This window comes from Crinia signifera, chromosome 9 (genome assembly GCF_055691185.1).
Source record: "Crinia signifera chromosome 9, ASM5569118v1, whole genome shotgun sequence".
Classification (NCBI taxonomy): Eukaryota; Metazoa; Chordata; class Amphibia; order Anura; family Myobatrachidae; genus Crinia; species Crinia signifera.
Window position 1 is genome coordinate 125,062,528 of NC_139225.1, and position 72,089 is coordinate 125,134,616.

Consider the following 72,089-nt stretch of genomic DNA (forward strand, 5'->3'; position numbering starts at 1 on the left):
CCCTTTCATAGGTGCCAAATTAGTTTTTTGCTGGTGGGAGCTCAAACATATAGGGGAGTGGCTTCATATGGAAGGGGCATGGCCACGAAATAATACCAATTTATATTACGCAGCACAGTTGTCTCCAATATTCAAATTACGGCAGCAGAGTTCCCCTTTTTACACATTGCAGCAGCAGAGTCCCCCTTTTTACACAATATAGCCAAATACATAAATGCCCCCACAGTGCTAAGAACATAAATGCCCACACCAGTTTATCCAAGTTGCCCGGAGGCAAGATAAGTATTGGTGCCCCCCCAAATAGCTCAATCAGTAAGGTGTCTGTCTCCAGTGAGGTCATGGGATCTAATACAGGGTGTGACACTTGCAAAAATGATGTTAGAAGGAGGAGTCAGCCACATTAGCAATATCAACTGCTTTCAATTAACTGATTCAAACTTGATAGGGAGGAGAGGTGCCCCCTTGGGAGCAGGAGCCCGGCGGCAGATGACTCCATTGCCTCCCAGAGTTCTGCCTCTAGCCCACACAATGCCAAATACATAAATTCACCCACAGTACCTGTGCCGGTGATGGGGGGGGGCGCTGCCGAGTTACTCAGACAGTGCGCTGTGTGGCACCAGCGTCTGACGTCAGATGCACTGCACAGCATGCAAAGAGCACGCACAGAGCACGCACAGGCCGCCCCACATCTGCGTATTATTCTGCGGACGGAATACACTGTTCCCGCTGTCTCAGCATACTGTTTCCCAGGTGGCGGGTCTGCCAATGCGGGTGCTGCAGCCAGCCGCAAATTAGCAAGTTAATATGGCGGCGCAGCAGCGGTAGTCAGAATCGAGGTCTATGCCCCCTTTTATTGCTACAGTAGTGAGTCTATGGTAGTGTATACGCTGTTCTTTGTAACGTTCGGTAAAATCCAGCATCTGTACGCCATTATCTCTGGGATGGGCTGTTTGCTGCTACACTAGCAGTTTACAATCCATATAATGCTCATACAGCATTTTTACCTCATGGCCAAAATAAACTGCAACTAAAGTACAACGAAGTGAAACTGAAAACATCTTCTGCTGACACAGAGTACAAAACTCTTGGGGGCTGCATTTCTAACAGAATAAAGAAAACCTTAAATATGCTCCAAATAATTTTGTTGGTGGGTGCAGAATGTGTTCATGAAAACACTTAAAATGTACAGTTTACTTTCAACATTTACATTCTGAAACACAGGATTCATGTTATAACTCATTACAAAGAAAATACATTTGGTGGGGAAACACCGCCATCTAGTGGTAAAACACGATATTGGGGAAAGAATGCATTACTCGTAAACAGAGATGCCAATCCTGGACCAATTTTTCATTCGGGATTGAAAAAAAACACTCAATCCCGGGGATCATGGGATTGACTAATGCAGTGTTCTCACTGCGAGTGAGAAATACACGGCTTTTCCCCGGCATTTGACTGCCACGCTGGACCCCAGTTCTCACTGCAAGGCAAATTCCCGGGTGAAGAGGTTCTACCCGGGAATTTGCCTTTAAACATGGGTTTTTCTGCAGTGTGAACAGGTCAACCCGTGTCTGCATAACCGGATCTCAGACACTGGTAAAAAGAAGGGTTTTACCCGTGTATGAGATCCGGGTATGTGACCCGTTCACACTGCCAAAAATCCTGTGTTAAAAGGACATGCTAGACCCGGGAATTTGCCTGCAGTGAGAACGGGGTATTAATGTATACCCCTTTCAGACATACTACCCGGGATTTCACTACTGGGTTCGATCCTGGATTTTTAGAGAGCCGGGTCAAGTGGAAGTGCTCAGGATAGACTCTTTCAGACATACGCTAGTCCAGGGTTGATGCGCATTCATGTGAATTTTTTTTTTTACAGACTTTCGCATATGTCTGAAAGGAGAATTAGCATGTTGTCCTTCTTACACAGCGCTGGGTAAAAATCATGGTCAGTCAGATAGTTATAAGGTCAAATATCAGGTAGCAGGCATGAGAGAAGATGGGGGATGGGGAGGGGCGATCAGCAACAGGTGGGTTACAGGCCTCTGCACAGTATGGAAACTTGGACTGCTGCTATCAGTTTCCCACAGATAATCGTTAATGCAGGTGAGTGAGTTGAAGACATAGAAGTCATATGCAATTGCGATGAAATATAGCAATAGGTATCTGCTTTCTCCATCTCCAAAGGGGGTGCCCCCTGTATAGGCCATCACCAGCATTTATGGCCATATGCCATAAGGTACCATCTCCTATCTTTCTTACCGCTTTATTTTTCTGGGCAAAGTATTAACTCACCCAGGGTGATTTCAGCACAAAACTACATACATACATACATACATCTGCCCTCCTGCATCTCATTCAGGGCATTCGCCGGCATGTGTATCACTCATTTCCCATCAATACCTTCCTGTATCTGGGAGAAAGCAGCATAGTGATTTGCAGCACAGGGATGCCACCTCACCGGTTCTAAACCTCGAATATATAGTGGTACTCTCACGTCTTGATGCCCGGCACTGGTATATACAGGGCAGCCAATTTTGGAGATAGGGAAGATACCCATTGTGATATTTCATTCCACTTCTATGGACTCACTCACTTGCATTAATTATACGTGGGAAACTGATAGCAAGTAGCAGCAGCCCTAGTTTCCATACTGCGCAAGGGTCTGAAACCCACCTGTTATTAATCCCCCCCCCCCCCCCCCCATCTTTTCTCTCACACCTAGTACCTGTTATTTGACCTTATAATGCCCCGTACACAGGTGGCAACTTGTGCTACAGAGTGATCTAATAAGCACAGATCGCTCAGCACACATACAGTACCTGGCTAGACGCCCATACACACACATAGCAGTGTGTGCTGAGCGATCTGTGCCAACCCAGTGCTTCTTTAGCACATGCTAGGCCATCTATCTTGACTGTATGTGCTAAAGATCTGAATGGGCGATGACAACGTGTGGGACTACATATCACCATAGGGCATACACACTGGGCGATGTGTGCTTAATTTCTAAGCAATCTAGTCAGATGGCTTAGAAAATAAGAAAAAATCCCCCCCCCCCCCACCTCGAGTTAGCCCCCTAACTATCTCTTTGCTAATGATTATTACCCACCTCTGTTTAGGACTGAAAACATGCTAAATTAGCACTAATACATCCTATTATACCCAAGCTCCTCTGCAAGGGTAATTGGGACCAGTCTTTGCTTTCTTTCCAAATTGGTGATTAAAAGGTGGACATTGTGCCAGAATGAAAAATCAGAATGGACTTTCACCATTTGGACTATAGCAGTAGGATAACGTAAGACGTGTGGTCTCCTTATACACATTTTGATTTGTTCCTATATTTTACAGGCTCTTACATAGCATTACCATTGTCTATTCTAGGACTGAATGCAGTCCTCTGTGTACTACGGGGTTAATCATTGCCACCTCTGATTAGTATCCTGTGTGTTTTCATGAGGACCGATTATTGTCTTGTGTATTGAGGATCCTCCATCTTTTTGAGTTTGGCGTTTGTTTGTGTTAAGGTGGCCATATTGTACATTATTGCGATTTTACCAATTCCAAAGCATCGGGCCAAGAAATCGGGTAAATCGCATGTGTTTTAGGTCTGCTTCGATGCGCGGCCCGTCTACATCGGATCAGAGCCCCTAGATCCCAAGTGCTGCAGGTAGGATTTAACGTATCAGACAGCCTCCGGCAGCATTTTCTGGGATCCCATGCGATATATAACATGCCAAAGGGCTGCATGCAATCCTGCCGCCCAAGAAGGTCCCAGGTGGTTCAAGGGGGATCGCGTGTGACTTCTCCCCTCAGAGAAGTCACACAAGTGTATGGGACCTCTAAACTGGCGACAAACGCCCCTGCAACTCTTAATACAATTACCATTAAATATTTTAAACTATAAATGTGCCCCCCCCCCCAAAAAAAAAGAAACTAGTAACTTCCCCTCATTATCAATTATGTATAAAACAAAATATTTGAGATTAAACCATTGATGTAAAAATGATACCTCTTTATATACCAGAGAATGGGTACATAGACAACCAAGGATATAGTAGAACTCACCTCTACCCCGGGAGCAAGTGCTCCTGGCGAACCTGAAAAGGAAAATTAAATCCAAACCACTTTGTATGTAAAGATGGACATTTATTATATCATGCACAGCCTGCAGCTGTCCAGCATGTATCTGTTGTCATGTTATGTGCAGGTGCAATAATAAGACTGAATGGCATTGTTCCAGTCTCCAAAGAGCCCATTGGTATAGTCCTTTAGCTGGTAGACCACGCCAGCAGAGAATGAACGATTGTTGCCCCCCTTTGCAGTTTTGCTCCACACTTTCAGGGTACAGCGGCTTGCCACAACCAGGGATGAAATCTTATTGCCCCAAAATAATGGCATGTAGGGAAAGTCATCTCCATTCTTGGCATCTAGGAAATCACCTCCACAGGACAGGTCGAAGTAAATATTGCTGTGCTCGTACATACGGGCACAGAGCTTCTCCCCAAAATCGTTCACCAGGTTGGCTGCTGGGGGGCACTGAGCCAGAAGTCCGGCGAAGAGTAGAGGCAGCAACACCACAGAGTGGAGAACCTTCATAGTGACAGCAGGTGTGATTGCGTCCCACTACTCTCCCTCTCTTATACTTCTATACATATCTGGTGTTTGTCTGTCCAAGGCTGTGGTGCTATTGATGTGGCAGGCGTGCTGCCTTGAGGTCATGTAACATGATAACATATGGGAGGGAAACCATATGTCGTCTGAGAGGTGGGAAATGCAGGTGATGATTCCCACAACAATGCCCTACTGAGAGTTCAGGTGCTGCCTCTTGTGTTTGAGGATCTCAATGGGGGTGAGAATCAGGTCCTTGTCACAGACATCACAGTGATAGTCCTTGTGGAGGGAGGTCACTGAGGGAGCCTTAGTCTCGGGTTCTTCCTCTTCTGTTGGAAGAAACACATAAAACATGGACAGATTTTTATTAATTGTTGAAATCATTCCGTATGTGGTTGGTATCATCCGGACTCTCGGAATAAGTGCACTAAACAAAACGATATGGGCCCACCTTTAGCGTTATCCTCCGCTCCGCAGCTGTTCTGATGTGCCATTCTCTCAATGGGGGTAAACGGCATGTAGAGGCCACAGCAAGGACAGGTCCAGAATGTGCGCAAGCAGTCACTGTAGAAATCGGTATCGGTCTGATAGGAAAGAACACAGAACACTGTACATACAAGCATATTATCTCTTCATCTATCAAATAATGTCCCTGGTAAACATCTGTCTTTTCAGGCTAATCTCAAGAACGCTGGACAGAGTTTGCTGCGGTTTTCACCATTTTATAGAGCATTTGTTGAGGTAAATAAGTGAAGAATGGTAGTGCTCTACACTGCACACAATGGCCAAGAGCGGTACTGCAGTAGCTGCGCTCTCAAAGGACCAGTGGCGGCTCGTACCTTTTGGCAGGAGGGAGGCTGGTGCTGGCCGTGATACAGGCACCCCCCTCCCCTGCCGCAGCCACTGCTCCTCCAGGCCCCTGCCACACACAGGTGCAGCGTTCCCGGCGCCTGTACTTTGATGACAGGCACCGGGACTGGCGCATGTGCAGTACAAACCTCTGTACTGTGCATACGGCCAGCTTCTATGGGCTGCTTCGGCAACAGCCCATAGAAGGGGAGTCACGGTCCTGGTGCCTGTATAATACAGATGACCGGTGCACGCACAGTACCGACGTAGGTACTGCATATGTGCAATCCCCAGATTTTAGGGGCCGGCGCTCAGCAGCCCATAGAGAGGCTTTCCGGAGGGAGGGAACATCTCCCAATGGGACTGCCTTGGTGACTGGCAGGTCGGACAATAGGAAGTCAGTGCTAGTCACAGTGAAGCCAGTGCAGTCTCACAGTGGCGGATTTTTCCTGGGGGGGGGGGGAGGGTGTCTGCAGCCCAAAGGTAAAAACTGCCACTGCATAGGACTCAGGCTTCAGGAACGAAACACAGCTCATCCTTCACATAGGTCCCCGCTCCCATCTTTCCTCAATGCTCTTTATCTGCTTCCATAAGTCATTTATTTGGAGTAGAACTTAAAATGTAAATATTGTATTACCCTTATGCCGAGACGGCACGCAAATATAGGTTGTAGTACACTTATTATATATGGACTGCAGGTGAAAGTGAAGCACATTTCTGTATCCATACGACAATTTGAGAAAGGTAGTAAATGAAATGGTAAAGTATACAAGAATACACATAAAAAGGACCTTAAGCCAGCCAATGTATCAGTCACTTATGAGGTCCCAATCACAAAAGCATGTAGTAAGCCAGGCCTGCTATAGCCCCTCAGCGGCTGAGGGTTCGCAGTCCTAAGTCAATCATTATTATATGCAGTACCCATTCTAATTGGGCTTTGCTTTTTCAGAAGACAAAATATATTAAGTCATTTAAAGGGATACATAAATAAAAGGTGGGTTCATGTTTCTTATATGCCCCTGCGGAAGTCTGAGTGACGCCATGTCCTTGCATCAGGATGAAATGCTTTGAATTTATGATAATATTGGTCGATGTCTTCGATAATCGCTAAGATAAGCCTTTGGTTCCCTAGTGTTGCACTGCACATTTGTACACTGGAGATGCCTGGAATGTTATTGGTCAGCCACATACTGAGCTAGTATAGATAGTCTTAGATTTTGCGATGGTGCACCAATGTTCAGTGTTTATAATTAAAATAAAGACCACAATATTGGTAATTACTATACTTGGGATATGAGCTAAACCACAGGTTCTCAAATTCGGTCCTCAGGACCCCACACAGTGCATGTTTTGCAGGTCTCCTCACAGAATCAAGTGAAATAATTAGCTCCACCTGTGGATCTTTTCAAATGTGTCAATCAGTAATGAGTGCACCTGTCCAGTGGCATGGAAAAGTGAACTGTGTGGGGTCCTGAGGACCGAATTGGAGAACCACGGAGCTAAACTAAGCCATGAACTTTTAATCCTCCATTGGTTGTGTCACGCTTACCTGTATACGCCCCCTACTGTGAACAACTGGCCCTGACAGGACTCTCTGTTTCACTAACAGGGCTTAGGGCTCAGTAAAAGAGGGCAGGAGTTACAGAAACAGGCACCTGTGCATGTTACTTTATAGTTAATGCCCCACTTACCCTCAGGCAGTTATAGGTCAGGAAACTTGTCACACTGTATCCGCCTTTCACTGGATCTGGCTTCATGTCCTCACTGCCGAACAACCCCTTCAAACTGGTACCGTCAGCGGTGGTCTGAGGGCCCACATACAGGTTCTGGGCCTCCAAACCTGCCAGACGCCTCATACTGTACACCACCTGCAGAGACGGCACAACCAGAAAATAGGAAGTGGATGCAGACAACAGCACTATCCTATTATGTCATGGGATACTCGGACAATGCATTTACACAGGACAAAAAGCATATTGGCCCCTTCTATTTGTGTGGTGTATAGTACTTGCTAGATGATATTATATATATGAACAAGTTACCAGTCCATAAAAATGACGGAACATAATAACAGTAGTGTAAACACCGGCGGCTTTGCATGCTTGGACGGAGCAACACCTGATTTGCGTGAAGAAGTTCTCACCATTTGAAATCCCCTCATAGAGGTGAGGATTAGTGTTAGCTTTTAATTATACGCATGTTCTCCTCGACAGTGGCTCTGATTACCATGGCAAAGACAAACCAGGAGAGAGAAGGACCGTGCAATGTCATGGAGTAAGTATAGCGAATGGGGGAGGGAGCTGTGGAGACTGCCATTGCTGGGTCCATACTAGTAATATACTCTATATGGTAACACTCTGACAGAAGACTTTGTAGTTATTAGTATAAATGGTACAAGTACAAACTCAGGGCACTGGGTTGGTTCTGCAGACACCAGACTAGAACCCAGTGATGAAGATTGTTGATACAGAGCTGGTACATGGGACTAGCCATGTCTGAGGTACGGATAAGAAAATGGGACCTAATTCATATTTGTATGCAAACCTGGTGAATTCCGCACACACATACAATGGTATGGGTGCTGTGTACGCATATGTGAAGAACAGGTCTAGCGATACAGCTCGCAGCCTCCTGTTGCATCTTATGTTTAATGACAAGCAGGAAAGCAGCAGTGCAGTTCCATCCAGATAGGAATTAGGCCCATGGGGAGCAGGTACCAGGAGCGGGATGCGGTTGGCAGGACGACAGTCAATAGGTCACAAGCCATAGATCACACATGAAAAAGTTTGACATAACCTCTGGACCATGTTGACATAAGGTGACACATACAATAGGTCAACATGGGAAAGGTCCACACGAAAAGGGTTGACATGAGTTTAAAAAAAAAAAAAAAATTCTCCAAAACAGGTGTTTTTTTTTTTTTTATATTCTTTAATATCCAAGGGGACTATAACAGTGTGCCTGAAGCATGGAGAGCGAAGCGGTACACTTATACAATGTAAATGTTAATGTATTTCGACAACAAAAACTTTTTTTGTGTTGCCCTTTTCCATGGCGAACTATTGCTTGTGTCGATATTTCGACCCTGTCAACCTAAACCATGTCAACCTTTTTGTGTCGACATATGTCCTGTGAAACATTAGTGGTTGACCCAACGACCATCGACCTTCTTATTGTCTAACCTATGACCCATAGACCAGCAACACTGGGCTGGACACTGCAAGAGGACAATAAGTATATGAGCAGACTTGGTGAGTATGGAATAACTAACCAACAGTCAGGATTCCGATGGTTGTTTCTGCAAATCGGAATCCCAACTGTCAGAAGCCCGACAGGGGGACGATCGCATTCAAGCCACTTGCGGGCTCCACACTGCAGGCTCAGTTGCAAGCGCTATTCTATTCTCCCTCTGTGGGTAAAAAAAAATCCTGTGTAAAGTTGGGATTGCGACGGTCAGGCTCTTGAGTGATAATTCTTCAAATTTCCAAAAGTTTTATGGAATACCATGGCAACCATAGGGCACAAAATGAACTGAGCAGAGAGACTTTGAAATGCCCCTCTGGGATCTGTTCTACATCATTCATGATTAAAGTGTGTGAATATGCTAATGCTTGTAGGACTACAAGTACCAGCATACCCATGGCTGACATTGCATGCCAGCACCTGTAGATAGTACAGGTTCCAGCATGAGCACTACAAACTCCAGCATGCCCTGGAATAACTGAAGTACATCTATTACAATAAAAAAAACAAAGCCCGGATTAAAGAAAAAATATTTATGTTAAGACTCTTAAAAAAAAAAACTTTAAGTGTTATTTTTTGTTATTTGCAACTGTAGCCCCAAACAGACTAAGGGGGTTATTCAATCGTGAACGCTATTTTCGCTGGCGGAAATAGCAGCCCCCACCTATTCAATGCTGCCATTTGCAACAGCCATTTAAAACAAGTCGCATCTATTTTGTTGGAACTGGCCGTTCACGGGCGGTTTTTGACAATACGTGGCCATTTTCGCCAATCCTCAGACCTTCCGACACTTAACAGTCAGAACATTAAATTCCGGCTGTCGAGTTGCAGTCAAGAGAGATGAAAATGGCCTGGGATTCCGACTGTCAGAAGAGGAATTTGAAGTAAGGCAAAAGACATTGAATAAGCCTATGCAAACGTATCTTCAATCTCACTGAGTTATACTGCACACACACACACACACACACACACACACACACACACACACACACTACACCTAACGCCCCATGCCACAGAAACAGTCACTCACCTCCGAGCGCACGTACTCCACCAGATGTCGGCCTAAACTATCAATGTCTCTTCTCCATCTCCGAATGTAATCATCATCATCATGGTCTTGCCGGTAAGAATTCTTCTCCAGCCGGGAGCGCAGAACTTTCTCCCACAACAGCCGCACACGTACGGCCTCAGAGATCAGGTGTAGAGCACCTTCAGGGTCCTCCAAGCTCAACTCAATCCAGCCATCGCACACAATGCGGCAGCAGTCGGTGCTGGTGTCCAAGGAACGGGCCAAGAGCAGGAGACCCTGTTCCGGAGACAATGTTGGGGGAAAAAGATCATTAAAAAGGTTGGTAGCAATATCACACATGCTGGATAGAGAATGACATAACTAGGACTCACCTGCAGAGCTGGCAATCTCACACAGTTCACTAGGTAAGGTTTGTTTGTTTCCAGCAGAGAGACAAACCCCACAATCTGGTGCTTGCTGCTGAGTCCCTTGGCCTTGGGGTCTGCGGTGAGAAGAGGAGTATGTGGTATAGGGTGGATGGAAGGATGAAGATCAGGTTACAGGACCCAATGAGTCCTTACTGTACCAGAGTCTACTCACCTGCAATCCGCCACTTCTGTACATTAATGCAGCAGTGGTAGCACCAGAATATCTATCGGAACTAGGGTTACGGTATAGATGATAGACAATGTCAACACTAATGGTCGACACCGAATTAGTCGACATACCTTAGGTATGCTGTTTGACTGACAGAAAGTCGCCGTTTGGGGTGGTAACTGTCCGTTATCTGGGAGTATCAGCGAAAATCTAGGCTTGCCCAGGCATTTTCAAGGAAAGGCGTTTGGTGTCACACGCCATACCTTAGGTCGACACAAACTAATGGTCAACATGAGTCTTTCATAATTTGTAATCGTACATTGACATGGGCACCATATATATGTACCGCGTCACTCACCAAGCGGCACACTATTATATTCCTACTTGGATAGTAAAGTTTGAAAAAAACACTTTTTTTATTTTTTTATTTAAAGAATCATGAAAAACTTATGTCGACTATTGAACTGTCGACCTTTCCCATGTAGAGTATAAGATTGTGTTGGCCTAAGGTATGTCAACCCTTTTTAGGTGTGGGCCTAGTCACTGTCGACCATTAGTGGTCAACCTAGACATTGGCTATCCACCGACGGCATACCCAGAAAGGGGGGGCTTTCGGTAGTCAAACCTGATCGCTGTTGTGCGAATTTGTTGATCAACGATCAAATTTTGCGAGGCCAAACTGCAACAAAAATCTGGAATTTTTTTTAAATCACAAGCCGGCTGCTGTTTGATCGACAGAAAGTCGCCGTTTGGGCTGGTAACTGTCCATTAACTGGGAGCATCAGGGAAAATGCAGGCATGCCCAGGCATTTTCAGGGAAGGTGTAATATAATACATAATATACTGTATGCAATGATGATATATAGGTGTCTGGTAGGGTGCCGGACGGGTTCCCGACAGTCGGGATCCCGACAGTCATTTACCCGACGTCGGGATCCCGACTGTCAAAACGCCGACAGCTGGGTGCCCGACGGCCACCCGCTATTTTCCCTCGTGGGGGTCCACGACCCCCACGAGGGAGAATAGAATAGGTGGCTCACGTAGCGAGCCACCGTGCCCGCAGCGTGGCGAGCGCAGCAAGCCCGCAAGGGGCTTTTTTGCACTCGACATGCTGTCTGACTCCGGGCAGTCGGGATCCTGATGTCGGGATAATGCCTGTTGGGATCCCGACTGTCGGAGTCACATACCACACCCGTCTGGTACACAGCTTTCATATGCAAACAGGTTTTATCCCCCCCCAATCTACATTTTCTTTAGTATATTCACTGGTAATAGATCTTATATGAAATTAACAATCATTAGAATTTATCTATATACTTATTGAGCAGCACACTTGTGTTTCGTTAAATATATGCTATATTCCAAGCCAATGGTGGTAGCACCCCCTAGTGTCTGATGCTAAACAAACACTATTTAAGGCAGTGGTTCTCAAGCTCGGTCCTCAGGGACCCCCAATGGTGCACGTGTCCAGGTCAGCCGGCAGGTGCACTCATTATTCACTGACACATTTTAAAAGATCCACAGTTGGGACTAATTACTTCACCTGTGATTCTATGTGGAGACCTGGAAAATGTGAACTGTTGGGAGGTCCTTGAGGACCGAGGTGAGAACCACTGATTTAAGGGACCCTTTAAAGTAATCTAATCCAAAGCAAAGTAATATTATAATTAGTAAATTTCTTCACCCCAAAATCGATCTCCTTAAACCTGAAATTTCCTACAGCTCCTTTCTCCTGACTTCATGCACATCATCACTTTTACTTATAATTGTTCTCTGGCCTCGCACCAGCCAGCTCAATGATTCCCTCACACAAAATACCTGTCCCGTGTAGTTTTGGGTTTTCAGTGTTAGTGGTGTAGCCCACACTTATAGTATGTCCTTAATGTCACACAGCTCTGCCCTCTGCTGGTCATAGTTGGAACTACAAGTTACTATAAAGGATGCTTTTGAAGTCCCGAAGGACAAATTACCATTCGGAGCAGTCTCTTCTCTGTTGCTTTCTACCTGAAGGAGATCAGGATTATAGGAGAAGACAGAGGTCGGATGAAGGACGATACCCTGCTTTGTCCTCGTGTGAAAAACCTGTAGACAACAATTTTTTACTAGGCATGAGGGGTACGGACATGTAACATTTGTATGAGTGAGTCTGATTCTATATGAATAAAGGGGATGCGGTCATTTGGTCTACTGCATTATGGTCGACAGTCATTAGGTCGAATCCATTAGGTCGACATGCTAAAAGGTCGACATGACTCTAGGTCGACATGGGAAAAGGTCAAAATGATTCTAGTTCGAAAGGTCATTAGTTCGACAGGTCATTAGTTCGACAAGGTCATTAGTTCGACATGGTCTATGTCGACATTCACAAGGTCGACATGGAGTTTTTCACTGTTTTTTGAGCCAACATGTGCCGACAGGCGGTATTTCATGCCCTACCATCCACTAGGGCCCCTACCAACCACTAGGGCGTGGTGGGAGAATAAAATAGTGTGCCGAGCGTAGCGAGGCACTGTGCCCGACGCATCGCGAGCGCAGCGAGCGATGCGAGGGGTTGCAGTGCACTTTAAACTGTGTCCATGTCGACTGTGTTGACATTCAGGTAAAAAAACAGTGAAAAACCCCATGTCGACCTTGTGAATGTCGACATAGACAATGTCGAACTAATGACCTTGTCGAACTAATGACCTGTCGAACTAATGACCTTTCGACCTAGAATCATGTCGACCTTTTCCCATGTCGACCTAGAATCATGTCGACCTTTTAGCATGTCGACCTAATGGATTCGACCTAATGACTTTCTACCATAATGCAATAGACCAAATGATCCCAACCCGAATAAAGGTGCCCGTACATCAGCAATGTATTGGGGCAATCCCCCAATCCCCTAAAATTCGCGTCAAGGGATTGTCAATATTAAACGTGTAAAAATAAAAAAATTATATTGACTGAGAGTTCAACAACATTCCTGAGTGTGGAACCAGCCAAATTTATTTTAAATGTGTGTCTATGTGTGTTTTCCCTGATGTCAGTATATTATTGCCTTTTAAACTTGTTTTGACATCAGTAAAATATTGTTTTTTAACTATTCACTTGAATTTCATTGATCAGATAAGCGCTGCTATTCGTTTTTTCGGTACTCTTTACCTAGCACGGCGCCCGCGATTACAATCGCGGGCGTCGGGGGTAAAAAATCGCGGGCATCGCGGGTAAATCAAAAACGGGTGCGACGCGATGCCCGCGATTTTCCCATAGGGATCAATGTTAAAAGTCAGATTGGTCGCGATTTTAGCGTTAATTGGCTCAATGCCCGCGATTTTTACATAGGAAACAATGTTAAATGGGCCACAGAGCCCTAATAGTCCCCCTGAAGTGTGAAATGGCCCCCACAATTTTTAACGCCACCCCACGATCAACGTGAACCCGAAGCGTGGCGAGCGCAGCGAGCCCGCGAGGGGCGGCGGTACGCGTCCTCCGACCTTTTCATACCCCCACTATCCACGTCGGCGTGGAGTTGAGAATAGAATAGTGTGGCGAGCGCAGCGAGCCACCGAGCCCGAAGCGTGGCGAGCGCAGCGAGCCCCGCGAGGGGACGCGGATACCTTCACAGGTAAACGCGTCCCCTCGCGGGCTTCACAGGTGTCCGCGTCGCCGCGGACACCTGTGAAGCCCGTGAGGGGACGCGTATAACTGTGAAGGTATCCGCGTCCCCTCGCCACGCTTCGGGCTCGGTGGCTCGCTGCGCTCGCCACACTATTCTATTCTCAACTCCACGCCGACGTGGATAGTGGGGGTATGAAAAGGTCGGAGGACGCGTACCGCCGCCCCTCGCGGGCTCGCTGCGCTCGCCACGCTTCGAGTTCACGTTGATCGTGGGGTGCCGTTAAAAATTGTGGGGGCCATTTCACACTTCAGGGGGACTATTAGGGCTCTGTGGCCCATTTAACATTGATTCCTATGTAAAAATCGCGACCAATCTGACTTTTAACACTAAAATCGCGACCAATCTGATTTTTAACATTGGTCCCTATGGGAAATCGCGGCCATCGCGGGCATCGCATCGCACCCGTTTTTTAGTGCATGCGATGGTCGCGATGGTCGCGATGGGCGCCGTGCTAGGTAAAGAGTACCGTTTTTTCTTCTTTTCCTGTGGTATTGTTGTGAGGGACGACTTCCCTCCTCATTTAGCGAAGCCTGAATCCAATCTAGGTTGGAGTGTTTGTATAATGCTGCTTACGATCACCAGATTACAGATAACATCCAATTCTCACAGATAATTCCACAATGATACAGTCTGTGTTTACACAGTTCACATAAGAACATTTCCCCATACTAGACATCCCATAGAAACCAGAACAGTACCATATTTATAACCCTTGTGGCCAGAGCTTGGGGTGTTATTTACTAAGCTGTAAAATGATCTTATTAGTGATAGTGATTTATTCAAGCAGAATAATATATATATTTTTAGTGCAGACTTGCACAACTAGGAGCACCTCTTCCATACTTTGTATGGAACACCCTCCATCTCTTCCCTCTGGGGCTCAATACCTATATTATGCTAGGGTAATGATGTTTTAACTAAGCAGATTCTCTGCGGTTAGGACCCCAAAATGGAAAACATCAATAATATTAATCCTTTAAGTGCCAAGTGAATTTGTCAAATCGGTATGAAAATTGGCAAGCAAACATTCGTATTCCTTATAATGACCTGTAAAGTTCACCTTATATAGGAAACTAGGTGATTCATCGCGCCCTACGGGCTCTCTTCACACCGTCGTAAGGGGCTGCGCCCCCTTAATTTGTGAACGTTTGTATATGAGAAATATGGTTAGAATTGTTTGAAAGATGCCCTGTATTGCAACTTAGGTGTCCGCGAATCGCGGGAGGGGGGGTCGCGGAGGGTGCCGCGAATTGCAGGAGGGGGGGTCGCGGGGGGTGCCGCGAATTGCAGGAGGGGGGGTTGTGGGGGGGTGGATGCTGCGAATCGCGGGAGGGGAGGGATTGCAGAGAATCGCGGGAGGGGGTCGCGGGGTGGGTTGCCGCAAATCGCGGGAGGGGGGTTACGGGGGCGGGGGTTGTGGCGAATCATGGTAGGGGGGGGTCGCGGGGGGTGTGCCGTGAATCACGGGAGGGGGGGTCACGGGGTGGGGTGCCGAGAATCGCGGGGGGGTGTGTGTGTGTGCCGTGAATCGCGGGAGTGGGGGTTGCGGGGGGGGTGGGGGGGTGTGACGCGAATCGCCACAAGAAAAAATCAACACAGAAAGGTCAACACATGTAAATGTTGACATAAGTGTGGCACTTCATTGGTGTCCATGTCGACACATGAGAATGAATATGAAAATATTCAAAAAATGAAAAAAAAAAACTTCAAAAACTCATGTCAACCTTTTTCATTGTCAACCATAGCCGTGTCAGTGTTTTCCATGTGCAATTTAATTCTGGAGCTGCCGCGAATCGCGGAGGGGTGCCGCGAATCGCGGGAGGGGGGGTTACGGGGCGGGGGTTGCGGCGAATCATGGGAGGGGGGGTCTCGGGGGTGTGCCGTGAATCACGGGAGGGGGGGTCACGGGGTGGGGTGCCGAGAATCGCGGGGGAGGTGTGTGTGTGTGTGTGTGCCGTGAATCGCGGGAGTGGGGGTTGTGGGGGGGGGGGTGGGGGGGGTGTGACGCAAATCGCCACAAGAAAAAATCAACACAGAAAGGTCAACACATGTAAATGTTGACATAAGTGTGGCACTTCATTGGTGTCTATGTCGACACATGAGAATGAATATGAAAATATTCAAAAAATGAAAAAAAAAACTTCAAAAACTCATGTCAACCTTTTTTATTGTCGACCATAGCCATGTCAGTGTTTTCCATGTGCAATTTAATTCTGGAGCTGCCGCGAATCACGGGGGGTGCCGCGAATTGCGGGAGGGGGGGGGTCGCGGGGTTGGGTGCCGCGAATCGCGGGAGGGCGGGGTTCACAGGGGTTCCGGTGGGGGGTTGCCGCGAATTGCGGGAAGTGGGGTGTCACGGGGGGTGCCGCGAATCGCGGGAGGGGGGGTTGCGGGGGGGGGTGTGACGCGAATCGCCACAAGAAAAAATCAACACAGAAAGGTCAACACATGTAAATGTTGACATAAGTGTGCCACTTCATTGGTGTCCATGTCGACACATGACAATGAATATGAAAACATTCAAAAAATGAAATAAATCTTCAAAAACTCATGTCAACCTTTTTCATTGTCGACCATAGCCGTGCCAGTGTTTTGCATGTGCCATTTAATCCTGGAGCTGCCGCGAATCGCGGGGGGTGCCGCGATTTGCGGGAGGGGGGGGGTTGCGGGGGGTGGGTGCCGCGAATCGCGGGAGAGCGGAGTTCATGGGGGTTCCGGTGGGGGGTTGCCGCGAATTGCGGGAGGGGGGGGGTCGCGGGGGGGTGCCGCGAATCGCCGGAGGGGGGGTTGCGGGGGGTGTGACGCGAATCGCCACAAGAAAAAATCAACACAGAAAGGTCAACACATGTAAATGTTGACATAAGTGTGGCACTTCATTGGTGTCCATGTCGACACATGAGAATAAATATGAAAATATTCAAAAAATGACAAAAAAACTTCAAAAACTCATGTCAACCTTTTTCATTGTCGACCATAGCCATGTCAGTGTTTTCCATGTGCAATTTAATTCTGGAGCTGCCGCGAATTGCGGGAGGGGGGGTCGCGGGGGTGGGTGCCGCGAATCGCGGGGGGGCCGGGTTCACAGGGGTTCCGGTGGGGGGTTGCCGCGAATTGCGGGAGGTGGGGGGTCACGGGGGGTGCCGCGAATCGCGGGAGGGGGGGTTGCGGGGGTGTGTGACGCGAATCGCCACAAGAAAAAATCAACACAGAAAGGTCAACACATGTAAATGTTGACATAAGTGTGCCACTTCATTGGTGTCCATGTCAACACATGACAATGAATATGAAAAAATTAAAAAAATTAAAAATAAATCTTCAAAAACTCATGTCAACCTTTTTCATTGTCGACCATAGCCATGTCAGTGTTTTGCATGTGCCATTTAATTCTGGGGCTGCTGCGAATTGCGGGGGGGGGGGGGGGGGGGGTGCCGCGAATCGCGGGAGGGGGGTCGCAGGGGGGGTGCCGCCAATCGTGCAAGGGGGGGTCGTGGGGGGGTTCTTTTTGCCGCGGGGGGGGGGGGGGGTCACGGGGGAGGGTTTGCCGCGATTCGCGGGAGGGGGGGTCGCGGGGTGGTGGTTATGCCGCGAATTGCGGGAGGGGTCGTGGGGGGGTTCTTTTTGCAGCGAATCGCGGGAGGGGGGGTCGCGGGGGTGTTTTTGCTGCGAATCGCGGTAGGGGGGGTCGCGGGGGAGCGGGTGTTTTTGCCGCGAATCGCGGGGGGGGGGGGGGGGTGGTTTGCCGCAAATCGCGGGAGGGGGGCGCTCACCTGGTGGCTGTGGAGTAGCAGTGCTGGGCAACATGGGAAGGCAGTGGGTGTCTGGCACTGTCTGTGGGCTCACTGGGCTGGTGCTCTGTCACATACCTCCCAACATGACCCTCTCCAGGAGGGACACAATGCTCTGTTTCTAGACTTCCCCTTAATGTATGATTGCCATCACCTGTTTTAAACAGGTTAATTTCTCAGAAAGGTGTTCAGCACAGATGAAGGCAATCACACATTAAGAGGAAAGTCCAGGAACAGAGCGTTATAGACACAGACACCCACTTTGAGTGACAGATGTAGCCAAATATATAGGAGATGTGGCATTTTTAAGTGATATTTTGCACATTTCTCACAGAGAAGTTGGCACTCAAAGGGTTAAATACAGAAGCAGTTGTATTTTGAATTTCATATTATTGCCATTATAAATGATAGGGGTCAAAAACAGCCAAGAATGGGTGGCTTGCCCAATCTACCGCTTAGTAAATCTACCTCAGAGTGCGAGGCTCAGGGCAGGTCTGTGTCTTTACCTCTCTCCCAGATAGTATTTTATTTGGTACTTGTGAGTTATCTGGGCGTCCGATTTTTTGATTGTATGCCTTAAGTTAAGGCATACAATCAGATGCGATGCGATGCGATATCGCATCGCATCGCATGCGACCATCGGATGCGATGACCCGATTTTTCCATAGGAATCAATGTTAAAATGGACTGAGTCCATTTTAACATGGAATTCAATGGGAAAAAGGGGTCCTTTTCATACCCCTACTATCCAAGTGGGCATGGAGTTGGATATAAACATGTGGCGAGCGTAGCGAGCCACCGAGCCCGAAGCGTGGCGAGCGAAGCGAGCCCCGCGAGGGGACGGTATTCCGCGTCCCCTCGCGGGGCTCGCTACGCTCGCCTCGCTACGCTCGCCACAGGTTTATATCCAACTCCATGCCCACTTGGATAGTAGGGGTATGAAAAAGACCCCTTTTTCCCATTGAATTCCATGTTAAAATGGACTCAGTCCATTTTAACATTGATTCCTATGGAAAAATCAGGTCATCGCATCGCATAGCATCCGATGGTCGCATGCGATGCGATGCGATGTCCCGATCCGACCCGATTTAAAAATCGGACGCCCGGATAACTCACAAGTACCCATTATTTAATACCTGTGGATACAAATTGCTGTGTATATCGCTACACATATGTTTCTGTATGATCTGTATAGCTCAGTGGTTCTCAAACTCGGTCCTCAGGACCCCACACAGTTCACGTTTTCCAGGTCACCCGACAAGTGTACTTATTACTGACTGACACATTTTAAAAAGATCCACAGGTGGAGCTAATTATTTCACTTGATTCTCTGAGGAGACCTGAAAAACATGCACCTTGCGGGGTCCTGAGGACCGATTTTGAGAACCAGTGGTATAGCTCATTTACATAAGTCAACTTGTATTGAACATTTAGAGGCGATTTAAATGTTAATTGCAGTCGTTATAGATTATTAAGTATATTTGTATCTAAGACTACAGACCTGGTCAGAGTCTTTGCGGCAGGTGTTGAAGTTGTCAGGCAGTGCCAATTGTGGGTACAGACCGTTGCACACAATAAGTTTAAGCAGGGATAACTCTCTGCCTGATAATGCCTCGCCCGCGCCTGATGCTTTCCGCAGCTCGTCTACATTATGGCGGAGTTTAAATTTTACATCCTGCAAGATGGAAATCAAGAACGTGGAATGATCATGAATACAAAGCATGTCATTCTCAGTAAGTACAAGCCAGAACTGACATAAATAAGATTCATATGCCAAGTATCCACACTGACGAACATTAACCACAATTTTGTATGGAGGATGAATGTTTGCCTTCCTTTACAGGTGAGAACAGTGATCACACACCTGGATGTCTACACTGTCTTTCCTGTCTGTGTTCGATCTTTCGTTGTCATCGCTAGAAGATCCCGCATCCTGATCCTGGAGTTTCAGCACCTTACATTTACGTTTCTCCGAGCGCTCGTGTTCCCTCTTCAGTTGATGAAGTTCCTTGCGCTCCTTGTGCTGCCGTTGGCGGTTGTATCGATCTACTCTTGTCTCCTTCTCTTCCAGCATCCCATGGTCCTTCAGTAGCTCCTGGAATAGAAAACCAGAGAGCTACGTCACTCGTTTGTCAGGCCTAGGCATGAGACTTTCACGTACGCTCAAGGTCATCTAAAGTCATCCTATAGAAGACAGGTATAATAGCCTGAAGCGAGCAGACCCGCCTGCACTCACCTTAAACTGACGTCTGAGATTAGTCATTTCATACAACCGTTGTTCTTCTAGCCCCCGGCGACGACACCACTTCCTAGAGTTAGTGCTGCGACTGGACTTAATCTGATCCACAATATGAGACATAAAAAAACACATATTGAGTATATGAACGCTGAAGTCATTTGTCAGTTTAATTAGTATAGTTTAAATGTAATAGGGTCCGAGATGCAGGACTTTTGGCGGGAATGTCCATATTTTTAAAGCGGCAATCATTTGCCAGGAATCACCACCCTGGTTTTGCCTTGTAAATCATTGCTGCTTTAAAAATACGAGCATTCTCACTAGAAGTCCCACACATCCAGCAACTCAGGCCCTAGAACATTTACCTTAAACACTGACTGAAATGATCAATCAGGTTTAACCACGATCCACTGACTTTGCAATTGTCTTTAACCCGTTCTCACATAATTATCAGAGCGCTCCGAGTGTTCTAATTCACAGACAGAAACTCTGACAAATTGTTCATATGTTACTTCTAATATTTTGTATCATTATCACTCTATTATACCAAGTCACTGTTCAGCCTCTCACCTGTACCCACTCATTAAAGACATTAAGTAGAGTGAAGGGGTCACCGTGCTCGCTCTCTAAAGGTTTCCTTGCAGTGGTGCATTCTGGGTTGTTGTTAGCATTTCGGAGAAGGGGAGATTGTACACTAAGGGCTGCAGCGACCGTCATGACCGGTTCCACAAGGCTGAATAGTGAGCCTAAGATGAGCATCTTTCCTATGGTAAAACACAGAAAGGGAAAATTATTGTTAGGTGCCTTTTACATAAAAACTTCATGAAAATAAACCACAATGGTTAAGGTTACCAATAACAACATCAACTGGCAGTTGCGCCAGCAGATTTCCAATCGGTGTGAGCTCCTCATAAACGTCTAATGCTCCTTGGTCTCGCAGGTAGAAGATAGCGGTCTCTATGCTGGACATTGGAGGCTGCTCAATAAACGGGAATGTGCGGGGATCCCTCAGATTCATACTCTTCATCTGACATGTACACAAGGATAGACGTGTTTATTTCAGAACCTTTCCCATTTCATATCAAAAACTTCTAATTTATGGAGTAAAAATGGACATACCTGCAAGACTAGTGCATCCAGGGCCACACGCTGGATTTCCGGCACAGGGTATGGGGAGAAAGCATCGTAGTCAGACTCCGCGTACAGGCGGTAACACACCCCGGGGCCTGTCCTGCCCGCACGACCTTTCCTCTGCTCAGCACTGGCCCGGCTGATCCAGAACTCCTGTAAACGCTGCATCTTTGCTTTGGGGTCAAAACTCATCTCCTTCACTTTCCCTGTAGTGACAGAACATCCGATGACATTCTTATGACAGTATATTACTTATTAGCAGCAATCACAATGATATATTTAATTTCACCTCAAGTTACAAGGGTGCTTTCGAGGAGCTAGTCTCCTTGGTCTGGGGCAATGCTGGCCACAGACACAGAATTATCTGGCCCCTGGAGAGAAACCCATCCCAGTGACTAACAATAAGTCTCTCAGATCACTACTAATCCACCTGCTTCTGCAAACTAAAGCGGTGGCCACATGGATCGATTTGCACTAGTGATGTTGACTATATATTCAAAATCACATAGCGCACATTGCACATTGCTGGATAGGCCCGTGTAGCCACAGCTTAAGCCTAACCCTCTCCCTGATGAGTTCCAGATGGCTGACAGACAATGTCTAGTCAGACAGTCAATAGGTAAAAGTTAGACATGCGTTAGTTAGACAGTGACAAAAGTTAGACATGCCAACGCACTCAATATCCCAAAAACTGATTTTTTATTATTTTTTTTTAAACCTACTTGTTTATACTTTACCATCCCAGTGGCCATTGAGGGAGAGTATAATAGTGAGGCCAAAGCACGGTGAGCTAATGCATGTCTAACATTTGGTATTGACCGATTTACGGTCTGACTAGATATTGTCTGTGACCACACCCCTCCCTGATGCCTAACCCTAACCCCGGTACTTACCGTTGGATGCTGCTGTCAGGATCCTGATCGCATTCACCCCCCCAAACAATATAACAACTGCCACAAAAGTAGCACTTATTTATAAATGCTCTATTGGTGTTGCCATCTATTTTCCCTACTCTTCTAATCCCTCTTTTTCTAAATCTTCTCTCTTTTGTCCAATTAATAATCTCTACTTAATAATGTTAATAGTCACCCTTTAGTCTCCTCTTTTTCTCTTTTTTTCTCCTGATTTAAGATGCCATTTAATATTTGGCCAGGGAAGCGCATTGAGATTATTCCAAAACCACTTGAATTTAGGGGATACATTGGACCAAACTACTAAATGGGACTGCGCTCCAAGAAGTGCAGCTTTTCCTGATCTATTTTGGCTCCTTGGTGCCCTTGCCTTGGGACTAGAGCATGTACCTAAAGCACGACAGGATCGGATCAAGCCTGCTTTATTCCAGGAACTTGGAACAATGCCTAGTTTATTAGAAAAGGTCCATGATGAGATATATGCTCATTTGCCATCCAGTTGCTTTTATTTACACATTATATGTCATATTTTTATTATTAACTGATTTTTATTAGTGTGTGTTAATATTGTGTGTATACATGTTTAAAATAAAATGTTATATTTGAAAAAAAAAATATTTCTTATATATTTTTTCAGCCTGCGCTGGTATACATTTTTCCATTGCAAATTTACCATTACAGAGCAGACTACCCCCTTATCTAGCGCAGTTGTTTGTGCACCCCACAATATTCCTCTTTCTTCCCATTTGATTTTTATAGGCTATACAAAAGTAGACTTGCAGAAAGCGGATTTTTATCCTTGTTATAAGATCCAAATTTGTCAGGAAGAAGCGAGTCAAAAACTGAACCGCATATCCCTAATTACAATCCACAAACAGTATCACAACATTAATATATAAAGTTAGATTTTTAAATACCCACTACAGCTGTATTACCCGGTATAACCTCATTATTACCAACAATCAAAAGTACAGTAAGTTTTATTACTGTAAGTACTGCTCATTAATGGGAAAATATGGTATTCTCTGTAATACAAAGTATTTATCAGCAATTATAAATCACATAGAAATACATAGTATAGACCTATAATATCCAGTATGATTCACTAGCTCTTGGGTATAATTAGTTAACAAAGTGCAGTACATACAGTAACATAAAACATAGGGCCAGATGTATCAAGCTACGGAAGTGATAAAATGAAGAATGATTAACCACCAGCCATTCAGCTCCTAACTGCCATGTTACAGGCTGGGGTTGAAAAATGACGGATAGAAGCGGATTGGTTGGTTGCTATCACTCTCCATTTATCACTTTTGAAGCTTGATACATCTGGCCCATTATAACACATTGAAACTCTTTACCTGAGTCAAGCACAAATCTCACGCCATCAATGGTTACAGAAGTTTCTGCAATGTTGGTGGAGATAATACATTTTCGGACACCCGGAGGAGCCAGGTCAAATACCTGTGGGAAGGATCAATAGAAACAATGATACATTATATACATGTCCATTTCATTCCTAGCCTTGGACTCTGTGGACTTTATAACCATCGGTGGATTACATAAACATGCAGAGACTGCAGTGGAATTAATACCTTATTCATGCTCACCACTGCAAATTCACAACGGTGAGCAATGTTTCCTTTCTGCGCTTGTGCATGCGCCGGGTGCGAGTGGCCACGGCAAAAAGAGTGTTCGCCAGGCACTCGCACCCACACACCAGATGTCAGCTGGCCGTCATGTTTCCCTCCAGAACACACGCAAAGCTAAGACACCTGAGAGGGTCTTAGTATTGCGTGTACCTTCCACATCATTCGATGGTCGGCGACCATCAAATGATGAGGGTTTGGCCCCGTAGGCTGCGAATGGATGTTTATGCAAAACATCCATTCGCCGCCGTGTGGGCGAATTCGCCCTGCGAAGGGGCTTAAAAAGACACACATTGCTGTGAACTTGGCAGTGCTGCATGTAAACTAGAATAACCTCCTTTGTCACTAATCTGGACTAAATCAAACAATTTCTTTTAGTGTTAAATCTAGCACATTGTAAAATCCTTGCAGTTCCTCCTTCTGCCTGGGGTGTCGCTGTCTGCTGTTGTGTTACTATCATAGCCTGGTTTGTATCTCAGCATTGAGATACCAACCAGTCTATACTTGTAGTACCACAGCAGATTGCAACACCCTAGGCAGGGAGGAGGAACTGCGAGTATTTTACAAAGTGCAGGGTGCTAAAATGAACGTTATATTTGTGCCAAATAAAAAAAAATTGGTTTTACCAGTTAATAAGCAGAGAACACAAGAGCAATCTCTAACCACTTGAAGATGTAGCAAACCCAGACAGATGGCAGAGTTCTTCCCACCAAACGCACCTTATCTTGTTCTGCAATGGACAACGTGCTGTGCAGTGGGAGCACAATCCAACGCTGGGTGTGGGTGGCATAGACTTGTATAGCTTCCAGAACACTGCTGATCTCAGTCACCCCGCTCAGAAATATAAGCAAATCTCCCCGCTCATCTGCTGGATATTTGTGATCAATGGACTGGAGCACCCGCAGGTAAGGCCTGGGATCTAGCTTCTCGGACTTTGACACGGTTTCCTCCTGTGGGATTGGCTGATAGATCACCTAAGACATAAAGCTTTGTTACATTTATTGTAAACCACTCATGCCTTTAGCATGACATCCGGGACTAACCTCCTACCTGTATAGGAAAGAGCCTTCCAGGAACTTGCAGGACCGGAGCATTGTCAAAATATCCAGAGAAGAGTTTGATGTTTATTGTAGCAGACATGAGAATGACCTTCAGATCTGGACGCGTAGGAAGCAGTTGGCGTAAAACTCCCAGCAGAAAGTCACTGTGAAGATGTCTTTCGTGCACTTCATCTATTATGAGAACCTGGTACTGAGGAACCTCAGGGTCTCTCTGGATCTGACGAAGTAACAGGCCCTCTGTAAGAAACACAATTTTCGTGGCTGGGGAGCGACTGCTTTCAAAACGGATTTGGTACCCGACCTGTAGGAAAATACACAAGCAATTACCCATTTTAGCACAATTGTGTAACGGTTATGAATCACTTCTCATAATTTATAAATATAGATTGGTCACTTACCTTTGATCCGTACTGATTGAGACTCTCAAACCCAACTCGTTTTGCTAATGAAATGCAGGCAATTCTACGAGGCTGGGTACAGGCGATATGTCCAAAGCCAGCTGCCAAAAGGTACTGAGGAACCTGAGTGGACTTCCCACACCCAGTGTCTCCAGCTACCACCACCACTTGATGATCCCTCAACATCTGAACAATTTTTTCCCTGTACTGAAAGATGGGCAAGCTTGATCGCTCCTTGCGGAGCTTCACCAACTTCCCGAAACTCTGCCTTTGGCTGAAGTCCAAGTAGTGAAGGATGGCTTTCTTAAACTCTGCTAATTTCTCCTTGGGCATATCGCCACTTTCTCTGGAGTTGTATCTTTTCGCTTTGTGGCCATGGAGAGCTTTTTCAACCTCTCTGCTCATAACAATGGACATATTAATACGATATCTTGCGTCATATTCTTTAGGAAGGTCCTTAAACCTATGCTCCTCCTGACAGTCTGCCTCATTTCTTTTACAGTTTTGCCTTTGACTTTGAAACCTTTGGAAGCGCTCAAAAAACACCCAAAACTCTTTGCTCTCTTCTGAGTCAGCTTTGATGTAACCATGCGCACCAAAGAATAGGTCTTCCAGGTGTCTACGGGTTCGATGGCAGTTCCAGTCCCAGCTGTCACTTTCTCTGTCTCTTTCCATGTCACCGTCTCATCTTATCCTGACTTTAAAAAGGAAAACTTTATTAATTAACTAAACATCACATAACCTTTTTTTTTTTTTTAACACACATTAACCCCCTCATAATACACAAACAAAAAATGCTAGCCTCTTTCTATAACACACTCATCTCCTCCTAATACAGAGACATCAGAATACTGTCAGTCCTCTCACCTCATCCTCATATAAATACATCAGAAAATGGACTTCACAGATGATCTCTTCCCTCCTCCTAATACACAGATATCAGGACATAGACCTCTCACCTCCTCCTAATACAGACATCCCTCTTCCCACCTCATAATACGCAGACATCAGAACCTCACATGTTGTAATACACAGAAAACAGGACATATCTCTCCCCTCCTCCAGACATTGGGGCATATTAATGTCACCTCCTTCGAATACGTAGCATAAGGATACAGGATTCTACCTTCTCCTAATACACAGACACAAACTTCTCACCTCCCCTTAATCCGCAGCAATCAGGACACGGACCTCTCATCCCCTCCTAATACACAGATATCAGGACATAGACCTCTCACCTCCTCCTAATACAGACATCCCTCTTCCCACCTCATAATACGCAGACATCAGAACCTCACATGTTGTAATACACAGAAAACAGGACATATCTCTCCCCTCCTCCAGACATTGGGGCATATTAATGTCACCTCCTTCGAATACGTAGCATAAGGATACAGGATTCTACCTTCTCCTAATACACAGACACAAACTTCTCACCTCCCCTTAATCCACAGCAATCAGGACACGGACCTCTCATCCCCTCCTAATACACAGACATCAGGACACGGACCTCTCACCTCCTCCTAATACACAGACATCAGGACACGGACCTCTCACCTCCTCCTAATACACAGACATCAGGACACGGACCTCTCACCTCCTCCTAATACACAGACATCAGGACACGGACCTCTCACCTCCTCCTAATACACAGACATCAGGACACGGACCTCTCACCTTCTCCTAATACACAGACATCGGGACACACTGTCCTCTCACCTCCTCCTAATACACAGACATCAGGACACACTGTTCTCCTCCTAATACACAGACATCATGACACAGACCTCTCACCTCCTCCTAGGACACAGACCTCTCACCTCCTCCTAGGACACAGACCTCTCACCTCCTCCTGAAACACAGACCTCTCACCTCCTCCTGAAACACAGACATCAGGACACAGACCTCTCACCTCCTCCTAATACACAAACCCATCACCTCCTCCTAATACACAGACCTCTCACCTCCTCCTAATACACAGACATCAGGTCATGAACCTCTCACCAACTCCTAATACACAGACATCAGGACACAGACCTCTCACATTCTCCTAATATAGAGGCATTAGAAAACGGACCTCTCACGTTCTCCTTATGCACAGCCATCAGAAAAAGACCTCTCACCTGCATCTATCTGTCAGACATCAGGACACAGACTGCCAGTGCCAGCTCTGGATCAGTAAAGTGAAATTGAAGCTTCTTCCGGGTTTGCGTTCCTGCAAACCACGACCACACATCCAAACCGAGGCCTGGCTACAATACACCCACTTTATCGTGCCTGCCAATTAAAGAGCGCCTTCCGCAGCCCGCCCACCTATCACTTCCAAGTTCCCACTGTTTTTCTAACCACGCGGCTTTATGGCATTCTGACTCCTGAGGAAAGAAGGATTCCATCCTCCAGCGCCTGGCACTGAGATGCGGGAGCAAGACGCTCTGCAATGACGTCTCAGTGTTAATTTAGTGCTGCGGTCTTATTGCGGACAGTTTCAGACTGGAGGTCAGAGAAGACCCCTCCGCCAGTATAAAAGCAAGGGCACAGATTCAGAATGTTGCCGTGGAAACTGGGATCAGTTGCTTTTTTATAGCAGGCATAAGGCAGGAGGATGGCCTGCAGCGCCCCCTGCAGTTGCTGCCCAGTGCCCATCAAAAACTCACCATCAAATGATTGCTGGGCATCCCCCATCCAATATTTGGATGCAATTATAACTGATAACTGACCATCGTATGAAAATAATTCAATAGAAAAAAAAGTTGTGTGATTTGCAACCATCTGCAAAACCTGCTGCTATGCATGTGCAAAACCTCTACCAGCTGGTACTGGATGGTACCAGCTGGACCATCGTAAAACTATCAAATGTTTATCATTCAAAGGCGAAAAAATAGTGGTATGCCACCATTGAATGGTGAAACCACCACTATTGTAACAAAAACATTGATGGTTGCAAACTATTGCGATGCGATGTCCAGCCAATCCAGTGGGGCAGTATCTGGGTGCATCCAGCAAGGTGGGCGGTATCTGGGTCCATCCAGCAAGCGTTGGTGGTATCTGGCTCCATCTAGCAAGCGAGCATCTGGGTCCATCCAGCAAGCAGGCCGGTATCTTGGTCTTCCCAGCAAACGGGGGCATTATCTGGGTCCGTCCAGCAAGCGGGGTTTTATCTGAATCTGTTCAGTGAGCGGGGAATTATATGGGTCTGTCCAGTGAGTGGGGCATATGTGAGGCCAGGCCAGCCAGAGAGTGGGGCCGTTTTTGGGTCCATCCAGTAAGCAGGTGGTGGTGTCTGGCTCTGTCTAACAAGGGTGCAGGGCGGTATCTGGGTCCATCCAGCAAGCAGGCCGGTATCTTGGTCTTCCCAGCAAATGGGGGCATTTTCTGGGTCCGTCCAGCAAGCGCGGGTTTTGTGGCACCATGTCAAAAGTTGATAATATGAAAGAGAAGATGTAGAGGAACACGAAAGGAGCTGTTTGGACACCTACTTTTATTCACCAAGCATCCCGGATTGTAGTCTGAACCAACCCCTTGGGACCGTTACCAACTGAAACTTCTTCAGGTCCTTGGAAACAGCTACCTACTGTATCTATGGCAAAAGTGCAGCCGGTCATCGATGGTGCATAACTATGCAATGGGTGACCATCAACGGTTTTCCATATCGATGGTCATCCATTTTCTTTGACTGATTGGCCTGTGGGCAAATCAGAATATGGGGGCGGGGCTTCACGGGTGTCCTGGGCTGAGCTATGCTCTGTGTTCCAGGAAAAAGCAAAACAAAACTATTCGTTTAAGCTTGATATCGATGGTGGGAAACCACCTGGTTCTCCCCCATCGATGGCAAAACTATTTGACATCGGCTATAAACTATCGATGGTTTCTAATCATTGATGGTCAATGACTCTGCTATGCGCAGCTTTCTTTTTGTTGTCTACAGGAACACGAAGGGGCCAGGTTGGGTAAATAGAACCATAATTTATATTCAGGTTATTACATCGAGATATGTGATACAAGTAGATGGACAACAACACACCAACAAAACAAAAAAAAATCAGTTAAAAGTATTGGATAAAAATGCTGCAGTAAAATGGTACAAGTATTGATTATTCATTGATGGACTTCCGGTGGCTGCTGTTTTTTTTTGTTATATATATTTTTGATTGGAAAGACTGATGTTTTGACATAAATATGACAGTATTGAGAACAGACGTGTATTAAATGATGATCACGTCATATGACGAATGTCAGATAAACAACAAGCATAGAAAATACAATGACCATGTTACTTAAATTTTTGAAGGACACGTCATGCTATGAATTCGACCAAATTCACCCTACACTGGAGGATCGTTAGCCCACCATTAATTGGTTAGTTCGGTGGCTGCTTTTTAATGATGCTCTGTGTCTGGCTCCTGCAACAAGGCTAATATTGCGTCCAAGTGGCTTTTACCCTGTGATACGGTGACCATTCTTCGTTAGAAGTGTTTCTTGTTAGGGTGATCCCCCTCACATGAAACTTGAAAAGTGCATATCACCCTCTTGGACATATGTCCTGGTGGATATATTACAATGTTGTGGGGAGTCGTCAAAACACAATGGTGTATAGAAATTAGGCATAGTGAAATATAATGCATTGTAGGCAACCACCATCACCATATAGATTATCATCAGGGATGCCCCACAGCAGAACAATGTAGTAGGAAGAGTGGACTAAAGAGCTCCAGATGTGTTCCACTCAGAGTATACCCCTAAACATGTATAACATACTTTCCCAGAGTTTATTTAAGTTCCAGCGTGCAAACAATGCACTGTCCCTTACCTCCTTCATCTTGCTGGATTCCATAGCTTGCTGTCACCACTCCTTGTCATTGTCGATGGTTGGCTGGAACACGTTAATAAAAGACAACACTCCAGATCTTATACCAGGCATGTCCAACGTTGGCCCTCCAGATGTTGTGAAACTACACATCCCAGCATGCTTTGCAATAGTTTTAGCATTCTCAAATGACAAGGAGTCATTGTTCACTAGAAAACCTGTGTGTTCATTTTCTTCTGAGACCTTTCACTCACGCTCACCAATTTTGAAGATATCTTACTTTTTGCTACGGTTTTAGATTTGATGACCTCCCATTTGTTATTCACACTCCCACATTCTAATGTTTTGCATTCTCTCTCTTTCTCACAGTGTGATACATTTGCTTCATCTCTTTTATGCACACTTGAAAAATATAGTGTTTGTTCGATCGACAAATGATATAACGCTAGTTTATTGGCTGATGTGTACATCCAATATGTCTGTGAACGTTTGGTTCACTCTGACAAATTCCTTCTTAGATGGACAAAACCATATGCACTGCAGGTGGGGCAGATGTAACGTGCAGAGAGAGAGTTAGATTTGGGTGAGTTATTTTGTTTCTGTGCAGGTACCATCTGCCCCACCTGCAGTGCACATGGCTTTGTCCATCTAAGAAGGAATTTGCCAGAAGGAGTGAACCAGAATAAGGCCCATTGTCCATGGACATATTAGGTCAAACCTGCAGCAGCTGAAACGGTATACCTTGCAGATATGTCATCATGTTTGACTGCGTGTATGGCCAACCTCCTTACCATCCCATATGCCGGCGTCAGGAACCACTGACAATGATGTTGTAGCTGGGCCCGGACAAATCGCAGAGTTGATGAGTAATAAAGGTGGTCATATACCATATGGCCCTTTTTCACCCAATTTTGACCCATCAGGCCAATAAAGCATGTAAAAAAAGTGCAATTTCATATGTGTTGTATCTCCAGATATGATCCGATGCGCAGTCCTGATCAGAAGGATCCAGAGATCGCCATGGCTGCCATGAGGATTTGTTGGATCCTGTGGCAGTCAATGGCATCGCATATGATACATCAATACTGTGATTGTAGATAATGACACTTATGCTTTTCTCAATTGACACTTGTCTGATGTGTCCTCTCTATTTGTACAATGTTTTACACTCCTTACCCACACTTCCAATGCAGATGTAGCATGCTACTACACTTTCTATCCCTGTCTGATTGGTTGTAGGGTTCTTTTCTTACAATTGCTTAATTATGTCAAGATATGTTTCTTATATGTATGTATGTATTGCTTAATTATGTCAAGATATGTTTCTTATATGTATGTATGTATGTATGTATACACACAGTGTATTTGTTGATATGGATAGAAATGATCAAGTATAAAAAGATTATATTGCTGCTTGCTTGTATTCGTCACATCACTCTGTGGTGATTAGTCTGGTCTACTGAAGCTCGTATTTATTAATGTGTTGATTGTATCATCTTTATATTTTGGAACAATATTTCCAACATAAGCCATTCACAGAGCAGTACCGATGGTGTAATGGTTAGCATTACTGCCTCACAGCACTGAGGTCATGGGTTCGATTTCCACCATGGTCCTAACACAATCCAAAAATATACCGGTAGGTTAACTGGCTCCCAAATTACCCTAGAATGTCTGTGTGCGTGTACATGTAGTAAGGAATATAGATTGTAAGCTCCACTGGGACAGGGACTGAATATTCTCTGTACAGCGCTGCAGAATATGTGTGCGCTATATAAATAACTGGTAATAAATAAGAACCTAGATACAACTGTTAAACAACACACCAATCAGAATACTTTTTATTCCCATGTTTATCTCAACGCTTGTGATCAGATGGAAGATGAGGTGAGGACATGCCTCTCTGTTAGTAAGGGTTGAGACTGGTGGTGCTCTACATTCGTCGGATTGGGGGTGGTGGTGGGCTCTCCCTCGGTCTTATTGGGGCAAGCTTCTGGCATGTCTGTTTTACCGATGGAGGCGGTGGTGGGTTCTCCTTTGGTGGTATTGGAGGGAGCTTCTGGTGTCTCTGTTGATTGATTGGGGTCGCTGGTGGCCTCTCCAGTGAAGCAGTTTGGAGTGCAGGCAGCCTCCCTGTTAAACATATTGGGGTCGGACTCTTTGATTCCTGCGAGAATACATTAGAACAGGATGGAGATGCTGGTGGCCTCTCCATTAATTGAATTGGGGGCAGTGGTGGCCTCTCTTTTGGTCGGGTTAGGGGCTTGCAGCCTCTCTGTTTGCCAGAGGAGGCCACTGACATCTCTTCCAATTCATGTCTTGGTGGTGTCTGCAGCCCCTCTGCTACTTGGTTTGGAAGTGCTGGTGGTGCCTCCATTTGGTTTGGTCAAATGGGATTGTGGTGGCCTTACCTGGTGATGTCAGGGAAGGAAATATAAAACAGTGGCACAGCTATATTGGGAAAAATTGATCAGGAATAAAGAATGCATGAGGCAAATCTGAATAATAATAATAAACATAATAATAATGCTAATAATAAAATATAATGGTACAAGACACTTGGTTAATCAGACAATTCTAACAGATGGAAATAATGCATGGTACACTGAACAAAGCAGGTAAATGAAAGTCCAGGATGTGCAGGGATAAGCAGGGAAATAGAGTTGTGAAATAGCCAATAGCTATCTTACACAGTTATGGTATAAAGTCAGCAGGTATAGAGTCGACAGTAAAAAGATCAATGGTTGGAAACGGTTCACACATGAAAATGTCGACATGAGTTTTTTACGTTTTTGTGTTCATTTGTAGGTTTCAGCACATGGGGCGCCGATTCAGACCCATACTCATGGTCGGGGTTTTTGCATGCAATGCACAAACCCGGGAAGCAAACGGCTTTGGGGAGTTTTATACTTGCCAAGCCGCTCGCTCCATAAGAGGGAAGAATGCGGGCAGGGGGCTGGAGCAGCGTAACCACCAGCATTTTATGGGCATCCCCATAAAAACGCTGCACGCTCCCCTGCAGGCGCGGCAAAGCCTGCTTGGGGCAGGCGGCTGATGTCACATGATGTCAGCGCTCTCCCTAGATTCAGAGGACAGCGGGCGCCTCCATAAAAACTTTTCTTAGCGAAGGTAGGCAAAATCATTCGATGGTGAGAAACCATCGAATGAGTTTTCCTCCTTGCAGTCACATGTGAGGAGATGTGTAAGCATACACACAGTGGCGTAGCTAAGTTTTGGGCGCCCCCCCCGCCACGCACCCCCCCGCCGCCCATGCAAATCCTCCCCCCAATCCCCCGCAGCCTTACCTATCGCGCTAGTCCCGGCGGCTCCGTTCTTCTGCTAAGGACCACCACAAAATGGCCGCCCCCATACAGCAGACAGTTTCAGAGAACTGTGTGCTATATGGGGGCGGCCATTTTGTGGTGGTCCTCAGCAGAAGAACGGAGCCGCCGGGACCAGCGAGAAAGGTAAGTCTGCGGGGGATTGGGGGGGTGTGGGTGTAACTATAGCACCGCAGCCCCCGGCGCCCCCACATGCACAGCGCCCCCCCCACCCGCGCGGTGGCGGGGGCTGCGGTGCTATAGTTACGCCGCTGCATACACATCCCTTCGCATGTAAGAGAGGGGATTCGCGCGGGGGTGGCGTTTACCTGTTCGCTAGTCTGCAAACATACGCAGGCTAACGAACAAGTTTGAATCAGGCCCATGGACCCCAACTTAGTGTACCACCCCTCTATTCGCTTGGCTTGCTGGCAAAGTGCGTCACTCATTTGCCGCTGGGCACACTTTACCATTCCCATTAAAACTCATGTTGACTATATGCTGTGTTGACCACTGCCATGCCGATCATGTCACCATGTTGACTATATCGTGTTAATCTATTGACTGTCGACCTGTTGACTGTCGGCATATCGACTATCATCTTACACTAGACACTGGTTCGCACAAACATCTGGCAAATCACGGTGCATAATCATTGTGCTGTATGTTCTAGGATAAACCGGTCAGTAGTCATTGGGCAGGACTAAAAGGTAAAATGTGCAATACAATAATATAAAATAATATAAAACGTAAGAATATCCAGTGATACAAAGGGGTTCATTTCTAAGATGGGAGTTTTGATGAAAGTGGGATGTTGCCCATAGCAACCAATCAGCTTCTACTTACTATGTATTTAGCACCTTCTAGAAGATAATAGATAGAATCTGATTGGTTGCCCATAGCAACATCCCATCTTCCATAGAACTCCCATCATAATAAATAAACGCCACATTGTCCAGAGAAAAGAGAAAAAGGCAAAGGGTGAAATTTAAAAGGATGAGAGATTCAGAAAGTGAGAGTTTTTGTTTTTTAAAGCGGCAATCATTTACACTTCAAAATCAAGCTGGTTTTGCAGTGTAAATGATTGCCGTTTTAAAAAGACCTGGAGATTTCTCACCCGATTACATTTCCCCCAAAGAACCAGTTGCCCCCCAAAAAAACTAGCTAGAAACCATAATGCCCCGTGAGCCAGCCTCCATGCTGAGCGACAGGCTTAAGAACGTTCGCTCAGCACACATCGCGGTACACCCGCAATGCACACCGCGATGTGTGCTGAGCAATCTGTGCAGTGCGGGGCTTTGCCTATTGTTTATTGCCAAAGCCTCAATCTATCTGGAAAGGCCGTGCAAGCACTGTTTTTACCTGCAGATGATGGTGATGCCCAGGACCTTGCATCGCCGTCGCCCAGGCTATACAAACAGAGCGATCAGTGCTCCATTTCTATGCGATCTAGTCAAATCACTTAGAAATGGGTCTCCCACCTGATCTACTCACACTGGTATACCGTTACATCTATAGTACTCACATCTATGCTATACACACTGGTACACCTATACCCTGATCCTGCTCTCACCTATACTACTAACACTTGTACACATTTACCCCTATCCTAGCCCACCTATACTACTTACACTGGTACACCTTTACCCTGATCCTACCCCACCTATACTTCTCACACTGGTACACCTATACCCTGATCCTACCCCACCTATACTACTCACACTGGTACACCTTTACCCTGATCCTACCCCACCTATACTACTCACACTGGTACACCTTTACCCTGATCCTACCCCACCTATACTTCTCACACTGGTACACCTATACCCTGATCCTACCCCACCTATACTACTCACACTGGTACACCTATACCCTGATCCTACCCCACCTATACTACTTACACTGGTACACCTTTACCCTGATCCTACCCCACCTATACTACTCACACTGGTACACATTTACCCTGATCCTACCCCACCTATACTACTTACACTGGTACACCTTTACCCTGATCCTACCCCACCTATACTACTCACACTGGTACACCTATACCCTGATCCTACCCCACCTATACTACTCACACTGGTACACCTTTACCCTGATCCTACCCCACCTATACTTCTCACACTGGTACACCTATACCCTGATCCTACCCCACCTATACTACTCACAGTGGTACACCTATACCCTGATCCTACCTCACCTAATATACTACTCACACTGGTACACCTATACCCTGATCCTAACTCACCTAATATACTACTCACACTGGTACACCTTTACCTGATCCTACCCCACCTATACTACTCACACTGGTATACCTTTACCCTGATCCTACCCCACCTATACTACTCACACTGGTACACCTTTACCCTGATCCTACCCCACCTATACTACTCACACTGGTACACCTATACCCTGATCCTACCCCACCTATACTACTCACACTGGTACACCTTTACCCGGATCCTACCCCACCTATACTACTCACAGTGGTACACCTTTACCCTGATCCTACCCCACCTATACTACTCACAGTGGTACACCTTTACCCGGATCCTACCCCACCTATACTACTCACAGTGGTACACCTTTACCCGGATCCTACCCCACCTATACTACTCACACTGGTACACCTATACCCTGATCCTACCCCACCTATACTACTCACACTGGTACACCTATACCCTGATCCTACCTCACCTATACTACTCACAGTGGTACACCTTTACCCTGATCCTACCCCACCTATACTACTCACACTGGTACACCTTTACCCTGATCCTACCCCACCTATACTACTCACACTGGTACACCTATACCCTGATCCTACCCCACCTATACTACTCACACTGGTACACCTATACCCTGATCCTACCCCACCTATACTACTCACACTGGTACACCTTTACCCTGATCCTACCCCACCTATACTACTCACACTGGTACACCTATACCCTGATCCTACCCCACCTATACTACTCACACTGGTACACCTTTACCCTGATCCTACCCCACCTATACTACTCACACTGGTATACCTTTACCCTGATCCTACCCCACCTATACTACTCACACTGGTACACCTTTACCCTGATCCTACCCCACCTATACTACTCACACTGGTACACCTATACCCTGATCCTACCCCACCTATACTACTCACACTGGTACACCTTTACCCTGATCCTACCCCACCTATACTACTCACAGTGGTACACCTTTACCCTGATCCTACCCCACCTATACTACTCACAGTGGTACACCTTTACCCGGATCCTACCCCACCTATACTACTCACACTGGTACACCTTTACCCTGATCCTACCCCACCTATACTACTCACACTGGTACACATTTACCCTGATCCTACCCCACCTATACTACTTACACTGGTACACCTTTACCCTGATCCTACCCCACCTATACTACTTACACTGGTACACCTATACCCTGATCCTACCCCACCTATACTACTCACACTGGTACACCTTTACCCTGATCCTACCCCACCTATACTACTCACACTGGTACACCTTTACCCTGATCCTACCCCACCTATACTACTCACACTGGTACACCTTTACCCTGATCCTACCCCACCTATACTACTTACACTGGTACACCTTTACCCTGATCCTACCCCACCTATACTACTCACACTGGTACACCTTTACCCGGATCCTACCCCACCTATACTACTCACACTGGTACACATTTACCCTGATCCTACCCCACCTATACTACTCACACTGGTACACCTTTAAACCTACCTTTCTCCCACTTAGAGATGTGACAAGAGCTCATGCCACTGACGCTATGACAAGAGGGGGGCTGCCCTAGCATGTGCACTACCCAGCAATGCACCTGCACTGACAGTTACTACTGTTGGTCTGCAGAGATTTCTGCCTGGAAATTATTTCTGTCCTGCAGTGATAATATTGTCTATACCACAGTGTTGCGTTTACAGTGTCTAAATAGAAATTACTACAGTAGACGGGTCCATTTCACTGCTAAAACCATGTTAGCAAACAGTGGTGTCATATTCAGGATCAGTGGAATGGGGTCTACAGTAGATGAGGACAATGTAAAAAAAAATGAAGGCTGCAAATTTACTTCAAGGTCCATTCTTCAACACACAAAGTGAACCTCTCGTGGTGAGGCGGCATAAATATTCCCTCCCTCACAGTTTTGAAAATTCCATAATAAACTGTGCAAGCACCACCATCTCTCTGTGGGGTGTGGATTGTATTGTGGACTGCACTTAGGTTGACAGTCATTAGGTCGACATCGTTGGGTTGACAGGTGGGAAGGTCGACAGGTGTCTAGTCGACATGGGTGAAGGTCGACAGGTGTCTAGTCGACATGGGTGAGGGTCGATATGTGTCTAGTCGACATGGGTGAAGGTCGACAGGTGTCTAGGTCGACAGGGGGCAATGTCGACATGGGTTTATGTCGACGCAGTGTCAGATCCATATGGGTTAGGTCGGAAGGTCGACATGTTTTTTTTTACTGTTTTTTTTACCAGAATGTCGACACCATCGACATGGACACAGTTGGAATGCTCGCGATGCTTCGGGCAAGGTGCCTCGCTGCGCTTGGCACACTATTTTATTCTCCCATCACGCCCTAGTGGATGGTAGGGCATGAAATACCACCTGTCGGCACATGTCAGCTAAAAAAAAACAGTAAAAAAAAACATGTCAACCTAATCCATGTCAACCTAAAGATGTGTCGATCTAAACCCATGTCAACCTTGTCCCCTGTCGACCTTCCCACCTGTCGACCCAACGGGGTCGAACTAATAACTGTCGACCTAAGTGCTGTCAACAATATGACCGTATCCCCTCTCTGTGCATGTACCACAGGCCTTTATTCAGATCTGATCGCAGTACAAATTTGTCTGGAAAATGGTCAAAACCATGTGCACTGCAGGTGGAGCATGTGCAGAGAGAGTTAGATTTGTGTGAGTTATTTTGTTTCTGTGCAGGGTAAATACTGGCTGCATTATTTTTACACTGCAATTTAGAGTTCAGTTTCAACACATCCCACCCAAATTTAACTCTCTCTGCACATGTTACATCTGCCTCACCTGCAGTGCACATGGTTTTTCTCTTTTTCCAAACAAAATTGTACTGCAATCAGATCTGAATAAGGGCCACAGTGAGGATTTTATCACAAAGCGACTTACAGGAAGGGACCATGGGGGGTTATTCTGGTTCACTCGCAAAGGCACAATCACTCTCTAATGGACAAAACCATATGCACTGCAGGTGGGGCTGATGTAACGTGCAGAAAGAGTTAGATTTTGGTGTTTTATTGTTTCTGTGCAGGGTAAATACTGGCTGCTTTATTTTTACACTGCAATATAGAGATCAGTTTGAAGTAAAACCCCACCCAAATCTAACTCTCTCTGCACATGTTACATCAGCCCCAACTGCAGTGCATATGGTTTTGTCCATTAGAGAGTGATTGTGCCTTTGAGAGTGAACCAGAATAACACCCCCCCCCCCCCCATGTCAGGGTGGTAACAGGGAGTGACAGCGAGAAAAAAGCATTCATGTCACAACCATTTTCATAGTATCTGCCTACATTTTGTGATCCCGTATACAGAACAAATAGCGACAGCCCCAGTTCCTGCAGCCAGTCTCCATGTTACTAATTTCTGTATCAATTATGTGTATGTGTACGCAGTTGCTCAGGACTTTGCAATGGCTCCAGTGGGCATTTCTGGGCAGCTGCGTCACCTGCAATGCTTAGCACCTGTTCACATAATCATGGGGCATACTGGGAACGGACAGCACCATTTGACACTATCAAAATGTGAGCCATTGTTTTTAGCAGTGTACATATGCGATCTTAATTGGTTTTATACTGGTTAAAAAAATATATTTTCTTGAATTTAAATTTATTATTGTAAGATCAGTCCAATTGATTTTTAAAGGAGTATACTCATTTATACAAGCACTGCTACTTTCTTTTTTCCCAACCTTGTAAGAACCCCTGATAAGAGAGACAGCAGCACATGATCACTGGTGTTCACTGATCCATAGTGTGCTGCTGCTGTGCATATTGAGCTGTGACTTAGACAAAGTATGACTGGTACTCTTTACCTAGCACGGCACCCACGATGTCCATCGCGGTCATCGGGGGTAAAAAATCGCGGCCATCGCATGCACTAAAAAAACGGGTGCGACGCGATGCCCGCGATTTCCCATAGGGATCAATGTTAAAAGTGTGATTGGACGCGATTTTACTGTTCAATGCCTCAATGCCCGCGATTTTTCCATAGGAAACAATGTTAAATGGGCCACAGAGCCCTAATAGTCCCCCTGAAGTCTGAAATGGCCCCCACAATTGTTAACGCCACCCCACGATCAACGTGAACCCGAAGCGTGGCGAGCGCAGCGAGCCCGCGAGGGGCGGCGGTACGCGTCCTCCGACCTTTTCATACCCCCACTATCCACGTCGGCGTGGAGTTGAGAATATAATAGTGTGGCGAGCGCAGCGAGCCACCGAGCCCGAAGCGTGGCGAGCGCAGCGCGCCCCGCGAGGGGACGCGGATACCTGTGAAGCCCGCGAAGGGACACGTTTACCTGTGAAGGTATCCGCGTGCGCTCGCCACGCTTCGGGCTCGGTGGCTCGCTGCGCTCGCCACACTATTCTATTCTCAACTCCACGCCGACGTGGATGGTGGGGGTATGAAAAGGTCGGAGGATGCGTACCGCCGCCCCTCGCGGGCTCGCTGCGCTCGCCACGCTTCGGGTTCACGTTGATCGTGGGGTGGCGTTAACAATTGTGGGGGCCATTTCAGACTTCAGGGGGACTATTTGGGCTCTGGGGCCCATTTAACATTGTTTCCTATGGAAAAATTGCGGGCATTGAGGCATTGAACAGTAAAATCGCGTCCAATCACACTTTTAACATTGTTCCCTATGGGAAATCGCGGGCATCGCGGCCATCGCGTTGCACCCGTTTTTTAGTGCATTGGATGGCCGCGATGCCCGCGATGGGCGCCGTGCTAGGTAAAGAGTACCGTATGACTATATATATTTATCAAGAGGACCAGACCATGCACCCTCTAATGGGGCTGATCATACCCCCTCTGGAGACTGGCAACACTCCTACATATGGGCCGCTACCATTGCATTCCCCTAATGGAACCTTTATGCCCCAGTCCGACTCTGGTGGTAGGCATGGGTCACCTATGAACAGTGTATATTTGATATACTATACCCACTGTTTTGGATTGCGGGCTTTGCTGTGCTGTAGAAGTAGATATTTATCACACTGCAAAGTCAGGTGTTTAATGTATTTCTCTTCAGGAAGATTAAAATATGCAAATGTAAATTGAATTGAGTATCTTGTTTAAATCACATACACTTTTCTATAAAATAACACAAAAGATGATTTCAGACAATAAGATGAAATATTCAGTAGAAACAGAGGATTACTTATGCCATCCAAGATCATTAGAAAAAACTGGAATTGTACACACTCGGCCAGATGTATTGCAGTGTGAATCCAGTGCAGAGATGCCGATTTATGTTTTTGCTGGTGGGTGCTCAAGCCTGTTGAAAGGCTCAACAAGCAAATACAGTGGTATGGCATTGGGACTCTGGAGTTACGGGCACGTGGGTGCTCGGGCCCTTGAGCACCCACAGAATCGGCACCTATGATCCAGTGGCTGTGTGGGATACCAGACAAACTCTAAAGTTTTTTTACAACGCATGGTTTTGCCTTGAACTGCCCTTTTGAAATAACTCGGGGTTTGACCGGAATTCCACGCAGCCGCTATACCTGTACCCAGGGCCGGATTAACAATGGGCCTGATGGAGCTACAGCTCCAGGCCCACTCTCCAAATAGGCCATTTTGTAGCTGAGGGCCAGGGCTTTCCAACGAGCCCAGCCCTGTGTCGCTAGCCCCCCGGGAACCAGAGATACTGCCAGGCAAACCTAGAACGTTTTCCCCATAGGATTAAATGGGACCCGCTAATTCCATCCTCCACCCGGTTCCAACAGCTGCCAGTTCCCCCTCCGACATCACAGAAGCATGAGGGTGATATCAGTCGAACTGAAATCGATGGACCTTCGATCTGATACCTGGACCATATGGGTTCATTGGTTCTAGAGATATTGCGGGTAAACCAATTTTTTTTTTTTTTTTTCATTTCTGAAATATAATTTCATGGCTGTTCATGTTGTTTGAAGACAGATTCCCCTGGAACCAAACGGCCCAGTTTAACGGGACCAAAATCATTCGAAGCCTACATGTAAATGGGTCAGTTCGTTCCGAAGATATAGCTGGTTTAAAGGGGGGCGGGGGTGGTTTTCTCTCCCCCTCACACCAGAAAATGCAGTGACTAGGCTGGTGTAAAAGGGGCCAGAATCCCTGCATTTTCTGGTTTGAAAGGGGTATTATTTCAAATAGCAGTGCTCTGAATACAGCCGGGTAGCCCCCTGCTCTCTGCCAGGCTGTCAATGGCTGTCATTTCTGCCCGGCAGTGGCTGTCCCCCAGTTACCACAAGCATGTATTCCCCCTTGGCAATGAGCATGTAATCCCACATGGAAACTAGCACGGAATCCCTGGCAATGAGCATGCAACCCCTGGCAATGAACATGGAACCCCTGGCAATGAACATGTAGGTAAGCAACACTTATGTAGCATAAATTTTAATAGGCATTATGTCAAGGCATGCTGGGACATGTAGTTTCACAACAGCTGGAGGGCAACTGTTTGGATATGCCTGGTATAGTGTGTATTTTGGCTCAATCCATGTGGCACAATGTGAATTTTGCCTTAATCTGTGTGGCATAATGTGAATTTTGACTCAATCTGTGTGCCATAGTGTGAATTTTGGCTCAATTGGTGTGAATTTTGGCTCAGTCCATGTGTCATAATAGGTAAGAGGCAAGTACAGTATAAGGGGGTTACTAATGTGTTGCATGATTTGTATAAGGGGTATATGGTGTGGTAAACTGAGGTGACCACATAACACGTGCTGAAATGTTGTCTACCAAGTTTCGGCTTTCAGTGTTTTTTTTATGACTGCAGTGCCGCATCACCCCTCAAGTATCTTAGGACATTGGCATCCTGCGGGTGCACCTTTGGAGGGCACCCGCCAATATATCTCCCTGCATTTTTCTTATGCCAGCCCCCTGCCTTTTCCAGGCATATATAATTAGTTGAAAGTATTTACACAAATACAGACACACCCATGAGCAGACCACCCAAAAAGAACACTGGTCACGCCCCCCACATTATTAGGTGCTGGCCACAACCTCTATTATTGTGCATAATAGGCCCTTGATCATTTTCAGCTCCAGGCCCATTTAGACCTTAATCTGGCTCTGCCTGTACCGCAATGCATCCAGCCCTTTAAGTTCTAAACTAATTCCAAAATAAAATGTACCTATATAAAAGGAATTCATAGAAACTTGAAAAATGTGACAGTTGGCAAAATCAGGAACAAACGGTCCCATACTGTATTGTCTAATGAGCTCCCACATGCATAGAGATTTTAGCTCAACCAAGTAGGTCATTTACTGATATGAATGGGGTCCCCAGGTGATGGGTGATAAATTTGTGTGCTGGAACAGCTAATTACTGTCAATTGAGCAGCTGTTTGAGATGTTGCAATCCCTAATCGACCATGGAAATGGTGTGCGGATAGGACCAAGTTCTTATGAAGATCTCAGTGTTGTAAAAGTAGTGGATAATATATTACAAATTGTGTTAAACGTTCCTTTCCTTTATTTTACAATGGTTTCTTCAGCTGAACCTTTTGTATAACCACTGTATACATGCCATAAACACATCATTTATACATCCATACTGCCAGCCTTTCACCGCAGTCCCTTCCGTAACTGAGGATGGGCAGCACTTTGATAGCAAGTTAGACGTTCCCTGTAGTGGTATCTAGATGGCGCATGTTCTCCTCACAATGAGTCTGTTCTAACTGAAACTGTGCAATTTGGTGCATATACTGTATGAATCTGAGGAATCGCTTTTGTACAGATAAGATGTATGTCTCAATGTGTTTTTATTTCCCACAACGCACTCCATGACACCATTTCTATTGTGCACTACACAATCGCCTCTGTGTTCTTGGTGGAGGTTGTTGACTTTGACCTCTTGCTTTCAGATGACTGACTCATCTCATCTGCCAAGACATTCTTTATAATACGGTTGATTGATCTCTTAAATTTGCTCTTGAACTTATGACCCATGAGTACATAAATTATTGGATTAATACAGCTGTTGATGAAGGCTATGGCGATCAAAATAGGGTCAACTAGTAGAGTGGATTGGAAAATTGGTGAGTTACTTGGGTTTAGAGACAGAATAAGTCCAGCCACGTGGTACGGTAGCCAACACAGAAAGAATGCGATGATCACCACAAGGACTACCTTCAGCGTCTTGTTGGAGTTTGTAAACCGTCCGCTCACCTTTTTCACCAGCACACTGTAACAAGCAGTGATGACCAAAAACGGGATGATGAAACCCATCAACAGGCGAAAAATGGCAATGGCTGCATCCACAGTCTCTTTGTGAAATTCAAGCAGATCATAGTTGTAAGTACAAACTTCTTTCCCGTTCCACCGTTCCTTTGTATATCGAAAGATCAACGATGGGCTGCTTAGGATAATGGCCAGAATCCACATAACCAAACATGCCATATATGCCTTTCTCACAGTCCTCTTGTTCTGGCACCAGATGGGTTTTATTACCAAGGCACATCGGTCGATGCTGATCATAGTGAGAAGGAGGACGCTGGCGTACATGTTGACTAGCAGAATGGTAGGGAGAAACTTGCAGGCAAAGAGGCCCAGTGGCCAGTATCCAAGGGCCAATTCCGTGATGGCAAACGGCAGAGAGAGACAGCACAAGAGGTCGGCCACTGCCAGATTTAGGAACCACACAGTGTTTACTGAAGATTTCATTTCAACGGTAGTTATCCACACAACCAGCGCATTCCCAGGAACACCAAGGACAACAACGATGATGTACAGGAACATCGAAACCCACTGAACAGGGGAAAGTTGAGGTAGCGGGCTGGTATTGTCTGTTGGAACGGCATCAGTGCTATAGTCATAGTCATAAATGCGAATGGGAGTAAAAGACCCTGTGACATTAATCTCCATGACAAATGTATCTAAAAAATCTTGTGGTTTCTTTGTGGATCTGTAAGAGACAATGACCACATTATTTTGTTACTGCCAAACATTTAGACATATGCATAGAACTGTGATGTAATACTGTATGTTGAGTAACCAGAGTACTGTACTTACCTGTTTTATCACATTTCATCCGAACCCTCAACATTTGCCTCTTTCCTGTTTGTCAATAATGTAACATTTAGGGGGTTATTCTAGTTCATTCTTTCTGACAAAATCCTTCTTAGATGGACAAAACCATGTGCACTGCGGGTGGGGCAGATGTTACTTGTGCAGAGAGAATTAGATTTGGGTGGGATTTTTCTTCAAAGTGAGATCTATATTGCAGTGTAAAATCATGCAGTCAGTATTTTCCCTGCACAGAAACAAAATAACTCACCCAAATCTAATTCTCTCTGCACATGTTACATCTGCCCCCCTGCAGTGCACATGGTTTTGTCCATCTAAGAAGGATTTTGTCAGAAAGAATGAACTAGAATAAACCCTTAAGTGAGTCGGTGCCCTCCTCATTTCTAACACACATGTATCCTGCTGTTAGCGATAGGGCTGCCCATTACACTTAGCCATTCCCTGGGCAGGTGGGTGACCTGTTATTCCAAATGCTACCCTTAATATTTTAATTAATAAGTATCACAAAAATAATGCAGTGAAAGTAAGGGAGTTTAAACATTGACTATGTTGATCCTGGTGTTTTGACAGTAGCTATAACCATCACTACAGTATATGTACATGGGATCTTCCCTTGAAATCTACTCAGCATAAAATCATAGAAATCATCAATATATATCAAATATTTGTTATAAAGATTTAAAGAGTACTATAATTACATGCAGTACAGGTTGGGTATCCCTTATCCGAAGTGCTCGGGACCACGAGTATTTCGGAGAAAGGATTTTACCGGTTTTGGGAATATTTTTTTTTTACATACTTACCTGGTCCTCTGATGGTCTCCCGGCATCCATGGTGTCACCGGCTACCAAGACGGCCTTCAGGATCCTCTTCAGTCCGCGCACTCGCGTAATGCACCCTTGGGACCAGAGATGCCGCTGAAGATGATCCTGAAGCTCGCCATGGTCACCGGGGGATGGGATAAGTATCAAAAAAGGTGCATACATATTCTGCAGCGCTTTACAGAGAATATTTGAACACTCACATCAGTCCCTGCCCCAGGGGAGTTTACAATCTATATTCCCTACCACATGTACACGCACATACAGACATTCTAGGGTTAATTTTATTAGGAGCCAAATAACCTACCAGTATATTTTTGGATTGTAGGAGGAAACCAAAGTACCCGGAGGAAACCCACGCAAGTACGGGGAGAATATACAAACTGTGCACAGTTAGGACCATGGCGGGAATCGAACCCATGACTTCAGCACTGTGAGGCAGTAATGCTAACCATTACACCGTCCGTACTGCTCCCTTATAACTAAAATATGGTTACTCTGTGACGCTCAATATATTGTTAGCAAAAGTTAGTTTTGGACTATTTTTGATGTTTGCTGATGAATGCATGCATGTCATTGCCTTCTACTGCTGTGACTGTTTCAATAAACTTTATACAGTATTTAAAATAGCTTCAGCCCATACCATGTTTTCACAGTACATACAGTAGGTGATGGACTCACTTTAAATATGTGATGCTTTATTACACGGGATACGGTCATTGGGTCACCAGCCTGCTGGTCAACAGTCATTAGGTTGACATCATTAGGTCGACATACATTTAGGTCGACATGAGCCTAAGTCGACACGCAGGAAGGTCAACATGGGTTAGGTCGACAGGTCATTAGGTCGACGTTTGTTAGGTCGACAGTCAAAAGGTCGACCTGGGTTTTTTTCCTGCATTTTATTTGAGCCGAGATGTCCTAACAGGAGGTATTTCATGCCCTACCATCCACTAGGGCATGGTGGGAGAACAAAATAGTGTGCCCCAAGCATGGGGAGCGCAGCGAGCTATGCAAGTCCATGTCGACTGTGTCGACATTAGGGGGGGGGATGTGAAAACCCCATGCTGACCTTTTGACTGTCGACCTAATGACCCTGTCGACCTAATGACCCTGAGGACCTTACCCATGTTGACCTAGACTCATGTCAACCTAGACTCATGTTGACCTAAATGCATGTCGACCTAATGGTGTCGACCAACATTGTGGTGACCTAATGATCCATACCCTTATTACACAACACTTCCTGTAGCCACTTTGTAAGACCATTTTTACATGTTCCTTGTAGGCTTCTGCGATCTCTTTCTTAACCTGGCAAAAAGGACATCCTTTTACTCCTGTTCTAGATTGCTACATCGGTGTGCCTGGCATCTGACTGATTCTTCACCCTTGGAACATCAGACCACAGAAACTGAACTAATGAGAAGTTAGTAAATGTATGTAATAGTTATCTCCAGGCTGTTTCCTGTGCTGTTCCGTTGGGTAACCACATGATTGAATACAACTTGATTATGTCCTTATCACTCGCCTTTATATGGGATAAAGAGGGTTATGAGAGGGTTAAGCCACGCCAAGCCATATTACAGCATACTGTATTCAGAAAAACGATTTTCTTGATAAGATTTATAATTCTGATTATTTCATTGTAACTTGTAACTGTAACTTGTGGGGGCTGATTCATAGTAGTAAGCAGGGATTCGGTATGGAATCCCCGAGGTCGGAATCCCGATGCTGGAATCCCGACCGCCGAAATCCCGACACGCAGCGGGCCCGGTGCCTCGCTAAGCTGGCACACTAATTTATTCTCGGGAAATTGACTGCATCCCGTAAGCAGGCCATCTATAATTACACCCACACTGTATGTAACAAATTCTTTGTGAGCACATGACCCCCATGCATACGCTTGGCTTCATAGCCCTCAACATTATTATTAGTTAGGATTATTCAACCACAAGTAGAACCACACTTTGCCGATAGATGCACACACTCGGCTACAGGTGGGTAAAAAAAAACAGACTTGTGTTGTTGATCTCTGCATCAGCCACGTAATAGAACCAGCAGTAGATTCTATTTTTCCTATATAGTAAAAGCATAACATAGCTTCTCTGTCCGATGGTGCGCTGGCAGCCACTAGATGGCGTCCGATGGAGCCGTGTTAAATGCTCTTCCCGACTTTCGGCAGCTCTGTCATTTCGGCAGGCTGGTAATTAGTCAGATAACACGTGTAAATGACACTCTGTTTGTTCTCATTATTCTATGAGCATTGTCTTATGATTATCCATACAGTTAATTGTTTAGACCAGGGGCGGACAAACCAGTCCTCAAGATCTACCAACAGTTCGTGTTTTCCAAAAAACCTGTGGAACTGTAGAATGTGTCAGTTAAGAATGAATGCAGCAGGTTTGAAGATGTGACAGTTAGTAATGACTACACCTGTGCACCAGCTAGGTGGCCAGGAAAACATGAACTGTTGGTAGATCTCAAGGACCGGTTTGACCTCTCCTGGTTTAGACCGCGCTACTAAGAGATGGCCAAGGTATGTACAACACTTTCAGTCAAATCATAACACTATAATACAATAATAATACAATAATATACTGCTAGACTTTTAGTAAAATAATACTACTACACTTTACCATGATTTATGTATTTTGATACACTATTTCAGTTCAACACTTCTATACTACAATGTACTACAGTATTACGACTCTTTCAGTAAAATAATATAGTAAAGAAATACTGCTATACTTTAAGTATAATCATCAAATGCATTTAAGTTTAAAAAAACTGTATACTCTCAGTAAGGTTATACTACTACAGTTTAGGTAAAGCCATACACTTACAGAAAAGTAATTCTACTATCTATATGGTCTACTAATAACTACAACTAGATTTTAAATGAAAGTCAATTCAGTAAATGATTCACTAGAATTTCAATAATGGGGTACTACAGCAGATGATACAGGAGTAGGAAAGTAGTACTTCCACATTTCAGTCATGAGTAACACTACATATTAGGTTATATTTAAATTTGCTGGTACACTTAATAGTTCATTAATAGTACTATTCTTTAATAAATTGGTAGTACTACAATTTTGAAGTGAGCATGAAAAAGCTGCCAGTATTTACCCTACATGCAAAGATAAAGAAACGCATTTGCCCTCATTGTAGTGCAACTTGGTTTGGTCCAGATACAAAGTAACTTGCGTTATTTTCTATGCTCCTAAAGCCCCGTACACACTAGGCGACTTTCACCTGAAAGCCGCTCAGTCACCAATGAGCGGTAAGCGCTGCTGCTGCGGGCTTCCGCATCATCGCTGCCGGCCGCAGCGCATCTGCAGGTTTTAACATCAGATGAGTAAGGGGGTGGACGGCTTTCCATAGCGTTCCGCTACTCCTACTACTAGGTCAGCAGTATGTTATTACATCTATGTACTATGTAGGTCAGTAGCTTAGTATTTCTAGCATTTCAGTAATGTATATCTAATGCAATATAGTATAAGTTATAAGAAAAGTATTACTCTATTTAGTAAATAGCTGAGATGTAGTTATTATATGCCTTCTGTCTGTATATGGCAGTGCTCTAGAACTTACCAGGAACCTGAGAGCTGATGTCCTCTGAGTCTGGCAGCTCTCTAGTAAACTAAAGAGATCACTTCCCTCTTTCTTTAATAAGAATCTTGTGGTAGACGTCATTCCATATTACAGTATGTGACATTACGTATTGACTGTCCTGTCCTCTACTTATCCCAAATATAAACATCTTTCTACAGAATTGTTTAAAATTAAGTTTTAGCTTTTAAGAACTATTTAAAATGTTTATTAATTAAACAATGCTTTAGTTTAACAATCACACATTTTTAATCTATTGATGCCATTTGTTGGCTAGTGGCTTGTATATAATTGTGCCTAAAAAAAACCAAACAAGCATAAAACATCCTATCACTGTTTAATAAATCAGCCCATTTAACTCTACATGCTTCTCTAAATAGAGAAGGGAGCATCACATGGGCAAAATGGTTCACATTGATTGCCCGGGATCGGTATGAAATGGGAATCCCGGCGGTCAAAATCCCAACACCAGAATCCCGACCACTGAAATTCCGACAAGGGGGTGAACGTAGATCGCCCCCCCCTTGCGGGCTCGCTGCCTTTGCCACGCAGCGGGCCCGGTGCATCGCTACGCTCAGCACGACACCCATAGAAGGACAAAGTGACGGGATTTCGGCGGTCGGGATTCCAGTGTCGGGATTCCGACCACCGGGATACTAACTGCATCCCGATTGCCCTGGTTCCCCAAACAACCTCCCTCTTGACCTATGCTTTACTAGCCAAAGTTGTTTCATTAAAACTAAGGGCCATTCGCATGCGGCCATATGTGCAAAAAATCTTTTGATGGTCACCGACTATCGCAGGATTTTTCACAGGCTCGCAGATAAAAGTAACTCTGAGTTAAATTTTATCAGAGGTGGCTGAACAGGGGCCGTGCGTTGACGTCCTGTGATGTCAGCTGCCGCGTGTAGGCTTCGGTACGCCTGCGTTCACATGGGGACGCCTATCATTTTTCTGGGCATGCAACGGTTTCTTTCACGAATATGCCCTAAATACACTGCAAGTGAGTAGTCTTACGAAAGTGAAGATTAGCCTTGGACTTGTCAGTGTGAGGGTTGTGCCTGACGGGGTAGCAGGAGGGATGGATTGGAAACTCAAAGTGGTAGTAAACATTTTTTGAAAGTGACCTTATGAAGGAGAAGAAAACTGACTGTAGGTGGGGCCCAACACAAAAGTAGGAGGAGTTAGGAAACCAGTAGTCCCAATGTCACAATAGGGTAGATTCACAAAAGAGACTGGAGAAAAGAGGAGAAATACGTCATTGAGCATAAGGCATTTGGCAGTCTGGTATACTGTATTTTCTCTTCTATTTATCAAGACTTATTTGCTAATTGCACTGAAAACTTGTATATTAGAGTGGACTCCTATTAGATAAAGGGATTTGCATTTCATGAAGTGACTGTACAACTGTGTACGACTGTGGAAGAGCTTTGACGCCTTACACCGGGGGTAGAGGTTGACATTGGAAGATGCAAATACACATTTTACATCTGATTTGCTTCTTCAGAGTTAAAATGCAAGTTTAAAGGAAACCTGCTGATGTGGATTCATCTACGCTAACATCAAACATTGCATGCTGGATTCTCATGTGCCAATTTAGTGCTGTTAATGCCTAACTTTTTAGCCTCTCTGGGTGGAACAGTAGCCAGTCAGAGAAATGATCAATGTGATATCCTTATACCGGTTATTACTTACATTTCATGTTTTACATGTGATAACATTGGGCATGAGTGTGTATTGTCTATATAATAAGTTAAAGAGTCTGTGTGCGTGTGTGTGTGTGTGCGTGTCCGTCGCATTGCGGACACACCGTGGTACTCAGAGACACCAAATTTGGCAACAAGATACCTCTGGACCCTGTGGTGTGCACCTCGAAGCCGTTTTTGGGAAATTTCACTTAGAATTTTAAAAAAACACCAAGTTTTAATTTTCCTTCATTGATGATCTAGGGCAGGGGTTCCCAATCTTTTTTAAATCATGGCACCCTAGGAGTATCAAAATTTTTTCACGGCACCCCTAGGCCAATAAAAAATAATTCAATGGGGTTTATATGCGATTCTTAGTGTCAGTTATGTGGTAAAGGGCAGGATTTGCTTCTGTTTGTACACATTTTATGATTGGCAGCTGCCAGCACTGGTTTTGCTCATAAATAATTAACCATTAATAATTTGAGTTGGTCCTGGACCACCAAACCAGGGCACCCCTGCATGTGTCCCGAGGCACCCCAGGGAGCCATGGCACACAGTTTGGGAACCACTGATCTAGGGGAAAAGATCGACGATCTGGGAAACCGTGGACGAAGGAACAACTCCACACCTGATTTCATTGCTGTCATTGAGTATGACAGACACATTCTAACATTATGGTGAAGGCTTTAAACCAGGCATGTCCAACGTTGGCCCTCCAGATGTTGGGAAACTACACATCCCAGCATGCTTTGCCACAGTTTTGCTATTAGAGAATGCTAAAACTATTGCAAAGCATGCTGGGATGTGTAGTTTCAAAACATCTGGAGGGCCAACGTTGGACATGCCTGCTTTAAACAATTAGGAAATAATTGAGGATATACATAGAACACACATAACACACACACACACGTACACATTGTACACGCACACAGTACACCACATACGCACACATAGCACATAACACACACATTTATACGTAGAGCACCTCACACACTTAAGCTGTATACACACGGCGGAGATAGGGGCTGAAGTCGCTGGAAACACACCGCATGCAGTACAATACAAATCCATACACACTACAACACACACCCAAAAACAGTACAACAAACACACAACTCCTGGCTTCAATCAATTCTATGGAGACGGACCACAATAAAATGGCCACCCCTTAAAGCAGACAGTTCTCTGAAACTGTTTGCGGTATGGGGGCGGCCATTTTATCGTGGTCCGTCTGCATAGAATTATTAATTGAAGCCAGGAGGAGAGCCGGGACGCGCAGACAGGTAAGCCTGCGGTGATGGGTGGGGGTGGCACCGGCGGCCGGGGTGGGGAGGGGGGGAGGCGCCCCCCCATTAACGGCGGGGGGGGGGAAGGCTGGCGGGGAGGGGGGGAGGCGCCCCAAACCAAGCTACGCCACTGAGAACACACACACTTAAACATTGCCAGGATATGCACAGCACACTACACACACATATATACGTAGCGCACCTCACAAACTTACACATTCGGCAGATATACACACAACACACACACACATAACACACAACTCACAGTACAACACACACCAACATTCACTACAGCACACACCCAAAAACAGTACAATACACAGAACACACACTTAAACATTGCACACATACACACACACATAACATACCTCTAACAGCACAACACACACCCACATTCACCACACACACCCAAAAAACAATACAACACACACAAAACACACATTTAAACTTTGCACAGATACACAAAGACACAACACACACATACTGTATATACATAGCACACCTTACACACTTACGCATTGGACAGATACATACAATATAACACACAAAACCACATACATTACAACACACACACAAAAACAGTACAACACACACAGACACACATAAAAAATAATTTGCCGTTTATTTAACAGTCTGTACCGGCAAATAAAAACTGTACCTAATGTACCATTTCTACTTTTTTCCCCATATCCGTCTCTCCAGTCCTCCAGTTGCACTGAGAAATCTTTGTCCAGGCCAATGCACCCATTGATCAATACAAAGTGGGGACACTGCACTCACCCTGTTAGTCAGTTGGATATCAGGCACTGCTCTGCCTTAAGGGTTTCCCAGACTCTTTTGGTTCATAGATAATGTTTGGTCGATGGGCATGAGCGCTGCATGCATTTGTTTGAATGTTATGAGTGTAAGAAGTTGAAGAATAAGACTGAGATGAAGATTTGTCATGTTATAGTGTACAATTTACTCAATAAATCGTGAAAAAAATATGTGTACATAGAAGTACAATCAAGAAATGAAAGTAGGATTAAAAAATAAATTATGATTCAAACTGATAATTGTTTGGATGGCGGTGTGTTGCGAAACAAATCTATAGGTGGAGGGGGTATGGATATTGTGGGCATAATTGGTGTTTGGTACACCTACAGGGGGTACCTAGATGATGAGAAATGTTCACTACAGTGTCACCGTATATGGGGTTCAGGTGGTCTTTTAGGGACCCCTTTACAATTCCGTTGGTCTCTTCTCCTGGAGCCTATGGTCTCCCTCAGATTGACTATCATTAAGGGATACCGTAAGCTCAAGGAGAAGAGACCTACAGGATTGTAAAGGGTCCCTAAAAGACCACCTGGACCCCAATTGGGAATCCCCCTATGGTGACAATGTGACTGTGACACTGTAGTGAAAATCCCATCAATTGAGGGCCCCATGTAGGTGTAACAAACACCAATTATGCCCACAATATCCATACCCCCACCTATAGATTTGTTTCACAACCCACCCCATCCAAACAATTATCAGTTTGAATCAGAACTTATTTTTTAATCCTACTTTCATTTCTTGATTGTACTTCTATGTACACTTACATTTTTTTCACGATTTATTGAGTAAATTGTACACTTTGTAACATGACAATTCTTTTTCTCAGTCTTATTCTTCAACTTCTTACACTCAAACCTTATAAATGCACCCATTGATGATTGTGATGGCTGGATCAGTGGATTGGCTCGGCGGGTGTAGGGAAAAATTTGGCCCATTGCACCCATTCCCAGTGGGGCATTACAGTGGTGCGGGTAGCGTGCGTCGCGTCATGACATCATGTGGCCAGGCCCGTGGACCTGCTCCCACACTCAGGGACTGCCCCACTGTTTGGTAGAGATGCCCGGTGCATGTGCTTTACAGATCCCCAGACCTCAGAGACTGCTGCAGGTTCGGTGAGGGGAGTGGCAGGGAGCAGTGAATTTTTAATTAATTATGGCGGGGTAAGTAACGCCCACCCCGGTCCCTTTGCACTCAGCGCCTGTAATTACACACCCTAGAAACTGTACAATTTGAAAGTATAGAAATGGAGGTGTGGCCACGTCCCTTTCTGATTTTGTACCGATTTCTGACCCTCAGATGTTGGAGGATATGTCATACAGTAGGTGCTAAATCTCAGGAGTGGATGTGGAATTCATCAACACATACAAGTTATCAACTCAGGAGCGTTGTGTTTCAAACAACAACACCACACCTGATTTCATTGCCGTCATTGAGTATCAATGCAAACACATTCTAACATTATGGTGGAATCTATAACAAATTACAATCTTAGGTCTTTGGCACAGCATATTGTAAGATGACATTTTTCAGCAATTTTGGAAATAAAGAAACCCCAAGGGTTTCCCGGGCAACGCCGGGCGGGTCAGCTAGTATTTAATAAATTGAGGTTTTTCTGACATTGGTTAATTTTAGTTTTTTCTTTATATCAGCATTGCCAGAGGAGCAGTGGTGCACTTGTACTTGGAGATAGCATGTAGACAGAATTAGTACACCAAGGAGCAGAGTGCACACATTTGTTGTAGTGGTAGCACGTAATACAGCAGCTGGGAGTTTCTCAGGGGATGTAGCTGGCATAATGGCGCTAACGAAGAAGTCAATCGGAAGACCAGTGCTAGAATCCTGACACTGGTCAGAATACCAACTGGAGACATCACAGCATCCGGGGTAGGTTAGGGTCAGGCGGGAGGAGGGGGGGGTTAAGGTTAGGCTGCGGGAGGGACAGTTGGGTTTAGTCTGTGGGAGAGGGGGGTATTTTAGCCTGCAGGAAAGGAAGTTTACGGGGAGCAGGGGTGTGGGGAGGGTGGAGTGCAAGCTCCAGGAGCCGTTCGAAGGCACACTGCCAGCCTCTTCTCCTCCCTCCTCCGCTGTGCCAGTAACTGCTTGTATTTCAGGACCGGCATTCCAAATGTGGTGCCAGCCGGCATACTATCAGAGCTTGCATACCGGCCGCCGCAATTAGTGATTGGCTGCTGGGCCATGAACTCTAATTGAGTAGGGGTGGGAGAAGCATGCACTCCACTCCTCTCCCTTCAGTGATGGCCAATGGCCAGCAGCAGTGGCGTGAGTCAAGCAGTGGCAGTGGCAGTGAGTCCAGCCCCGGCCCAGGGCCTACTGGGGGCATAATGTGTGTAAGCGACACCACAATGGGCATTATGTGAGTAATTGGCACTATAGGGGGCATTATGTGTGTAAGTGGCACTACAGGGGGCATTATGTGTGTAAGTGGCACTACAAGCGGCACTATGTGTAGAAGCAGAACTAGTGGGGGCATTATGTATGAAAGCAGCACTACAGGTGGCAGTATGTGTAAGTGGCACTAAAATGCCATGGGGGAGGGAGGTACAAAATTTATAATTACACTACTGCATGTATAGCCTTACCCGGAAGTGACGGGAATGCCGGTGCCACCAGGAGAAGATGCAGAAAGCTGCATATTTTGCCATGAAACCCTTGCAACAAGCAATAAGAATTTTTACTGTGGGGCATAATTTGTAGTGGGCATAAAATGGTGTAATTGGCATATATGTGTGTGGCATAATATGTAATAGGCAATATGGTATGGTGTATAATATGTAATAGGCATTATGGTGTGTGGTATAATATGTAATAAGCATTATGGTGTGTTGCATTATGTACATTAGGCATTACAGTGTGTGGCATAAAGTAAAATAAGCATTATGTGTGTGGCATAATGTGTAATTGGCATAATGTGTAAGGGGCATTACCTTGTGTTGCATAATGTGTAAGGGGCATTACTGTAAGATAGAAAAATGACAAGGGGATGGGGGGTGTCGAAACATAATCTTGCCCTGGGCACCATCTTATCTCGCTACATCTCTGCGGGGGAGAGAGCGGATAATGTATATAAGGTAATATACTCCCTCTATAACTGTTGGTATTGGGACCCCTGGGAAGCCGGGTCAGCATTTTCAGTGCCAAGATCCCAACCCAAAATGTTTCCAGGTATAGTACTGTCATTATTCCTGGCTGTTGAATGAAATCTGTAACTGTAAACTAGATCAGTCACTGCCAGACACTCACTGGGGGAAATTTACTAAGATGTGAGTTGTAATTCACATGGGATGTTGCTATAGGCAACCAATCATTAACTAGCACCTTCTAGAAGATAATAGATAGCATCTGATTGGTTGCCGATAGCAACATCCCATGAGAAATACAACTCACACATTGCAGAAATTGAACAATAGAAATGGTTATGACACACTTTAGAAAAGACAAGGTTTTATTTAAAAGTTTTATTTGTCTGGAACTTCTGCTTTCTGATGCTTGAAATAACAACATGTAGCAAAAACGTCAACTTTCAATTTGCAACAATTACACAATTTGACATTTCAATACACTGAACTTATTTGCATCAGTTCCCTGTATGCATTCACGTCACATAACTGAAGTTATGTGAAGTGAATACGGACCAAAGTCCCGGATCCGACCTGGTTTAGAACCGTGTTCCAAATACCAGGTCGGATCCGGCATTTTGGTGTAAAAGGGGTATAACAGTAGCAATACTTTGCTCAGACAGGATAAACTAGTAGTATAATTTCAATAAAACCTACTGTACTCTACATCATAAATATAAACTGCAAAGTTTTATGAGCAAAGCTATTGAGATATAGCTTTAAGGGAAACCCATGCAATTATGCACCTGTATATGAACTCAATATATGAGAATTATTTTATTTCCATACAACAGGCACAACCACATATGCGCCCTTCTAACTAAGATTAGATACCCTGCATTCCTTCAAATATGGCCGCAGCAGCAAAGGAGACAGCTGATAGAGGTGCAGGAGTACTTTTTGGAGGAGCACAGGCTCTCTGTAATGCTGTCAGAGACTCTGCGCCTCCGGGGCGCCACTCCCCCCGTTGTAGAGTGCTGCTACATTAACGTGTTTTGCCCAGCACTAGAAATTATTATCATTATTATTATTTTAAAGGCCAATTTTAACACAATTAATAAACAAATACAAAGCATGGCATACATGGATTTGCATGTATTCTGCATGGCCACCACAGTAAAAAGAGACTATGGAAACCAGGTTTATTTACATTTAATATTATTACCATTTTAAATACCTGATATATATACTCAGAGGTCGGCTTTTGCGGTAAGAATCGTCATTTGCGATGATAGGACCAGGTCTAGGACCCAGAGTCTTATCTGCATATGCATCGAGTGACGTATGCACCACAGGGGTGCTGGGAGGGATCTGGTTGGACCTTGATCTGAAGATGATGTAGCCCACCGCATCCAAGCCCCGGAAACTATCGGATTCCGGGCTTGGTGCATATGCGGTATGCAACCAAACCTCCGAAAATGTGTGAATAATCACTTTTATTAATTGTTCCTCTTCTTTAGAGTTCACATACTTCCTCTTTCTCCAGTGTTGCTGAAAGACAAAGAAACAGATTCCCTAGTCAGCAAAAATAAGGCTCGTTCATGGAAACTGTGCCGGTAGCAAATTTAACCCATTAAACCCATTTCTACTCTTTTTGTTCATGGTCTATTGTGCAAAAGATATCGCTAAGCAACCAAACTCAGGATTTACATCTTTAACAAACATCCTGCAGATCAGTCCTGTCTCTATAAATGTATTTGATATTGATGTTGCTTAACAGTTGACCCCAACAGAAGAAGAGGTGGTAAGTCATGGTTAGCAGCAAAGGGTAAGATGGAGAGGTGTGGTGCAAGAGGAAGTGGAGGGTGAGCTTATGGTAGGGAAGAATTTAAATTGCAGAATCAATGGAGTAAGAGGAATAAATTAGACAATGGTGGTTAGCCTTGGGTGGAGATAAAGTAAACATAGATAAAGTATCAACCAATCAGTGCCTAGCTGAACTTTTTAAAACTCATCCTGTAACATGACAGTTAGGAGCTGGTTGGCTAGCACTTTATCTCCATCCCATTTATCTCCGTTCAAGGCTTAGTAAATAGACCTCTGTCATGCCTGTGGTCTGTCCCAAGTTGAAAGTGACCACAGGCAAAGGGACTGGTTTGAAGGTGAACCTGGGATAAACTAATGAGGACTTAGAGCATACCAGGGACACCTTAGAATCGGAGTCATTACCACTGCAGAATATATAAAATAATAAGCATTTATTAAGCACGCAGATGATGGTACAGCAGCGGTAGTTGGTAGGAACTTGATATCAACAGGTGACATCACAAATGCCACTCATCTTGCACTTGATATGTGGGAACACAAAGAAATTGCAGGGTCCAAGTCTGGACTGTTCAACGGATGACCAAGCTCCTAGATGCGTTCATGGGCCAGAATATCCACCACTACCACTACACAGCATCACACTACATTGCACTGCTGTATGAATGGTGCGGTAGCTACATGACACTTTGAGTGACCACCATCAAACCTAGCCGGCATGTTGTGGCACCAAGACAATATGGTTCTGTGTCCTGACATTTCCTAAGAACCTTAGTCAGAGATTACAGTTCACAATCAGACAGTCAGTTTGTGTCTGCTCTACCTATGCACTGTATATCCATTGCATTCTATTTGTGACTAAACCCTGTTTCTGATGGGGGAATACAGAAAGAAAGAGCAAGTGACTCATGGGTGCCTATTTTTTCATCTGCCCTGTCCGGAAGAGGGCAGCCAGTTCCGGGAAGCAGGTGCGAGACCTGAAATGTGATGCAATAGAGGGCGGGATGGGGTGGGGCTTACCATGAGTCAGTGTGATCATGTCATCATGGCCACTGTGCAATTCCGGCATTACAGGCATTGCACAGCGGGGATCAGGCTACGATGGCGTGATTCAGCAAGAAAATCAGGCAGCATTGCATCCTCCATAGAAATCTATAGAGGTTGCAGCAGGAGGTGGGAATAGAGGGATCGCAGTAGGTTTTGTAAAGATTTGCTATGGTCCTTCTGTGATACATACAGAGGAAGCTAAATAATTGCAGTTACCCCTTTATGAATTGAATACCATATAAGACCCTAGTTGCCTACTTTGATGCTGCCTTCTTCCGGAGAGCACAGCTTTGGGAATGCAGGGGTCGTGTCCAGGGGCTTGAGGCGATAGGGATAGCCAGTATTTACCCTGCATACAGAACAATAAATGAATTTGCTCCCTCTGCAGTGCAACATGGTTTGGCCCAAGTGTGAACGTGCTCTTGTTTGTTTTACGCCCACCTCAGAATCAGGGCCTTTGTGACTTTGTTGTAGCCTTTTACTTTCTCACTGCCAAAATAGCCAACCATGTGAAAGTTAAATACAGTTACCATAACTACCAGAGCGCTTATTATGGGACAAGGTAAGAATCTCGCAGTGCTCCTAATTTGAGTTAATAAGATAGAAAAAGCCTTATGTGAATCGAACATACTCACTACTATTAGCACATTAATATCCCTGGCTAATATCCTATTGGTATATCAATACACAGGCAGAACTCTGGGAGGCATTGGAGTCGGATGCCACCGGGCTCCTGCTCCCAAGAGGGCACCTCTATTCCCCTGAAAATTTTAATTCATCAATTGAAAGCCATCGATATTGCTTCTGTGGCTGAGTTCTGAAATACGTATGTGTTCTCTCTTTTTCTCTCTCTCTCTCTCTCTCTCTCTCTCTCTCTCTCTCTCTCTCTCTCTCTCTCTCTCTCTCTCTTTCTCTCTCTATATTTTATATAAGGTTGTGTGGGGGGGAGGGAGGGGGGGGGCTCCAATATACATCTTGCCTCCAGGGAACTGAGATGAACTTACGCCACTGTATCAATAGGTATATGGCAAGACCACATGCACAACAGCTTTAATCCTTATTGACAAGTGGAAAAACCAATAAACCTCTTCATATGGGGGGTGACATTCTATGGTTTGAGATAAATGCGCATGTTTTGATATCGCACCACTTCGCAGTTTTGTAAATCGCAAGATTGGCCCGTTTTTCGCATATTTAATGAGATGCGAAAAACGGGCCAAATAGTGCGAATAGGTGCGAGTTGGTGCGATTTCTTTAGTCCTAAAAATGTGCGATTTTCATGTCTGAAAATCGCACGTTTGCAGGAAAGCGCATTTTAAATAAAAAAAAACCAGCGCGGGGTCCCCCGCCAGAGCATAACCAGCCCCGGGCTCATTGAGCCGGTGCTGGTGACATAAAATCAGGGTCCCCGACAAATAGGGGTCCCCTTGATTTAATGAAACCAGCACCAGGCTCAAGGTCCGGCGCTGGTTCCCAAAATACGGGGGACAAAATGACTAGGGGTCCCCTGTATTTTAAGAACCAGCACCAGACCCAACCAGCCAGCAGGGTAATGCCACAGCCGGGGGACACTTATTATATATGGTCCCGCGGCCAAAGCATTATCCCCGTGGCTGGTCAGCATGGTCAGGGGTCCTGGGGAAGTGGGGACCCCCCCAATGAAGGGGTCCCCCCCTCCAGGACTTACCAGCCCATGCTGAAAGTCCGGGGCTGTCCCTGATGCCCCTGGGCGGTGGGCATCGGGCTGATGCAAAGTGTAAGAAAATAGAATCAAAACTATTGTTTTCTACTGTAGAACTATGAGTCGAAGCAAGCCTACCCCGCATGCTGGGACTTGGAGAACCACAAGTCCCAGCATGCGGGGCATTAAAGGGCCCGCTGGCACTTGTAGTTCTACAGTACAAAAAATAGTTAAATAAAACACACTGACACCCTGAAAAATAAAAGTTTAATACACACATAACACACACACTGATACTTACCTACCTTGAGCCCGTAGGTCGGTCTCTGGTCGGGGCTGGTTATGCTCTGGCGGGGGACCCCGCGCTGGTTTTTTTTTATTTTAACTGTTTCAACTTTTTTTTACACCAGAACCCTGCACAGATCATTGCGATCTGTGCAGGGTTCTGGCTAATTCGCCTATCAGAACCTGGTCTGATTTTTGGGCGAATTATAGACACACTTTATACAAATCGCATACCATTAAATATGCGATTTGTATACTTTTTCATGTGAAAACATCTGGATGCGATGTGCTGCGAAAAGCAGCCATCGCATTTCCAGTGTGTCCAACTTGTTGGCCAAAATCGCACTTTTTTCACATTTTCGCAGCTCATTAAATATGCGAAAATGGAAAAAAAATGCGATTTTGGACGTTTTTGCGAAAAAACTCGCCAAAGTCTAATAATCTCATCCCATAGAATGTCACCCTTTATCTCATTTCAATTATTTAGATCTGATAATTGAAATCTCGTGGTTACCATGGTTGCAATGGAATTGGTAGATTCATAGTATTAATATACAATGAAATTCGGAGCCAGTGAGCCAACCTGTGATGTCTGTACTGGATACATGAGTCACACTGAATATGCTTTGCATATTAGTTATTTTGTTTCTGTGCAGGGTAAATACTGGCTGCTTTATTTTTACACTGAAATATAGATATCAGTTTAAAGTACACAACCCACCCAAATCTAACCTGTCCATCAGAAAACCAAATTTGCTTTGCGAATTAACCTCAATCAGGGCCACAGTACTTTAATTACTTTGTTTATGTTACTAACAGGCGTCAAGGTGGGAGGTGCACTGGGCATTATTTGCATTATTTGATTTATCAGCCAGACAGTGAAGTGAGGGGGGATCCCTCACTGCAATTGGTTGGAGCTGATTGGCAGTGCAGTCCCATTGGAGAAACCAGATGGCCGCCGCCTAGGGGCGGCGACAGTTCCCAGCCTGCAGGAAGCATGTGCAGCATACTCCAGGCTGTGTGTCCAGCAAGGCCCAAACAGGCACAGAGCATCATGGAGCCTCAGGCCCCACGCCGAGCAGTACCCGCATGTCACCAGCGTGCACGTCATCACTGTCACCAGCAGGTGACAGAGCGACAGTACACAGCCCAGCAACCTGGGGAATGCCAGCGGAGGTAAGCACCAGAGCATGTACTGCCCTATTAGGGACCCCAGAGGTAACCATAGCATACCTCCCAACAGTCCCTATTTTAGCGGGACAGTCCCGATTATTAGGGCCTGTCCCGCTGTCCCACCCGCGGGCGGCAGTGTCCCGCGGTTAGGGGGGCTGTTGGGAGTCCCCCCCTGTCGGCTGCTAAGCAGCGGGGAATAGACGCTGTGCACATGCGCACAGCGTCTATTCCCGTAGCCAGGGGGGCTGGGGGCATGGCTAGAGGCTCACAGAGCCTCTGGGTCATGCCCCCATAGCGGCAAAATGGGGGCGTGGCCTCGCGGGAGAGCTGCGAGTATAGGCCACGTCCCCGAAATTAGGCCACGCCCCCCGGAAATTTCGGCGCGCATCAGCAGTGTCCCGGGTCCGGCGACCACAAAATTGGGAGGTATGCCATAGTATGGGAGGCATGGGTAGCAGCCATGGTGGTCGTGACAGAAACTGATTGTCCAGCAATGATAGCATTACTTCTTCCATCAGATCATATAATGCACATGTTATCAAATGCATAATGTCATTTAATAGACTGTGGGCACCACACCAATTGACATGTCAGAAGGTGTAACCATGTGCCAGACCTAGATAAACCACACATAATATAAGCAAGCGCTTAGGGCACAAAGGGAAGGTTGGCAGCAGGTATTGCTTCCATCTGCCATACAATGGTATTTATGTTGAGGGATTATGTGGGATGAGATTTTGCAGAAGTATCATAGAGCCAGCCACAGCAAGTTCTGCAAAATGAGAGTATAAATATAAAACATGCAAAGCTCTGATCGGGTCATTAGATGACCAATGACGCAGTTGAAGCGATGACTGAAAATTATGAAGAACTTGCAAAGGAAATAAAAATAAAAAAAACAGGTGATTTTAATTTCGCTCAACCTGAGAAAAGGAACAAAATGACAGATGCACTATGGATAAATCTGATTGCCACATTTTATACAGATTTTGATGCATCTCCCTAAAGTTGTTTCATCCTCTGAGACTGAAAGGTGTTCTCTTTGGGCCTGATTCAGAGGTACATACAGTTACACACGCATCAATGATCTCATTTGCAGTGAGCTTGTGACATAGCTGCCGTCATATGCACAGAGGCACATACTGCTGGTGCCTCATATCTGCTGCCCGTGTACTTAAGCGAAAATGTTGGGTGCACATCAGTGAAACCCAAAATGTGGACCCAACTTGCCTGTTTTTTTCTAATCTCCCTTCAACCTAAATCAGGGTTGCCTACTTTACATGTCAACCAGTGGCGGCTCCTGCCTTTAGACTTAAGGGGGCTGCAATTTCCTGGGTTCTGCTCGTTGCAACCAGTCATTAATTATTTGCAGGTTATTAGTTTGATTTGTGCTGTACTAGTGTTTGTGTGCATTTACTGTAAATAAATGATGTACGCATATGCACACAAACACAGGTACAGAGCAAAATACACACTTTTAATAACTTTAATATTTAATTAAAGTACACAAAATGATACTCTTAATAAAGAACTACACACAAATATTATTTAAATAAAATAAACTTCCATGCACCTCTCTGGTGCAATCCATACCTTCCTTCAGCTGCATCACACTGAGTGAATCACTGAAGTCTGGGCATGCTCACTGCAGAGGATTGCTTCTGGGCTGCACAGACAGCAGCCCATGGAAGCACTTTAGCTCTGGCGATTTGCACAGAATGGCTTCCTGTTAGAAGCTATTGCTGTCATCGCTCCATGTACTGGCAGACCAAGAGGGGGAGGAGTTTCTAGCTCTGTGTATGATGAGTAGTAGCAGCTTCTAATAGGAATCTACTACATGCTGAACTCCTCCCCACAGGGTTGGGCAGTTGCTGTGTCTGCCCTGCTGCTTCATGGAGCCCGGTGAGAGGAGGTTACCAGCATGTCAGAGACACAGACAGCCAGCACCGGAGCTTCAGAGGTAGGGGGAGGGGGGGTGCCTGTGGAGGGAAGCACCGGAGCTCTAGTGCTGTCTGGTGTTGTGATTTTAACTGGAGGGGCTGCAGTCCTGCAGCCCTAAAGCAGGCACCGCCACTGATGTCTACTCTCTGGGAGAACCCCGGGGGGGAGACACTCTGCAATAAATCCAGCCCCCAACACAATAAATGCCTTGATTCGCGGCTCTTCAAAAAGGAGGAGGGTCTAAAATGATGCGATACTAGAAAAAGAGAACATTGACAGTCTATTCGTGTTGTTCGAAATAAAGGCTATTCCAATGCGAGGAATTGACAAGAAACTGAACATTTCCTACAACCGTGTGTACTACTCCCTTCAGAGAACAGAACAAACAGACTCTAACCAGAGTACATTAAAGTCTCTAGTTTGAGAAATAGATGCCTCACAGGTCCCCAACTGGCAGCTTCATTAAATGGTGACCTGCAAATTGTTTTACACCCAATAGGCCACACCCCATTTTTGGCGCTCTGGGGGCATAACCAGTGCTGTGTGAGCTGCTGACCATGCCTCCAGCCCCTCTGTCTGCGGGAATAGATGCTGTGCGCATGAGCACAGTGTCTGTTCACTGCTGCTCTTCTCTTATGTTCCCTAGAAGTATTAGTAAATACCATCCCTTAAGCATTTTGGGTTGTATGTTGACTTATTTTTTTTAGCACCTTCTAGAAGATAATAGATAGTATATGATTGGTTGCCCATAGCAACATCCCATCTTCAATAGAACTTCCGTCTTATTAAATAAACTCCTAAATGTGCAATTATTTAGCAAATGGCAAAACAATGTGCACTGCAGGTTTGTCAAATGTAACATTTGCAGAGATTTGGGGGAGTTGTTTTGTTTCTGTGCAGGATAAATACTGGCAGCTTTATTTTTACACTGCAATTTAGACTTCAGATTAAACACACTTCACCCAAATATAATTCTTTCTGCACATGTTACATCTGCCCCAACTGCAGCGCAGCTTGGTTTTGTCCATTTGCTAAAAAAATGTAATTTGCGATCAGGTCTGAATAACCCCCAATGTTCATTTGGAAAGTGACACATAGTAGACCGCAAATCTGCCTTATCCACTGTATTAGGTGTGCGGGCGCCATACAAAGCACACAACAGTAATGCTTGGCGTTAAGGTGAACAAGTCTTATTGTTCAATCAATTGGTGCTCGGTGATTAAGACATTTGAATTACATCCAACATACCACACTAGGGATTTGAAGTACTATATAACATTTAATTGAAATGTTAGGAGATGAAGCAATTGAAATTGTGTCATGAAAAGTACACAGTGGAAGTAGGTAGTGACAGACACAGTACACAAGTCATACACTGCTGACGTTCCAATATCCTCGTTACACGCAATATCCTGCATGCAAATGTCACATACACAGGGGAAAATACAAGTATGAACCGACCAGTCTCTATGGGCCTAATTCACATTTGGTCGTCTGTAGCCTAGAAAATCACACGTACGTACAGACATGAATTTGACCCTTTGCATGTGCTGCTATGGTTTTGCAATGACATTTTTAGTGAGGGCTTATTCACAAAGCTCCTGAGGAAGTTGTTGGGTTGCCACACCAAAACGCATTGAGCCTACTTGCCACGTTCCATCTGCCATCTAGTTCTGGACCAGTCATAACAGCCCACCATCTCAGGAGGTCACGGCCCACCATCCAGAGATGCTATACACCTTTGCGAGGACATCTTGCTAATTTCAGCCGATGTCTGATGAACTTGGACCGATACTGGGTTTACGCACCCCTGCAGATATTCACCGGGAGTTGTGTGTTTGTTTTAATGTCACACTTTATTGAAAACACATGTGTATGAATGCATATTTATGAAGATCTTTCTCTTTATTAAATATTATTTTATTAACAATCAATATATATTGTAGCTTAGCGCTGTTCCAGAAGCTTAGCGCTGTTCCAAATTCCTTGTGTATATGTTCATATTTACAAAGACCTCTCATGGGACGAGATGCACTAAACAAAAAATGCGGTAAAACCCAATTTTTTTAGGGTTTTTATAGCATTTCCAAATGGACCAATGCCCCTCCACCCGTGATCTGTCAAGGAGGGTAACGTCAGCTACAGCTGCATACCCACCAACATCACAAGGTCAGAAACCGGTACAAATTTGGAAAGGGGTGTGGCCATGGTTAATGGGGGCATAATTACACCACCTTTCCTATACTTACAATGGGCAGTTGGATACCCCAAAAAAATGGTACAATGCCTTTTTTAACCGTACAGGCAATAAAAATAGTACTGTACCGGCCAACAAGGTACAGCTTGAGGGTATGCAGCTAGTGTTACCCCATAAAAGCCTATGGGCTTCTCTCTGCAAAACTGTGAGGGATCTGTGTGGATACCTCCCAGCATGTCCCATGGCTGCCCGCATTAATCTGGTGTGTCTTCTGGGCCAGCTGCACTGTACCTGATATGTGTAGAGCCATTGAGCAGCCCATGTAGAGATGCCGGGCAGTCCTCCTGGAGAAGCAGCCCTGGGTGTGCCCTCATCTGGGTGGGTGTCTGCGACGTGCTGTGCCCTCACCCCCACCTAAGGGCCAGGATCTGCAGCAGCATCACGGCCTGGGGCATCCTCCTCCCGATACGCCGCTTCCAACCCCCATGATGTACAGCACTGGGTTCCACCTGTGATGTAATGTAGTGTGGCAAAAAGGTCAGCTCTTACCAGGGAGAGTTGTCCTTTGCGATACTAATGGTGTAATGGTTAGCATTACTGCCTCACAGTACTGAGGTCATGGGTTAATTTCCCATGATGGCTCTAACTGTGTGGAGTTTATATATTCTCCCGGTACTTGCGTGGGTTTCCTCCGGGTACTCTCGGTTTCCTCCCACAATCCAAAAATATACTGGTAGGCTATTTGGCTCCCAACAAAATTAACCCTAGAATGTCTGTGTGCGTGTACATGTGGTAGGGAATATAGATTGTAAGCTCCACTGGGGCAGGGACTGATGTGAATGTTCAAATATTCTCTGTACAGCGCTGCGGAATATGTGTCTGCTATATAAATTGCTGGTAATAATTAAATCTTAGTAGTAGTACATATACCATTAGTATCATTGCGATGTATATCCCACCCCATGAACAGCAGCTTTGACGGCGCCTAGTGATCCACATATTTGGTATTTGTTTGGACTTATTCACAAAGTGACGGACAATCATCGAGCATTTGTGTGCATCAATGGGGTGTGGCAGCTCAAGTGCAGTGTAATGGCTTGCTTCTAATGCCCATGCTGTGCAGACATAGGGTTACTCAGAAGGTTGATTCAGAGTCCTGTAGGACACAACCCTGATTCTGCAATTCTTGTCTGACTGCATGTGCATCTAAGTTACTAGGGCCAGGAACATAGGGTTACTCAGAATGTCGATTATCAGCCGATTTGCATCCGATGGTTGCATCTTCACACAGAAGCGCTGGATCTGAGATTCAACCAATGGGTGCTTTAATACAAATTCCAGTGGCTGCAACATTTGCACAGAACCACTACATACAGGCTGGCACGTGAAAGCAATGATAGGCAGACAATTCTGGAACAATACAGAACAATATCTAGGTATCTCAAAGCTGTGATGTTTGCATATTTTTGCAGAACCGCTGAATGCAGGATCGCAGCTGCGGCAGCATTTGTATTCATATCTGTATTTTTTGCTAAAACTGACCGTTTTTTTTTTTCCTTCAAGTATTTTCTAACCAAAGGGCCTAATTCATGTTCGTACACAATGACTAATGTTGACGCAACGGAGCAATTATCAGAAAACTGTGCATGTGACGTGATTTCGCGTACAATAAGAACTTTACTGAGAGGAAGCGGCCATTTGAAAGTGGTAATGGGGAGTTTAAGGGGAGTGGTTGGGGAAATACATTCTGATGACTGCGTGATCGTACATGCAAATACATAGGCCCTTATTCTGGTTGATTTGCTCAGGCATGTGTTTGTAGAGAGAGAGGGGGGAATCGCAGAGATAAAGAGGGGGGATCACAGAAAAAAAGAGGGGGGATAGCAGAGAAAAAAAGAGGGGGGATCGCAGAGAAAACGAGAGAGAGGGTGGAATGGCAGAGCGAAAGAGAGAGGGGGGATCACAGAGAGAGGGGGGATCGCAGAGAGAGAGAGAGGGGATCGCCGAGAGAGAGAGGGGGGATCGCAGAGAGAGAGGGGTGATCGCAGAGAGAGGGGGGATCGCAGAGAGAGAGAGGGGATCGCCGAGAGAGAGAGAGGGGGGATCGCAGAGAGAGAGAGGGGGGGGGGTCGCTGGGAGAGAGGGGGGATAAGCATATCTATGGGCGTACCCACTGTTTTTTTTTGTGGGCACATGAAACGCTGGGCGGTCCCCTGGCCCTGGCAAGAGTGATACTCACTGAAGGCGTTCGCTCTGGTGATTTGCACATGCGCATATTCGCGCATGAGCATACCCCAAAATATTGGCCGGGGTAGAGAATTCGGCCCACTAAGAGCAGGTCTGAATCATCCTCACAGTACGCTGCATTCAAATACACAGCGGCTGTGCTACTGACTCCATCCGAGAGGGGGGGGCAGGTACAGTTTACCCAGGCCCGGGTCTGGACACACATTTTTTAATGTGGTGGCGAGTGCGCCGGGTCTGAGTGCGCCAGAGTCAGCTGCTCATCGGCGGAATTGGGTGGGCGGATGTGAGCCCGCGTGGGGGCAGCAGCATCACAGAGGTCCTTCTGAGCTTCGTTCCACTCTCCAACTCTAGGGCCTGCTGAGAGCCCGCCACGTGACTTGGGTGTTTACTGTGGCTCGGTGACAGGAGGATACTTAGTGTAGGTAGTCCCTGGGTGCTGGGAGGAGCTGGGTCAGAGAGAGGTCACCTCCTGTGGGAGTACCACCCCCTCCGCAGAATCCAGCCCGCCCCACTTCTCACATTCCCATCCCAGCCGCCACCAGCAGCAGCAGGTGCCAGTGCCATGTCTCCAGCCCAGCAGTCACAGTCCCAGACCTGGTTCCCCCCCGATGTCCAGGTCCTGTGTTCCAAGGTGGAAGGTGGGTGGCTGGTTGCTCTGTGTCTGCTGCCTCCCTGCATGCTGCTGGGGCTGAGATCCAACTCTGGAAGTCAGCATGTAACCTCTGACAGAGCATGGCAACGAGTATGTTAACCCCTGGCAAAGCATGCAACTAGGGTTGCCACCTCATCCCTTTAAAACTGGAGACATATTAATTACACAGGTTCTGTGGCTGATTAAAAAAATACAGTTGGAATGAAGTCTGATAGCTGTTTAAAAAAAAAAAACAGTTGAAATTGAGTCTTGAAGTGAGCCAGCCACAGAACCTGTGTAATTAATATGTCTCCAGTTTTAAAGGGATGAGGTGGCAACCCTACATGCAACCCATGGCAGAGCATGTAACTCCTGGCAGAGCAGGTTAGTCCCATGGTAAAGAGCATGTTAACCCCTGGCAGAGCATGTTAACCCCTGGCAGAGAATGTTAACCCCTGGCATCAAGCGCGAAGACATAGCAACGAGCATTTAGGTAAGTGGAACTTACAGTATGTGGCATAATATGTGTGGTATTATATGTAATAGACATTACAGTGTGTGGCATAATGTGTACTGGCCACTATGGTGTGTGGCATAATGTGTGATGAGCATTATGACATGTGGTATATATATATACAGTATGTAATGGGTGTGTGACATGTGTAATAGGCATTACGGTGTAAATTTTTGTCCCTGTATCCACCTTGGAAGCAGTGGCGTAACAATGGGTCCACAGAGCGGGGAGCTACGTCCGTGGGGGCCCCAGGAAGTTGTTGTACTGGGGGCCCAGGCTTTCTCTTGGCGGCCCTGACTCCATCTCTCAATCAGATACAGTTTCTAGTAGTTATAGCCACAATAATATTTACAGTACCAAACAACCAACATACTTCAAACCACTTCCTATTGCAACATTGTTGAACATTGAAAGTTCCTGTAAAGAGGAAATTTGCCATCCTGGGTGATGAAACTATTTATGATTCTATCACACTCGTCAAATATGTTTTTTGATTTTTTTATATAAGCATCATCATTTTGTATTCAGTAAACAATCTTTGTGCTGAATCTGTATTATGAGTTGCACACACAGGGCCTTATTCATGTCTGTGCGCCACATGCCTACACACCGGTTATGGTAAAGCGGCTTGACGCTGTCTAGATTGGCCATGTCATGATCGACTACCTTTAGTCCAACCCGTCTAGTTAGACGCCTAAATATAGTCAACCGGGTCTAGATCTATAGTAATGAAAGTTAGATCGACGGTCATAAGGACAACATGAGTTTTTCATTTTTTTTTGGTGCTGGTCGACTTGGGTTATACTTTACTTTCTAAGTGGACATAGAGTTAAATTATAATGGAGTGCCCAAAGCATGGCACGCGGCGCATGTACAGTCTACTGGTAATTTCTCAGTTACTGGTAAGGGTTTGTGACAGCAGACGCAGGACAGCATTAGACTCAGTGATTGACAGTCTGCAGATGCTTGGGGTGTGGAGGGGGCAGCTACAGCTTCTGTTACTTAAAATGGAGGAGTGTCGCCCTCACTGCATGGTTTGGATTAGTAATGCATACAGTAGTCATGACGCCTCCTGCAGCATTACCATATTACAGCTAAAGTTGCTTCAGTCAAGCCCCTGACTCCTTGTGGGGTTCCCAGGATGGGTAAGGGTCATAGGGTAGACAAGAAGAAGGTCGACCACTAAAGGTCAAGGTGCATCAAGGTCGACACCTCAGAAGGTCGACAAGGGGTTGGGTCGACACAAGCATTAGGTCAACACAAGCATTATGTCGACATGGGGAGGCTCAACATATGCCAGAGGGGCTGATTTCTTCTTGTAAGTGGAGGCTCCGCCTTCCGATCGGCTCACAGAGAGAGCCGCTGGACTCACGGCAGGTCCAGTGGCTCTCTCTGTGCGCCACTGAGGTCCAGGAGAGAGGGGGGCATGACACGCTATTTCCTTCGCCCCTGCAAGCCAGGAGAGGCAGCGCATGCATGCGCAGTGCATGTGTGCACGTGCCTGGCGTGTGCATGTGCCAGGCATGTTTGCACGCGTGCGACAAAGGTCGTGTGCGTACAAATGCCAGGGCTGTTTCGGCTGCCCAGTCCATCACTGGCAACAGAACATGAGGACATGCACTGGTAGAGGGAGGAAGATTTAGGGGAAATTTGAGGAAGAATTACTTCACAGAAAGGGTAGTGGATAAGTGGAATAGCCTCCCATCAGAGGTGGTAGAGGCAAATACAGTAGAACAATTTAAACATGCTTGGGATAGACATATAGATATCCTCACTAAAAAAATTAGGATCAAAAATAGGATTAAACATGTTTAAAAAATGTGCAGACTAGATGGGCCAAGTGGTTCTTATCTGATGATAAAGGCATACCCTCCAACTGTACCGATTTAGCTGGTACAGTACCGTTTTTTAACAGTCTGTACCGGCTAAATCAGAATGTACCAATTGTACCGGTTTTTAAAAGTTCAGACGGTCGGCTCCTCTTCTCCAGGAAAGGGTCATTCTAAACGCGGTGCACTTTGGGCGCTGTAGTTCAGTAGAGGCAGGCAGCAGGGACTGGGAGCGGACCAGTGAGAAAACGAGCGCGGCCAGGGTCTCGCAGGGATGTGGTGGGGATGTGGCGGCAGGGTGAGGCTGTGATTGGCGAAAGCGCCTTTTCCGGACACGCCCCTCCATGGGAGAGGCGCAGCAGCACATGCTCCCTGTGTGTAGTTGTGTACCAGCAGCAGGAGGTGGAACAGCTTGGGCAGCGCGGCAGGCTGGCATGGGGCAGACGGCACTGATCACTCTCCTGCTGGCATGGCACACTGCCCAGCGCTGCGTTGCCGCCTTCCATCTGTCGACAATGACTTCACCCTCACCATCCGGCGGGAGTGCTTCTTCCAGCCCATGAGGAAGGGGGCCACCCGGGAGATAGAGTACCAGGTAGGTGTTACCCCTGCCATGGTATAGGTGGGGTACGTGCCGGACACAGCCATATATATATATATATATATATATATATATATATATATATATATATATATATATATATACACAGAGTGAGTAGAAGAAGGGCACTCAGGGACTAGAAAAGCAGGTGAATGTAGGACAATTTATTGCCTGGAGTCTACGTTTCGGGGTCTCCCCCGTCGTCAGGATAAAACAATAATGTTATTGTTTTGTCCTGAC

The 72,089-nt window shown here is 45.6% G+C and overlaps 2 protein-coding genes, 1 long non-coding RNA gene and 1 pseudogene across 3 annotated transcripts; all 4 read right to left on the reverse strand.

Annotated features, from left to right (window-relative positions):
- Positions 1 to 4,200: 4,200 nt before the first annotated feature.
- Positions 4,201 to 4,599, reverse strand: LOC146036918 (syncollin pseudogene; annotated as a pseudogene).
- DHX34 (DExH-box helicase 34) lies at positions 4,600 to 27,651 on the reverse strand. Its single transcript, XM_083159662.1, has 17 exons — positions 27,268 to 27,651; positions 25,145 to 25,842; positions 24,736 to 25,047; positions 24,405 to 24,659; positions 23,398 to 23,500; positions 21,114 to 21,331; positions 20,847 to 21,021; positions 20,565 to 20,758; positions 19,995 to 20,096; positions 19,623 to 19,853; positions 19,260 to 19,433; positions 12,283 to 12,394; positions 10,108 to 10,217; positions 9,737 to 10,012; positions 7,155 to 7,331; positions 5,066 to 5,198; positions 4,600 to 4,943 (listed from the first exon to the last, which is right to left on the reverse strand). Exons 2-17 carry the CDS (start codon positions 25,817 to 25,819, stop codon positions 4,804 to 4,806), a joined length of 3,387 nt encoding a protein of 1,128 aa, XP_083015788.1. The 5' UTR covers positions 25,820 to 25,842; positions 27,268 to 27,651; the 3' UTR covers positions 4,600 to 4,803.
- A 4,110-nt stretch (positions 27,652 to 31,761) lies between these two features.
- LOC146036705 (uncharacterized) lies at positions 31,762 to 37,138 on the reverse strand. The gene is made up of 2 exons (XR_014460939.1): positions 37,042 to 37,138; positions 31,762 to 32,399 (listed from the first exon to the last, which is right to left on the reverse strand). It is a non-coding gene; the product is annotated as an uncharacterized LOC146036705 (long non-coding RNA).
- A 6,157-nt stretch (positions 37,139 to 43,295) lies between these two features.
- On the reverse strand, positions 43,296 to 49,032 carry C5AR1 (complement C5a receptor 1). The gene is made up of 2 exons (XM_083159663.1): positions 48,992 to 49,032; positions 43,296 to 44,454 (listed from the first exon to the last, which is right to left on the reverse strand). The coding sequence occupies exon 2, from the start codon at positions 44,412 to 44,414 to the stop codon at positions 43,356 to 43,358; it is 1,059 nt and encodes a 352-aa protein (XP_083015789.1). The 5' UTR covers positions 44,415 to 44,454; positions 48,992 to 49,032; the 3' UTR covers positions 43,296 to 43,355.
- Between the last annotated feature and the right edge of the window lie 23,057 nt (positions 49,033 to 72,089).

Bases quoted from the DNA above. Each gene is read 5' to 3' on its own strand.
- DHX34 (XM_083159662.1), bottom strand. From the start codon at position 25,819: ATGGAAAGAGACAGAGAAAGTGACAGCTGGGACTGGAACTGCCATCGA. The intron at 19,854-19,994 runs GTGAGTGCAGGC...TTTCTATTCCAG, and splicing joins ATCTCAGACGTCAGTTTAAG to GAGCTACTGAAGGACCATGG. The intron at 19,434-19,622 runs GTGTGTGATCAC...TCCATCTTGCAG, and splicing joins AAGACAGTGTAGACATCCAG to GATGTAAAATTTAAACTCCG.
- C5AR1 (XM_083159663.1), bottom strand. From the start codon at position 44,414: ATGGAGATTAATGTCACAGGGTCTTTTACTCCCATTCGCATTTATGAC.